Source organism: Garra rufa, chromosome 10 (assembly GCF_049309525.1).
Source record: "Garra rufa chromosome 10, GarRuf1.0, whole genome shotgun sequence".
Taxonomy (NCBI): domain Eukaryota; kingdom Metazoa; phylum Chordata; class Actinopteri; order Cypriniformes; family Cyprinidae; genus Garra; species Garra rufa.
This window is the reverse complement of record NC_133370.1, coordinates 9,687,584-9,756,865: the sequence shown is the minus strand read 5'-3', so window position 1 is coordinate 9,756,865 and position 69,282 is coordinate 9,687,584. Positions and strand designations below refer to the sequence as shown.

The following is a 69,282-nucleotide window of genomic DNA, read 5'->3' as shown; positions in this document are numbered from 1 at the left end:
ACTTCTTGCAGTTACTGTCTGTATAAATCTACTTGTAAATAAACTACCGGTGCTTTTTCTAAGTTCTCAATGTCTCGTTTTAAATGTCAGGGCCCTTGGAAGTCTACCAATGAAGTGTGGAGCTACTTTGTGCCTCGTAAATGGCGTAAAACAGTGATTTATTTACATGGCTCCTTCGATGCCCGATGACTTTCATTGACAAGCTGTTGTGAGCATCGGCTAACTGACCCCAGATTTCGGACAGCAGTGGACAAGACGAGATGAGATATGCAAGGTACGTTCACACTCGGTATCATGATTCAATACACTTTAGGTCAAAATCACACCGGAGTTCTCCTTTAAGTTTATCTTAACATATACTTAAGAATAACTTTTAGTATATAGAGTACAAAATTAGTGGCCGAAAATAGAGCACTTTAAGTACATTAGGGAAGTGCACTAAGTGTACTTAAATTGTATTTTAGCACACTTTTTTCACACTTTGTATATTCTTTTAATATATTATTGCTATACTTTAAATTAGTCATAAATATATTTATAAATGTTCAAAAGTAGGGTTCAAGTGTATTTCTAGTTGTAACTAAATATATTTTTTTAAATACAGATTTTAGTTCAATTTCATGGTGTCTCAAAATAGCACAGTTGAGTACACTTAGATGGTATTAAGTTTATCTTAACATATACTTAATACTATTTTTTAGTACAATAAGTACAAAATTAGTGTGCGAAAATAGAGCACTTTTAGTACATTACTGAAAAGTGTACTAAGTATACTTAAAGTGTATTTTAGCACACTTTTTTCACATTTTGAATATTCTTTTAATATATTACTATTATACTTTAAATTAGTCTTAAATATATTTATAAATGTTTAAAAATAGGGTTCAAGTGTATTTCTAGTTTTAACTAAATATATTTTTTAAAATACAGATATAGTATGATAAAAGCACATTTTAGTTCAATTTCAGGGTGTCTCAAAATAGCACAGTTGAGTACACTTAGATGGTATTAAGTTTATCTTAACATATACTTAATACTATCTTTTAGTACATTAAGTACAAAATTAGTGTGCGAAAATAGAGCACTTTTAGTACATTACTGAAAAGTGTACTAAGTATACTTAAATAAAGTGCATTTTAGTGCACTTTTTTTTTAACCTGGGAGAATTACCACACTCAAAATCAGTTTAAGTGTTAGTGCTAATAATGCATTCATATTAAGTGTACTTAAGTACAACTTTTGGGAAAATGTACTTCTACTACAATACATTACTAATAGATTTTTAATAAAATAAATTTAATGTAAACTTAAAATTACCACACTCAAAATCAATTTAAGTGTTAGTGATAATAATGCATTCATATTAAGTGTACTTAAGTACAACTTTTGGGAAAATGTACTTCTACTACAGTACATTACTAATAGATTTTTAATAAAATAAATTTAATGTAAACTTAAAATTACCACACTCAAAATCAATTTAAGTGTTAGTGATAATAATGCATTCATATTAAGTGTACTTAAGTACAACTTTTGGGAAAATGTACTTCTACTACAATACATTACTAATAGATTTTTAATAAAATCAATTTAATGTAAACTTAAAATTACCACACTCAAAATCAATTTAAGTGTTAGTGATAATAATGCATTCACATTAAGTGTACTTAAGTACAACTTTTGGGAAAATGTACTTCTACTACAATACATTACTAATAGATTTTTTATATATTAACTTATTTTAAACTCAAGATTAGTATGTAAACAGTGTACTAAAAATCAACTAATGTTTAAAGCATTTAAAGCACACTTTTGAAAAACACACTAATAAAACTCTTTTGGATGTTTTTTCTGTAGTGTACTTTATTGTAGTACACTAAAAAATTATTTAAGTATTACTGGTATTTAGTATACTTTTGTCAAGTGTACTAAAGTCCTACTGAAGTATAAACATACTTTTAATTAGTAAATTTATAGTGTATAACCATCAAACTTTTATTTAACACAAAAAAAAAAACAATGTACTAAAAATGTATTTGCGGGTATTTAAGTGTATTTTAATTGCATTTAAGTATATTATTTTTTCACCTGGGTACAACAGTGAATTCTGAAGTCGCCAACATACCTTTTTTTTAAAGGAGACCAAAAGACCAATTAGGTTTGTAAACATTCAAAATACGTGCACATGATGGTTGCAGAAAACCCAGAGATGGCTAGAGAATTACATGGATAAGCCTATGGTGGCAGAAAACGTACTATTTTTAAGTTAAATCGAGTTATAAAGTCCGAATTGGAGATATAAACTTGCATTTGTAAGAAATAAAAATCTAAACTGTGAGATCAAATACATAAAGATAATGTAAAAATGTTGGTCGTAATAGGTTTAAATAATATTTCATGCTGTAACTGTAGGGCTAATACAATATGTCCCCTATGAACAGCATATATGAATATTATTGTTTAAATCAAATTTATGCTTTAAAAGTAGAGTAATCATAGTAGTTTTCATCCATAGTATGTCCATTTAAATGTCTGCGTTTAGCTTTAAATGGCATCTTTAACGACAGTATTCTATAAAAATGATTTGCATTCCGATTTTGACATCAAAAGGCACAAAACTATTTTTTTCCTCTTATTCCATGGATTTCACCCGTTTACCTCCACTTGTTACCAGTGTTTTTCTGCAACCATATGCGCATGCAGCTGGCTATTATGCCCCTTTTTACAAGATGTAATATAAGTCTCAGGTGTCCCCAGAATGTGTCTGTGAAGTTGTAGCTCAAAATACCCCACAGATCATTTATTATATAATTTTTAAAATACCCATTTTAAGTGAAAGCAAAAACATGTTTCTTTAAATGCAAACGAGCTGCTACTTCCCACCCCTTTTCTAGAATAGAGTCTGTTTGGTTTTGATTTGTCATGCGTTTTAAACCATATTAGTTCAAACTTATATAGCTCGATATAGCTCATGATATAGAGCACATATCCAAAGCACGCAGACAGAAAGCGGCTGTCACTAAACTAAAACTCTAAAACTCTTTCATGTCTTATTGCACTTGAACTGTCAAATACACAGAAGTTTATGTTAAAAACACACAGGAGTTACAAAATAGTCAGTTATATCTGTGGAGGCAAACAGCTGGGAAAGAAATTGCATGTTTATCGAGTGTTTTCACGACACATCATCAATCGCCCATATAGGCAGCACTCAACGTAAACAGTACTGAACCAAAAGAAACTTGCATATTTTGCTGATTATTGCTGTTGAAAATGGTCAATTATTGTCATGTTTTGGGCTGTACTAATTGGTCAGACCAGGAAAAACACTTGGAGTACTATAGACGGCCAAAAGTTATAAAAAATCAAGGAGAAGAGTGCAAAAAACTGTCTGAGGAATAAAAGGCGTTTGTGGTTGGCCAGACTGATCCAGGATTTCCAGGGCAAGAATCTTGCCAACATTCATGTTTGTTCTTATCATTTCCAGTCAGAAACGGTTTATATTAGGCTAATAGCTAAATTAATATTGCTTGTACACATTCTTACCACCTATTAACTTTCGCTTGTCAAAAATTGTGCCCTTTCCTGCTAAATAAGTACTTCTCTATGTGATTTTGCAGCTTTCACACATTTTTTCAGTGGTTTAGACAGCATAAACACATAGTACATTAACCATTCAATCAATGCTGTTGTTTACATCCGAGTGTCTCCAATATGTCTCCTCTGAGGCTGGGACTCTTAAAAATGTCCTGTGCTCGTCTTTGCAGCCAACGACAGAACAGTTAACATGCTTTGCTCGAACTTTTGCCGTTGCGTTAAAACTGGTACACCGCTGTCGCTTGCACAAATTTTTCACATGCTTGCAGAGAAAGGTTTACTAATATAAAATTACTGGGTTTTTCTTTTTCACGTTTTCTAGGTTGGTGGATGCACTGGGGGCTCGATTATAGCACAGATTTTCATGATATGCTCTGCTGTTCTCTGAGTAATGGCCTTCTTATGACAACTGTAGGTTGTGTAAAATGCTTTATCAAAACACATCCAACAAATAGCCGAATAAAAAGAGCCAATTGCCTAAAAATTTAAAACAACTTTGAGCCATTGGTTGAATTGAATGCCACACGTCACAGGGTAGTAAAAAAGCTTTACCACTCATTCATGGGTCAAGTCAGGTTGTTGAAGACACCTATGATGTATGTTCAGAATGACATGAGATAATATAAAATGAGCATTTCGTAAGCTGTCCCTAGGCATATTACACCCAACTCTAGCTTTCAGAAAGCCATGTAATCTTCTTTTGCTATAGATGCGGGGCCTCGGATCACAAAAGGAGGTATTTCTCCTGAGGCAACATAACTGGTTCTGTGTGTTGTGTGACGGCGAGCCCGGACTGGAATCACATTATAGTGGATGTTCTGAAGTCTAGAATAATAACGGAACAAGAGAATGTCTCAAGCTTTGGGTATGTACAGTATGCTTGTGTAAATCTACTTCTAGGAACAGCATGAATACCTCCAATACAAAACAGTTGCTACAAAAAAGGAATGTACGTCTAAGAAAAGTACAGAACGCCCCATTTAAACAAGTCTGATCAAGCGTGGGGCTGTATGCGTGTGTGTAATTGACTGGTTGGATTCAAGGATGTATCCAAACACTCAACAACTGCTCTAACATTAATCTGAAAATTGTGCTGAATGTCTCTGGTGGTTGTATAAACCCGACTGGAATCTCACACTACTGTTAGACTCATTGAAAAGAGGACTTACTCATGGTAGACTTATTCAAGAGTCACTGGGCAAATACTGTACTTTTTTTTTTTTTTAAGAATGTTAATCACAAAGGTTTGACCATAAACAGTGTGGAAAGTTTATGGTCAAACTTTTGTGATTTACAGTTGAGGTCAAAAAATTATAAACACCTTGCAGAATCTGCAAAATGTTAATTATTTTACCAAAATAAGAGGGATCATACATTATGCATGTTATTTTTTTTTTTAGTACTGACCTGAAAAAGATATTTCACATAAAAGATGTTTACATATAGTGCACAAGAGAAAATAATAGTTGAATTTATAAAATTGACCCTGTTCAAAAGTTTACATACACTTGATTCTTAATACTGTTACCTGAATGATCCACAGCTGTTTTTTTTTTTTTTCATGTTTAGTGATAGTTGTTCATGAGTCCCTTGTTTGTCCTGAACTGCCTGCTGTTCTTCAGAAAATCCTTCAGGTCCCACAAATTAGTTGTTTTTCCAGCATTTTTATATGAATTTGTGTATTTGAACCCTTTCCTAAAATGAATTTGAGATCCATCTTTTCACACTGAGGACAACTGAGCGACTCATATGCAACGATAACAGAAGGTTAAAACGCTCATTGATGCTTCAGAAGGAAAAACGATGCATTAAGGGCTAGGGGTATACATTTTTCTTATTTTGCCTAAATATCTATTTTTTTTTTTTTTCATTTAGTACTGCCCTTCAGAAGCTACAGAAGATGCTTATATGTTTCCCAGAAGACAAAATAAGTTAAATTTACCCTGATCTTCAAATTCCATAAGTTTTCACCCCCCTCTTAATACATTTTGTTTCTTTATGAAGCAAGCATCAGTGAGTGTTTGAACCTTGTAATAGTTGCATATGAGTCCCTCAGTGTAAAAAGATGGATCTCAAAATCTCAAAATCATACAGCCATTGTTGGAAAGCGTTCAAATACACAAAAATGAAGAAAAACCAAAGATTTTTTGTGGGACCTAAAGGATTTTTCTGGAGAACAGCGGGCAGTTTAACTGTTCAGGACAAACAGGGGACTCATAAACAACTATCACTAATAAAAAAACAGCAGTAGATCATTCAGGTAACAACACAGTATTAAGAATCAAGCGTATAATTTTTATAATTAACTATTATTTTCTCTTGTGGACTATATGTAAATGTCTTTTATGTGAAATATCTTATTCAGGTCAGTATTAAATAAAAAATGACATGCATTTTGTATGATCCCTCTTATTTTGGTCCAATAAAAAACAATTGCTGATTCCGCAAGGTGTATGAAAACTTTTGACCTCAACTGTATATTAAATATCCATCCATCCATAAATGACACACAATTAAATAAGCAAATGAACCAGTGAAGATCAATATAATACAGTCATTTTTCAACCCATTTTGATTCACTTTCTCTAAAAAAAAAAAAAAAAAAAAACATGCCCTTTTAGACTTATTCTCTATTAATTTGCTTACTGCTTGTTTTCTTTTAAAAAAGAAAAACTAACACTAGCTTCTCTGTTCTTGTTGTATTCTATCTATCTATTTTTTAGGCCTCTAACAGTAGCTTGCTTTTTCTTTTTTTATTCTATCTATTTTCTTTTATTTATTATGTAATTAAAAAAAACTTGATATATGTACTGTTTTAGGCTAAATATATACTGTTTGAGGCTAAATAACATGCAAGTGCAAGTCATGGCATTTGCATGTTATTGCTCTTTTGTTGTTTTTGATTGCTTCCATTGTCCTTTTTTTGTAAGTCACTGTGAATAAAAGTGTCTGCTAAATGTCTAAATGTAAATTCTCTCTCTTTGATTGATTGTCATTTACTTGTTTTATTACTTAACAAACTCCAGGTATAGGTGTGTATATATACTTGTTGAAACAATATTGCGTAATAACGTTAGCAAGCTGGAACAGAGCAGACACACACACATACACACATTTATGGTATTTTTGTAATTCCTTTCACAGGCATTCACACAACCACAAAAAAACAATCCACAATCCTGCAGAACCCCAAAGAGTGCAAACACATTTCCAGGCCCACACAACAAGATACAACAATGCTGCAAAATTCATAATGTCATCAATTTTGCAATGTCAGTGCCTATTAAATAAATGTTCTCACATTCAGTCACACACCCTGGCAGAGCATTCAAACCTGTAGTGTCTTGTATGTGTTTTTTTTACTTCAGTTAAATTTAATCTCATTAGCAGTTAGTTTTGTCATGCTCGATATGAGATAAAACTACATTTCCATTAGAGCAAATGTGTTAGTGTGTGATTCAGCCCACAGGCCTTTGAATGTTGATTGATGCTCATATCTGTGTGTGTTTTACTGTACTATTGAGTCACATTTTAATTATTTGTGTGTTTGCTCAGTATTTTAGTGAACCATATAACAAGGAATAGGAATAATGACCTCCATATAGAGTTGAGCTCAAAAGTTTACATACACCTTGCAGAATCTGCAAAATGTTCATTATTTTACCATAATAAGAGGGATCATACAAAATGTGTTATTTTTTTTAGTACTGACTTGAATAAGATTTTTAACATAAAAGCTTAGGCTTAGGCTTACTGGTTATTGGGTTTAGATTGTAATTATTTTTGTTAGTGTGTCATTTATGTCTTTTGCATTCTATTTTGTATTTATTTGTTTTTATTGTGCATTAACAGATGCCTTCCCGTTTCTGTGTAGTCATAACTATGAATTACCATGAAAATAATCTCTGTGACTCTGAGTATGCTGCAAAACACTATCTTTGACAGAATGAAAGAGCATGTATGCTAGCCTGAATACAAACAGGCAGAGTGTGATCACAGAAAATATGAGTCACCATCACTGTACATGCTCCCCTGTCTGTTTGAATGTGCATGTTGGTGCATGTGTGTGTGTCTGTCTGTGCATATGTGTATTATCCATTCACAGTTTTGTTTAAGGGGAAAGCTTATGATTGTAAACACAGACTGACAAGCCACAGTGCTTTCTGAGATAAAAAAAAATGGCTCAGGATAGCAGTATGCTTGTGTAAATGCTTCCAGCTATTTGCTTTCAGTAATCCTTACCTCAGTGTTTCTAATCCAAGGCTTTTATGGGTGTGGAAAGCACAATAATACACAAAGACATCATACAGTAAATTGGCAAATGTCCTCTTTGCATTTGTTCGCTTGTTACTGATTATTGTTTGATTTCCCACTGTTGCTCTGATGATGAACAGTAAGCAAACATTAAACTTAGTTTGACATAGTTTGAATATAATGTGTCAGGTAACAGCATGATTCAGATTTTGATCCTTTCAGGGAACAATTTGACCTAGTCTCAGTGATTTGTTCATGAATCAGACTGATCCGGTTCATTAAGAATCATTGGAATTAATGATTCCGCTCATATCCTCTCACATATATTTTTTTATCATATGTAATACATGTAGGGTGACCACCCGTCCCGCGTAGCGCGTGCGCGTGCGCGTACAGCATTTGAAGCCCCATTCATGCGTCCCGCAAATTGAGACCGAGTCACGCATAATCAATGCTTGCTCACAAAAAAAGTTGGTCACGCTATATCCTCGAGCCCCAGGCAGCCAAACGAACATTACTTGACAGATCAGCACGCTACTGTTGCCACACCCACCCCTCACTTGAACTGCTGACTAGGTTGTTGTCAACTTTTTCGTTGTTGTCATGACAGCGCTTTCACGTGCATTCCAGACACACTGGGAAGGAACTTTTAGATGCGCGCTTTCCAATTCGAAAAATGGAGAAAGAGACTGAGTCTGAGGCACCGCCATCATCAATTAAAAATAGAAGGTGTGGGTACAAGAAAGACTAGGAAAAATGAATATTAATTGAATGAATTCCTGCTCCTGCCTTTACTAACATGCAAGTTCCCATCAATTCCTCCCCCTTCTCGTTCTGTGAACCTGTGGAGTTGTGAGTTAAGACTTTTTTTCCCCAACTGTTCCTGTGGTGTTGATCAACTACAATTTCTGTTAAACCCTTAATTTTATATTCTAATTTATTTAAAGTGAATAAATTTTAATGAAAAATAAATACAATTAAATGGCTAAAGTATTTTTTTTTTCTGTGACACAAAAACAACAACAACAACAACAACAACAACAACAACAAAAAAACAAACATGTAGAATAAAGTAAACAAAGGCACTTCTGTCCATAAGGCAGGTCAAAGTTGTTCACATACATATATTGTCCTCAATCTTCATATATTCTTAAGATAAAGTTACATGGAAGCTAAGCAAGTTACAATGACAAATATTTTGAGACATCTTCACATAGAGAGTAAATGTTGTCACTGGAGTCTTTCAGAAGTTTCAAAGAAGCAAAGTATTCCCTCAGTTCAATTTTAAACACCATTAGGGATGGATTTTTGTTTTGCCATAAATAGCTAAAGTAAATCGTAAGTGGAAGTGCATCTGTCAATTCATCGAATGTTCAAAATATTATGAATCTTTATTTAGAAAAAAAAATTCTCATTGGTTGGCCTATTCATGAGCATACATCAGCAATTACACATGTTTAGGGGAATAGGTCATTAAACCACTATCAGTAAGTCTGCCCGTGGTTTGGGGGCACCGCCGCGCCAGGCAGTGTCCCACATTGTCTCTCAGAAACATACCCCTTGTCCCCCCTTGGGCTTATTAGCAGGTGGTCACCCTAAATACATGTAAACTATTATTTTCTCTTGTGGACTATATGAATACATCTTTTATGTGAAATATCTTATTCAGGTCAGAACTAAAGAAAAAATAGCATGCATTTTGTGGTATCCCTTATATGTATTGTATATATAATATATAGAGGACAGCTTTCTATGCTCGTGAAAATTTGCAAGTACCTCAACTTCCTCATTTGCAATGAAGCTTGTACGTTTATATACCTCCCCAGAAATAGCGCCAACTACAACTCACCAATCATCACACAGAGAGGCACACCGATGACCAATCCTCAACCAGATCGGCAGACGGACGCACCCATTGGGTGGAGTTGAGGCGGTGGGCGGGGCACTAGCCGGTCGCCTCTGATTCGTCCGCTGGTGACAACGCTCAACGTGTTTCGCTTGTTTTGAAATTACAGGTTTGCAGCGCTTCTGTGCAGCCGTCAGCCGAGCGTCCTCTGAAGTCAAACAACTGTTGCCTTACATCCGCGTATGAGGACACGACGGGAAAGCGTCTTTTTTAGTATTTCCAGCTGGGTTTGACGGATCTGCGTGTGTGAGGAATATGGATGTTATTCCCATGTGTAGTATTTTCCAGGAGCTACAGAGTGTCCTTGACACAGGATACCTGTCCGCTTTACCATCTCTGGAGGAGTACTGGCAACAGGTAATATAACCACCAGCTTTATTCATCAAATACTTTGAAGGTTTTTTGTTAGCTTACGTTTAGTATAAAATAGCAGAAAAATAACTGTTAAAAGCGGATGGAAAACAGTAAGTATGAAGTTATAAGTAAATATGTTAAAAAACGAAATAGAAAATCTGAAACTCTGCCTCTGTATTTCAAAATATTTATTTTAATGTATTTTTAATGTCTTTTTGTTCTTTCTCTATTGATTCTTGCTCCTTGTGGGTTTTTTTCCCTCGTTATATTGTTGTGAGTATAATAATTATTCATGTTTATTATTCGTATTATTTATGATGGATGTGCCTTATGTTGTTGGTTGTTCCCTGTCTAATGTACAATTTGCAATAAAAAAAAAACAATAAATACAACACTGAACCGTGTTGTGTCGACGTGCTGAACCGACGTGTGAGAAAAGAGGTCTCTGATATATTTATATATTAAATATTACAATATTATATATATGTATATACATATATACTATATAATATATACAGAGAGAGAGATGTCCAATTTTAAAAGTTTGAGGTGGTATTAATTAATTAATTTGAAAATGGGTCTGCTTTTTATTTGATCCAAAGTACAGCAAAAACAGTAAAATTCTGAAATATTTTTTACTATTTAAAGGACCGATGTGTGAGAAAAGAGGTCTCATATATTTGTATATTAAATATTAAAATATATATATATATATATATATATATATATATATAGACACACACACACACACACTGTATAATATATACAGAGAGAGATGTCAAATTTTAAAAGTTTAGGGTGGTATTAATTAATTTATTTATTTGAAAATTGGTCTGCTTTTTATTTGATCCAAAGTACAGCAAAGTAAAATTCTGAAATATTTTACTATTTAAAATAACTGTTTTCTATTTGAATATATTCATATTTAAATATATTCCTGTGATCAAAGCTACATTTTTAGCATCATTACTCCAGTCTCTAGTGTCACATGATCCTTCAGAAATCATTCTAATATGCTGATTTGCTGTTTAAGAAACGTTTATCATTATTATCAATATTTGAAACAGTACATTTATATTTTTATGGATTCTTTGATAAATAAAAAGATCCAAAGATTAGCATTTATCTGAAATAAAAAAGTTTTTGTAATGTTATACACTATACCATTTGAAAAGTCAGTATAATTTTTTTTAAAAGGATGCTTTAAAGTAATCAGAAGTGATAATGAAGTCGTCTATTTCAAATAAATTCTGTTTTACTGAACTTTCTATAACAATAATAATGTTTTTTATTAACTGGAAATCAGAATTTTAGAATGATTTCTGAAGGTTCGTGTTCATGTGACTGGAGTAATGATGCTAAAAATTCAACTTTGAAATCACAAAGTTAATTTTAAAATATATTCAAATAAAAAAAAAAAAACGTTACTTTAAATGGTAAAAAAATATTTCAAAATTGTACTCTTTTTGCTGTACTTTGGATCAAATAAATGCAGGCTTGGTGAAAAAAAAAACATTAAAAATCTTACTTTTCAAAAACTTTTGACTGGTAGAGTAAGATAAACTATTTTCATACAAGTGCATGTTTTCTGATTGGTGTTTGTCACTGATTGCCCTTGATTCTCTCTTACAGACTTGTCTTGAGCTTGAGCGCTATCTGCAGAATGAGCCCTACGTCTCTGCAGTTGATCTGAGGTCTGAAAATCTGTGGAACCAGTTTCTGCGGTGCTGCGGGACTGAACCGAACTCGCCTCCGCCAGAAGCTCCCATCCCCAAGCAGGACGGCATCGCTACGGCTCCCCATTTGGCATTTGGCAGCTGTAAGAAGATCATTTCATCTGCTGAGGTGCACACACACCCACAGCAGCATGTACTTGCACACACACCCCCAACGCCACCCGCCTCGCCCTCACTCCCTCTCATGGAGGTTAAAGAAGATGCAGAAGGGGTGAGAGGGGATGAGGTCAAAGGTGAGGGGTCACCCGAAGGACGAAGGAGAGCTCATCGCTGTTACTTCAATGGCTGCAGGAAGGTGTACACCAAGAGCTCTCACCTCAAAGCACATCAGCGCACACACACCGGTAAGCAGTTTCTGTGTGAGCAACTATAGTCCTACCTGTATTTAGTTCTACTGTTGCCACAACAGTGTTGTCAGCTTTGGGAAACAAAACTTCTCTCTTTTGGATCATGTTGAAAGTCACTCTGATAAATATGCCTTACAAAGCATATTTTTTAAAACCACTCTTAAAGCCTTTACAAAAATCATTACAGCATGAACTGATATACTTTGAATGCAATTTAGGTTACATTTCCTAATGCAAAAATGTTTAAGTGCATTAGTATTAGTAGTGTTTATATACCACAAACCTAATGTATCATATTTTTTAAAGAAGTCTCTTATGCTCATCATAGTTGCATTTATTCGATTAAAAAATACAGAAATATAAATATGTAAAATACTAAAATATTATTGCAATTTAAAATAACAGTTTTCTATTTTATTATACTTTAAAATATAATTTATTTTTGTGATGCAAAGCTGAATTTTCATCAGCCATTACTCTAGTCTTCAGTGTCACACAATCCTTCAGTCATTCTAATATGCTGATTTTTTTTTCTCTCCATAACATTTTTTAGAACTTGTGATGCTTTTTTCAGGGTTCTTTGATGAATAAAAGTTAGAAATAGAAATCTTTACTAAAAATCTTAGTCTTTACTATCACTTTTTATCAATTGGACACAGTATTAATTTCTTGTACTTTGTTACAAAAGATTTCTATTTGAAATAAATGCTGTTGTTTTTAATGTTTTATTCATCAAAGAATCCTGAAAAAAGTATCACAGGTTTCAAAAAACGTATTGTTTCCAATATTAATAAATCAGCATATTAGAGTGATTTCTGAAGGATCATGTGACACTGAAGACTGGAGTAATGATGACAATTCAGCTTCACAGGAATACATTTTATTTTAAAGTATATTAAAATAGAAAACCACAATTTGAAATTGCAAAAATATTTCACAATATTACAGTTTTATTGTGTATTTTTGATCAAATATACACAACTTTGAAAAGCAGAAAATACTTTAAAAAAAAAAAACGAATATAATTGTATATTGCATTAATTCCCTGCTGTTGCATCACATTTGTTGTTTGAATATTTAGCACGCTTTTGACCTCCTTTTGAGTCAAATGTTTGAAGAGTGTGTGTAAATGTGGTTTGGTGACTCCCTACATTCTTGAAATGCTCATTCTTCATGTTGGCTGTCATACACTCTAGGAATATAGTTTACTAACCCTGTGTGCATTAACCCTGTTCCCACACAGTTCGTCTTGCATGCAATCTAAAGAATGTTTGCGAACTGTACTGACTTTACTATAAACTATTAGAGATCATGAAGGAACCCCGATCACAAAAGAGAACACCATAGAGATATGGGCTTGCGGGCGAGCGTGCTCTGACATGTTGCCTGTGACGATTATGCAACCTAAGTTTCATCTCTTTTTCTCACTATGCTTTCATGTCGACATTTGGAAAAGTCTTCTTAATTCGAAAAGTCAAAATCCCCCCAAACTTCAGGGCAGGCGCTATAATATTTTGTGTGAGGCTCGCAGCAACATGCAATTTCTCTGTCTACAGCAAATGCAAAAACTGCTGCTTCATGAGGCAAATCGAACACAGAAAAAGTCTCTTGTTACATAATATCCAATGTTTCTCAACTTTCACAAACAATTTCTCCTCATTCATATTTAGATAATTATTATACGTGGGGATCTGTGCTTCAGTCCAGTGAGATTTCAATGTGGGTGAAGCTACCCAAAACAATTAAATATTTAATTATACAATTTAAATACTTTTTTTATTAAAATTACTTTTTACATTTTTTTTTTTAAATTGAGAATAAATTAAAATAATTTCATGTTATGTTCTAAATATAGCTTTAAAACAAGGACATAGTAATAAAAGAAAACAAAGAAACAGATTACAAGAAATAAACAAAGAATGCTTTCAGTAGTTATCCACTTTTTTCTTCAGCGCGGAAGTATGGCTGAATATAGGGAAATAACGAGAAGAATAACAACATGCAGTAAACAGTAAAACTGTTTGCACTACAAACCAGTGTGCCCATAAAATAACATGGTAAAACATAATTGCAATTTGCAATATCATGGAGTGTTGTACAAAATGCCAGCCCCATAAACAGTATAAATGACCATGCCCACTTATTCTGGAAGTAAAAGGTGGATAACACTGTTTATTTATTCAGAATATTTTCTGGTTAAGATTGTGTAAAATATGTACAATGTCCAACAGTTAACCCAGGAATTCTCAAACGTTTTTGTCAGTTGAACCACTTTGATCTAAAATATTTATTTGAAAAATTCCCTGAGACTTAATATTTCAATAACTTAACAACACATTCACATGTTCATGGTCCTTTTATATCATTTAAGGGGCACATGATATGTAGCCAAACAAGTGTAGTCTTCTTTTAGTGTTTTTACTAGGGGTCGACTAGGGCTGGGCGATATGGCAAAAAAAATGATCACGATAATTTTTTTCATATCAGTCGATATCAATAATCATCACGATAAATGTCAAATCTTTATATCTATCAATTTTTAAGGCAGATTTTTACTCCTGAATGAAAGAACATGACAAATACTTTCCAAACAATGATCAATTGAGGTAGAATACAGATTAGAATATTACTAGTAAAATCAACATCAATACAATACAATATTATTTATATTAATAGAATATATAAAACGTTTTTATAAAAAAAAATAAGAACTGTAATATGATACAACACTTGTAACATGGCTCTGACTGTAAATGCAGAGTTAAAGTGATTTTTAAGTATATTTATCAATCAACAAAAATAAGAATAGACAAATCTTTTCAGCATGCCAATCCCTTTTGCAGCTGATTTAACACATTTTGTAAAATGTTTTAGCTGTCTGACAATATAAATAAAAAAATAATGGCTCAGGGCTCAACGCTTACTTTTCTTGCTAGGAGCACTTGTCAAAACTCTGATAAAAAATTAGTCTTCCTATTACGAGGTGATATTTGACTCCTCAAAGTGATTTACAGGGGAATTTTGTTTTTTACCTTTGTTTTTACTTGTTTAATGAGGCTCAGAGGTGACATGAGTGCAATCAAAATCATAGATTCATGTTGAGATTAATGTTTTAAATATAACATTTTGAATACAGAAATATTAATGATTTAAATAACTGAACAGATCTGCCAGCAGGTGGTGGTAAGACACTGATTTATATACTGAATCATATCATTCATTTGATTCGTTCGAACGGATGGTTTCGGGAATAAAGTAAGTGTCTGTCTTTATGAATGGGAAACTGAATCATTTCACTAGATTCGTTTAAAAACGCACGTTCATTCATAAACGAAATACCGCTGTGTTTGAGTGGAGATATGCGCAGCTGTGACTTGTTTCAGATTACTTTTGACAACGAAATAGAGCAAAATCAGTGTTGTAGTCAGTCAATGTAAGTCACTTAATAATAACTTCTTGTTTATTTAACTGCTGTATTAGATCAATATCTCATTTACAAACTCCCTTATAAATTATTAAAAGCTGTCACTCATCTTAGTTCGCGATATCACAAAGCTCTATTATAATTAACGACACTCTCTTTAATGCACAATCAGTCTCTTATTTACACTCTCTCTACACTTTATTCATGAAAGGATTGGTGAGATATCTGATACATTACTTAACGTTGCAAAAACACGTAGAAACCTTTGAAGCTCCCCTGAGCGCAAACACAAATATGCTGATGGGGTCAGTCGCACATGGTGCTCCTAAATATTTTTATACAGTCGCATATACTAATTTTTAGTCGCAAATGCGAGTGGAATGGTCGCACTGTAGAGCCCTGTGGCTGTAAACTAAATACTGCGTGCGGCATCCGGAAGTGCAGGCTGCAAAATGCCTGCGCAGCATTACGCATAGTGCGTAAATATTATCGAGCGCTTATCGAACTGTAATTATCGTTTTATCGGAAAAACTATATCGTGATATACCTAGGGTCGACCGATTATCGGTACCGATATTAAGCATTTTTATGGTTATCGGTATCAGGAATTTACAAAACCATTTGAAAAAATGCAGTTCAAATAATTTTAAAGCATATAAAGAGAGTTTTTGTCAGATCCCTTGTTGTTCTTAATTTTGACATACATTTTTATTTTTACACCTGACATATAAACCAACATTCATTAGTTTGAGATCAGTAGATTTTTAATGTTTTTTAAAGAGTTATTTTATGCTTTACAAGGGTACATTTACTTAATAAAAAATACAGGGGGAAAAAACTAATATTGTAAAATATTATTACAGTTTATAATAGTTTTCTATTTTAATATATTGTAAAATCTAATTTATTCCTGTGATGCAAAGCTGAATTTTCCGCATCATTACTCCAGTCTTCAGTATCACATTATTCTTCAGAAATCATTCTAATATGCTCATTTATTATCAATATGGGAAACATTTATGCAGCTTAATATTTTTTTTAGCACCAGGGATCCTTTTTTTTTTTCAGATGAATAAACAGTTTATTTATAAGCATTTATTTGAAACATGAGTCTTTTCTAAGTCTCTGCTATCACTTTTTATCAATTTAACACATTCTTGGTGAATAAACATTAATTTCTTTTCACAAAAAGAAAGAATAAAAATTTACTGACCACACTTTTTAACTGATCTTTTTAACTTTATATTTATTCAAGAATCCTGGAAAAAAAGTATCACAGGTTCCAACAAAATATTAAGCAACTGTTTCCAACATTGATAATAAATCAGCACGTTAGAATGATTTCTGAAAGATCATGTGACACTGACGACTGGAGTAATAAAGCTGAAAATTCAGCTTTGCATCAAAGGAATAAATTACATTTAAAAAATATACATATAGAAAGCATGATATTTTACATTGAAATAATATTTCACAATAATACAGTTTTTCTGGAGTTTTGTTCAAATAAATGCAGCCTTGATGAGCATAAGAAACTTACAAAAAATAAAAAGTGTATATTGGTTCAAAATATCGGTTATCGGTCTACTTGATCTGTAATAATTGGTATTGGTATCGGTCGACCCGTAGCTTTTATTTCATTTTACTTTTTTATTTATTTAATTGTCAGCTCACAGAACCCAGTTTAAAAAAAAAACCTTAAATAAATGTGATGTTATATGTGTATGTGTTATGCAGGTGAAAAGCCGTACAGGTGTTCGTGGGACGGCTGTGAGTGGCGTTTCGCTCGAAGTGATGAACTGACTCGGCACTTCAGAAAACACACCGGAGCCAAACCCTTTAAATGCAGCAACTGCGACAGGTGAGGATGTGTGCGATCAGACACAGTGTTTCAAACACAGATTTTGAGCTAAACATAATCATTTTTGTTCTATTTTTTCAGGTGTTTCTCTCGTTCTGATCATCTCGCCTTGCACATGAAGCGACACATCTGAAATGCTTATCCCAAAGAACTGCACAGAATCCCAAAGACCTGCCACAGCTGGTTTTCTATGTATTCGCTGAGTGTCAGTGTTGCAGGTTTTGCACCCTCTTGCTAATGATATAGTTTCGGTAGAACATGGGTAATAATGTTTGTTCCCATGCTGATGACATTTGACCAAGTCCAAGTTATAGCATAGCTATAAATGTATTGAAAATGCAGAAAGTCTGGTACTGAATGTAAGTTATATACAACATATTTGCAGGCTTTGCCAATTGCAGTGAATGTGTACTGTATATCAAAATAAGTCGAAATCAAAAATAATGCTAACTAACATTTTGCATTAACACTGAAAACTCTCTGCTTTACTGCGCAGCTAATGTATTTATATCCAGAGCAGCTATGTGTCCTTTATAAGATTACATACACTACCAGTCAAAAGTTTTTGAACAGTAAGATTTTTAATGTTTTTTAAAGAATTCTCTTTTGCTCGCCAAGCCTGCATTTATTTGATCCAAAGTACAGCAAAACAGTACACTTTTTAAAAGTTTGTAATATTTAAAATAATCGTGTTCAATTTGAATATATTTTTAAAATGTAAATTATTCCTGTGATTTCAAAGCTGAATTTTTAGCATCATTACTCCAGTCACACGATCCCTCAGAAATCATTGTAATATTCTACATTTATGATTGTTATTATGTTGAAAACAATTGAAATTTTCCGTTGTTGTTTTTTTTGTTTGTTGGATAAATAGAAAGTTCAGAAGAACAGCATTGATCTGAAAATAAATAAATAAATATTAATAATAATAATAAATGTTTATTGAAAAGCAAATCAATATATTAGAATGATTTTTGTGACACTGAAGACTGGAGTAATGATGTTGAAAATTCAGGTTTGATCACAGAAATAAATTACATTTTAAAAATTGTTCAAATAGAAAGCATTTATTTTAAAAAGTAAAAATATTTCACAGTATCACTGCTTTTGCTGTATTTTAAATGAGCAGAAGTGACTTTGAAAAAAAAACATAAAAAATCTCACTGTTCAAAAACTTTTGCCTGGTAGTGTATTTGAGATAAAAGTGTTTAATGCTGTTTATTACACTTTCAGATTAAAAAAAAAAAAAAAACTTCCATAATGTGCTAATATGTAGTATTTTGGAGTAAATAAGGTACAAATTACCTGCTTTGTCCTGCAGCTACAGGTACATTGGTCCTGCTAATATTACTTATTATGTTTTAACCACTAAATTTAGCATTAGTGCCTTAAAATCATTCTTAGGTTTGACCTAAAAACATTTAATGAAACTAGACAAATTGAATGATCATAGAATACTGTATATTTTGTGTCAGAAGGACTAGAATGACCAAATTGTGTTATTTAATGATTGTTACCTAAAGAGAGGAGCTGGATTTGCTACTGTGTATATTTCACTGGTTTTCTAAGTATATGTTGGCAGTGACCCAGATTAAGCTCTTGCATTTGTTGTCCAGATGTTTAAAGCCCTGCAGATGTTACAGAGAGGAGGATGTTCACTCAGGGATTGATTATATGAAAGCTGATAAATAACTGGAATTTGCAGTATCTTTAGGGGAATTTTAAAATGCACTCCATTATTATCACTTTATGCTCATCTAAGGTTGTGAACTAAATATCACAGACATTTGTTTAATGAAAGAAATTTAAAAAATTATGATAAATTTCCTGTAACCATGAACAATATATTGTAAGATTGTTATTTTTGTAAATACATTTTATACCACAATACAATGAATGGTTTTTATAAAATTCTGTTTTGTGGTTTCTTTATTATAATGCAAAACATTACACATTATATTGTCATTTTTACAGACCTGACTGCTCAACTTATGCATTATGATTAGAGATTAAAGTGGGAACCTGTATCAGAAAAAAAGACTGTAAACAGTAAACACTCTTCTGGAACATGATGTGGACAAAAATATGATGCTCTTTGTTCAGTGTTACAACAAATGTTCAGTACATCAAGTTCATGGGAGTGTTTTACAGACTTTTACCTCTACATGAACTTAAAACAGACATCAGAGAGATGAATGACATGTTCTGCGGATCCACCCTCACACACAAAAACACTGGGAAGGAAAGATTAAACAAACCCACTTGTAAAACATACTGTAAAACTTCGGACTTAAATAAGACTGTCAGTAGATTTCAGTTCTGGATAGACAACTAATGTGTTATGTCAGACAGAAAGTTATATAATAAACAATTTATTAATTTGCTGGAAATGCTAAGTTCATCACAAATATAATATGAAAACATTACAAATGCATATGTAATGAATAATTTGGGTAACACTTTAGATTAGGAAACACACAGTATTTACACTTAGTTAATAGTGAATATGTGTTCCTAATCTGTTTCCATAAATTGTCATAAAAGAACTAATTATTTTTAAATATTAATTAGCAGAAGTGCTAAATGCATCATAAATCTAAGTACAGTTGAGATCAAAAGTTTACACCCCCTTTAAGAATCTGCAAAGTATATTTTTTTAGCAAAATACCGTAAGCGAGATCATACAAAATGCATGTTATTTTTTATTTAGTACTGACCTGAATAAGATATATTATGTAAAATATGTTTAGATATAGTCCACAAGAGAAAATAAAAGTTGATTTATATATAAAAAAAAAAAGACCGTTCAAAAGTTTACACTTGATTGTTAATACTGTGTACTGAATGATCCACAGCTGTTTTTTTTTATTTAGCGATTTATTCACGAGTCCCTTGTTTGTTCTGAACAGTTAAACTGCCTACTGTTCTTTAGAAAAACCCTTCAGGTCCTACTTCAGTTTTTTTTTTTTTTTTTTTTAGCATTTTTAGCATTTTTGTGTATTTGAATCCTTTCCAACAATTATTGTATAGCATCAGTGAGCGTTTGAACCTTCTGTAATAGTTGCATTTGAGTCCCTCAGTTGTCCTCAGTTTGAAAAGATGGATCTCAAAATCATACAGTCATCTAAAGAACAGCAGGCAGTTTTAACTGTTCAGAAAAAAACAAGAGACTCATTAACAAATATCACAAAAAAACAAAAAAAACAAAACAAAAAAAAAACAGCTGTGGATCATTCAGGGAGCCTTTTGAATGGGGTCATTTTTTATGAAATGAAACTAGTATTTTCTCTTGTGGACTATATGGAAACGTCTCTTATTGTGGTAAAATAATTAACATTTTGAAGATTATGAATAGGGGAATGTAAATGTTTGACCTCAACTGTGATATAAAAACATTAGACTTGTTAAATGGACTTAGTCTTCCAATATCCAATAAAGGTGTTAAAAGTATGATTTTACAATGGTAACAATAATTGTTACTACGGAATTTGAGACTAAATCATGGTAATTCTTTATAAGGACAAACTCCCTCTAGAAATCACCTTTAGCCATTTAAAATTTTATATATATATATATATATATATATATATATGTATATATATATATGTATATATATATATATATATATATATATATATATATATATATATATATAATCCTAATATTTAACTCCCTATATGCCTTTTGTAAATAGAATGGGTCTGGCTTCCAGTCTTTATAGCGTCCAGCTATTTTGAGCTGGACAAAACACCTCGTTTTGCTGCTCTATATTGCACATTGCTGTGTCTTACCATATTATTTTTATGTATTATCTTAATTATGAGCATTCTGGTTCATTTCTTGAGCCTTGTGTTTATAAATGGACCTCTGTTTCTACTGACACCTGTTGGTCTTTGTAAGTGTTCGGTAAAGTTGTCAAATGTTAAAAAAACAAACCTTGAATCCTGCATTAATTTGATATTTGTTTTAAAATACTGTATATTTGTCAAAACAATATTTTTATAGGATCAAATGTAAAAAAAAAAAATATTTATTTATTTATTGGACACACTTTTATTATGCACAAGCTGCGGCTCGGTGTGAATCAATCAACTACGCTCTTCTTATCTTACAGCCAATGGAAAGCAGCGTTGTTGGCGGTTGAGATCGCGTCTAGTGCGCATGCGCTGTGTACAGCATGGGACATGGAAGGGCAGTGCTGTAATCATAACGGACACTTGAATCTAGCAACACTCATATAATGTGTTTTAACTTTTAAATCGACACCGAAATCACAGTAGTTATCACAGACAGTAGATTTAAGCATCTGAGATGTTTCGTCACAGCAAGGTGTTCATTACGAAACTCAAAAATTTGAGGTGAGTCGTACGCTTGTCAGTTCAATTGATTTAAACTTCAGCCAGTCTGTGTCAGATATACGCGTGATGCTTTTTAGGCTGTTGTTAGTGTTTGAATTCGGACTAATTTATCATTCACGTCATTGTTATTAATTGTCATCAAGTTTGTAGACATAACTTTGGATGTTTTGAAATGTATTATGTAATCCTCTGGGAAAAGCTCAGTCATGCTGATTAGTGAGATCTGTAAGTCTGATGAATGAGGGGTTTGTAGTTTCCAGGGCTCATGGAGGTCGAGAAGCAGCTCTGCTGTAGAGAGAGCGTTGCAGTACACAGTAGGACAGAAGATCCATGGGTTCACCATTAAAGAGGTATGGAAAAACTAAACAAATTATGGAAATGCATATTTTGCACCTGGGAACATCTAGAAATTTTCTATGTTTGTCTAGGTAACAGCAGTGCCAGATTTGTTCCTAACGGCCGTCAAACTCTCCCACGATGCCACAGGAGCTCGGTATCTCCATGCAGCCCGAGATGATTCCAACAACCTCTTCAGGTACAGTGTTTGTGTCTTATGGACATTCATATGGCTTGAGACCTTATAACCTTATTATATCCCCCAATGATGCAGTGTGCAGTTTCGCACTACGCCGATGGATAGCACCGGTGTTCCTCACATTCTGGAGCACACGGTTCTGTGCGGCTCTCAGCGTTTCCCCTGTCGAGACCCATTTTTTAAGATGCTCAACCGCTCTCTTTCCACCTTCATGAACGCCTTCACAGGTACCTCCTGAATAGTGTTTGTGTTTAAGTGAGTGTATGTGTTTGTGATTTGTATTTCTGATTATGGTAATCTCTCCAACCAGCGAGCGATTACACGATGTACCCATTCTCCACCCAGAATGCCAAAGACTTCCAGAACCTCCTGTCAGTCTATCTGGACGCTGTATTCTTCCCATGTCTCAGAGAACTGGACTTCTGGTAAATGACTCTGAAACGTACTCAAACAGTGATAATTGGTGGCACATAAATTAGTTTTAAAAAGGATTTGATGTTTTTTGTTTTGTTTTGTTTTTTTCTCAGGCAGGAGGGCTGGAGGCTGGAACATGAGACCCCCTCAGACCCCTCGAGTCGACTAGTGTTCAAGGGTGTGGTGTTCAATGAGATGAAGGGAGTGTTTGTAAGTAATCTCCTCTATGCTCTTCTTAATTAAAAATATATATATGTTTGTGATATACATAGAGATAATTGCATAATATGTACACTGCCTGTGTCTCTTTTGCTCATCAAGCCTACATTTATTTGATCCAAAGTATAACAAAAACTGTAAAATTGTGAAATATTTTCACTATTTAAAATATTTTTTTTCTTTTAATATATTTTAATGTGTTATTTATTCAAACCTGAACTTTTAGCATCAACAGTTGCATGAATCTTTAGAAATCATTCTGATTTGCTACTCAAAAAAAATTTATTGCTATCATTATGTTGAAAACTAAGTAGAATTTGTCAGACAGCGTTTCTCTATCATTCTCTAGCATTTCTTTATCATCACTTTTGATCGATTTAAAGCATCCTTGCTTAAAAAAACCCATTAAGTTCTTTAATTTCTTTTCCAAAACAAATATATATATATATATATATATATATATATATATATATATATATATATATATTTATATACACGTGTATTAGTAAATATAAATTTTTATTTATTTACATAATTTGTCAATTGCAAGTATAACAAAACACACTCTGTAGATAATATGCATATAGTGGCCATTATGCCATTGTGTGAAAATATATTATCTGCATAATGGAGTTATGAAAATTAGCAGTTACAATGCTGCTGGATTTGTATTGATGTGAGTTTAATGACTAACAGTGTTGTCTTGTATGTGTTGTTTGTATAGTCAGACAATGAGCGTCTGTATGCTCAGCACCTGCAGAATAAACTCCTGCCGGATCACACTTACTCTGTTGTGTCTGGAGGCGAACCGCTAGCCATTCCTGACCTGACCTGGGAGCAGCTCAAACACTTCCACGCCACACACTACCACCCCAGCAATGCTCGGTAAACACATAAAACTCTCAGACTCTCTAAATGAATATGTGCAGAAAGCATACGGTTCTCATTGTCTGTTGTGTGTGTTTTTTGCAGGTTCTTTACATACGGGGACTTACCGTTGGAGCAGCACCTGCAGCAGATAGAGGAAGAGGCTCTGTCTAAATTTGAGAGAACACAACCAAACACTGCAGTTCCACCTCAGACGCACTGGAACAAACCTGTACGTTACACAATACACACATGAGAAGGACCAGTAAAATAAACACAGAGAATTTGTGATGGGAAACATTAGGCTTTGAAACACTGATTCATTTGAATCAATTATTTTACAAAATGATGGTGATGTATCCACAAGCTGGCAGTACTTGCTGGGAAAAATGTAAATCCAAACAAATTGAAATGTATCGAAAGCAAATTTTGAAAATGTATGATATTAGTTGACTTAAAGATTTAGTAATGTTTCAGAACCAAAGATTGAAAAAAGTATGATGTAATGAAGCCTTGTTTGCTGAAACAACATGACTTGACAAGTTTGAAACAAGCTCTGAACCACTCATTAAAAACAAAAGATTTGGAAATGTTTCAAAGCTTCTTAAAGCTGTGTTTCAGAAGCGCCCATCACTACAGAGAATGCAACACAATCACTCCAAACACTGAAAACTGCTTTGTGATGTTTGTTTTGTTTTTGTTCAGAGAGTGGATCATGTGACTTGCAGGCCTGACGCACTTGCTCCTGATCCCATGAAACAGAATACGCTCTGCATGAGCTATCTGCTGGGAGAGTAAGTGGACAAATATGACCCTGGACCACAAAACCAGCCTTAAGTAGCCTTAAAATGATCTTTTTTTAATGCCAAAAATCAGTAGGATATTAAGTAAAGATCCATGAAGATATTTAGTAAATTTCCTATTGTAAATATATCAAAACTTTTTGGTTAATAATATGCTATGCTAAGAACTTTATTTAGATAACTCAATATTTTCTCACGATTTTCTCAATATTTATTTTTTTTTGCACCCTCAAATTACAGATTTTCAAATATTATCATATCCTAACAAATCATACATCAATTGAAAGCTTATTTATTCTCCTTTTAGATGATGTACACATCTTTATTTAAAAAAATTGACCCTTATGACTGGTTTTGTGGTCCAGGGTAAAAAATATTTATGCGTTTTCGGTCATTTGTGGTTGAATTGTCTAACCGTTTGTCTGCGTGTGTTTTAGCATTACAGACACATTTGAGGCATTTACTCTGAGCCTTCTCTCCTCTCTCATGATCTCTGGTCCGAACTCTCCCTTCTACAAAGCCCTGATTGAACCCGAAATTGGTTCTGACTTCTCTTCTTCAGTGGGGTACGCTGTGTGACAAGACTATAAAATCAGTTCAGTTCTCTGATTATCGAGGTCTGAGTTTTACAAATGTGTGATTTACGCAGGTTTGATGGCAGTACTAGACAAGCGACTTTCACCATCGGCCTTCAGGGCATGGCGGAGGAAGACACTGAGACTGTTAAACGCATCATTGCTCAAACCATCGATGAAATCATTGCGTGAGTGTTGAAGGGGTTTTTATTGCTTTAATGCAGTAAGGTGGTTTAAATCAAGCTGAGTTTCTCATGATTATAAGTTTAATAAAACACCTGCTAACGGAATAAATATAATTAAACTGCTGTTTCAGAACTGGGTTTGAAGAGGAGCAGATTGAAGCTCTGCTGCATAAAATCGAGATCCAGATGAAACATCAGTCCACCAGCTTTGGTCTAGCTCTTGCTTCAGTGAGTAAACATGCTCACACCAGTGTTATTTTAGTATCATTGAGTTTTTTTTATTAGATTTAGTATTTTTATACTAAATTGTTTTTTTTATTACTTTTTTACTGTCTTTCTTAAATGTCTATGTAGTTTTTATATTTTTTTTATTTCACTTTTAGTTTTAGTCATGTCATAGAATTTGCCAATTTTTCAATTAATAAATCAAAAGAAGTCCAGTACACTTAATTCAAAACACTGAATAGTGTCTGAATATTAAGCTGCAAAAATGCTATTTAAATATGAATCATGCATGTTCTGCGTGTTTTTGTATACTGTATACTCTTCAATACAGGAAGACATAGACATAATCTTTAGAACTGCTCTGAGAGTCACTTAATGAGCATTTTACCATTTCTTTTGAGAAAAAAAAACATTGTTACATCATATATAAGCAGAAACTAAAGGACTTCAAAGAAACTCATCAAAATAAAAGTTTGGTTGAAACTGTGACAGAAATATATTACTTAATGTAATTATAGTACTTCTACTACTGCTAAAATTATTATTAAAACATATTTTACAAAAAATGATTTACCAGGATTTATTTACCAGAACAATGTAGATACACAACACAGTATTTCTGAGAGAGAAAATTTTTTTATTATAATTTTTATTTATTATGCGCATATATATATATATATATATATATATATATAATTAATTAATTGCTGTTAAATTGTGAAAGTTTCATTACATTTAGTCATTTAGCAGACACTTTTATCCAAAAACAATAGAAGCCAGCAAAAAGTTTCATGATTTTAATTATTTGGAAATGCTTTTTGTTTAATATTTCTTTATTTCACTATTAAAACAGAGTCTAGAAAACTAAAACAAAGAAATAAAAATGATTTCCTAAATTGAATTTTTTTTAGGTGAATTACTTTTGATTGTAGTTAACTAAAATAACCCTGACACGTAAACAAAAAATATGTGCTTACATTTTTATTTTATTTTGCATAAGCCATGCCTTTCATAGCTGTTCTTAACAGTGTTGTTATTGTTATTAAAAAATGAAATGTTAATTATTTTTAACAATTTAAGTGTTAAAAAATAACATGTTTAACTTGAAGTGTTAAAAGTACAAAAAATTATAATATAAGTAATGCTAAATAAACAGTGGTTCTTAATTTTAACTTTGGAACATTTACCAGATATTGGGAACTTTTTTTTTTTTTTTGATAGTGATAATTTGACTTTAGGAGATTTTACTAGATATTTGATGTTAACCTTCAAAAACTGACACTTAATAAAAAAAATATAACTTGCAAAATAATAATAATAATAACATTAACTCTCTCTGTCTGTCTGTCTGCCAGTATATTGCATCCTGTTGGAATCATGATGGTGATCCGGTGCAGCTGTTGAAGATCAGTGAGAATGTGTCCAAATTTCGGCAATGTTTGAAGGAAAACCCTCGCTACCTCCAGGACAAAGTCCATCAGTACTTTAAGGTAATGAAAGCCTTAAAACTAGAAAACTCTGAAAAACATACAAAAAAATTAAAACCCATGTAGAAAATGACAAAACGGAATACTAAAAATAAATATTGTGGTCATAATCAGAGTACAGCGTTTGTGCCAGGATATTTGTTCCATGATTGCAATTGTAATACATATTTACTGAATCAAACAATGTGTGTCTGTGCTTGCTTCAGGATAACACCCATCGACTGACCCTTACCATGAGCCCTGATGAGAGATTCTTGGAGAAACAGGCTGAAGCTGAGGAGCAGAAACTACAGCAGATGATACAGAACCTCAATGAAGCAGACCACAAAGACATCTATGAGAAAGGTGTGATCATGAGACCACAGTAAGGACAAGAATAATCAGTCTTGTTCTGTTGTGTAGACACTTAAATGCCGTTGTTGTTGCTTTAGGTTTGCAGCTGTTGGCCGTTCAGAGCACGACTCAAGACGCTTCCTGTCTACCTGCATTAAAAGTGTCCGACATCGAGCCGATCATTCCCTACACACCTGTCCAGCTGGGAACTGCAGGTGAAATGCACATGCATACATATAACAAACACGTTCAAAGTTAAAATTATAGATGCAGATGCCATTTACAGAGTTGACTACATTTACTGTCTCATTCTAGGCGGTGTGCCTGTGCAGTACTGTGAGCAGCCCACCAACGGCATGGTGTATTTCAGAGCCATGTGTAACCTCAACTCCCTCCCTGAAGACTTGAAGATCTACGTTCCTCTGTTCTGCAGTGTCATTACTAAGTATGAAAACCTTTGTGGTTTATCACAGCTACATGCTTAATACAGAGACTTTAATAGTCGTTATAGACCAACACTCAAACAGACCAGACTTTCTGAAAATATACTGTATTCAGGGTGTTTTCAAAATCATATATCCAGTATAGACTTCCAGTCAAAAGATTTTGAACAGTAAGATTTTTAATGTTGTTAAAGAAGTCTCTTCTGCTCAGCAAGCCTGCATTTATTTGATCCAAAGTACAGCAAAACAGTAACATTAGTTAAATATTTTTACTGTTTAAAATGTTTTCAATTTGAATATATTTTAAAATATAAATTTATTCCTGTGATGCAAAGCTGATTTGTCAGCTTCATTGCCACATGATCCTTCAGAAGTTTTTTCTAATTTTCTGATTTGCTGTCCAAGAAACATGTTTTATTATTGTTATTATTTAAAACAGTTAAATAAATTTTTTAGGGATTCTTTGATGGATAGAATTATCCAAGGATCAGCATTAATATGAAATAAAAAGCTTTTGTAGCATTATAGATTATACAGATTATATAGATTAAAAGTGATGCCAAAGACAAAACATGTTACAAACGATTTCTATATCAGATAAATGCTGAACTTTCTATTCATCAGAGAAACCTGAAAAATACTACTCATCTGTTTTCAACAATAATAATAATTTGAGCAGCAAATCAGAATATAAGAATGATTTCTGAAGTCTTATTTGACTGGAGTAATGATGCTAAAAATTCAGCTTAGAAATCATTGCTGTACTTTGGATCAAATAAATGCAGGTTTGGTGAGCAGAACAGAGTTCTTTAAAGAAAACATAACAAATCTTGACTTGACTGGTAGTGTGTGTATATGTTCATTATGCATATTTAGGGATGCACTGATATAATACTGGCATATGATTTATATTTATACTATTCCATAATTGCTGCTATGATGCTTTATATAAAAAAAAATTACCAAGTGTGTTTGGTTATACCTGTGATGGCCAGGTTTTTAAAAACTGCCCTCAAAAATCACAATAATTATTAAAATAGTCAAGAAATAATTAGTTAATGTAATACCAAAAATGGAAATGCCAGTTTAATTTTTTTAATTGAGGTGTGGGTATATGAATATATATTTGTATAATCATGTCTTTGTGAGTAAAAAAAAAAAACATAATATTGGCCGCAGCCTACATTACTGTTTAAAAGTTTGGGGTTGGTAAGATTTAAAATGTTGTAAAATGTTGATGGTAAAATGTTTTACATTTGATCAAAGATATGTAATTTATTATTACATTTTAAAGTAAAATATTATAGAATGTAATGGATTCCTGTGATACAAAGCTGTATTTTCAGCATCATTACTTCAGTCTTCAGTGTTACATTATCCTTCAGTAATCATTCTAAGATGCTGATTTGCTTATAGAATGTTTAAAAGAACAGCGGTTATTTGAATTTTTTGTAACATTATAAATGTCTTTACTCTTACTTTTGATCAGTTTGATGCATCCTAATAAATAAAAGTATTAATTTCTTTAAAAAAAGTATACTAAACCCAACATTTTAAATAGTAGTTTAAGTAAATAAAGTGAAGACAGGAATGTAATGATCATGTAATCTCAGGTTGGGCTGTGGAGAGCTGGATTATCGTCAGCAGTCCCAGCGTATTGAACTGAAGACTGGAGGCATGTCTGTATCTCCACAGATCATACCAGACACTGATGACCTTGATCTGTATGAGCAGGTATCTCCATCATCTATCATGTGAATTGACATAAATATGATGCATGTTTATTTTTAAAGTGGGTGGGTTGTTTGATATAGTAGCTAAAATCTCAGAACTGGTAACCAGAAGTCTGTAGGTTAGACCTCTGCTTTATTTCGTGTTTCTTAGGGTATTTTCCTGTCATCTTCCTGTCTGGAAAGGAATCTGCCTGACATGTTTCAGCTGTGGAGTGACATTTTCAACAGGTTGGTCTTTTTATAAAGAGACAGAAAATTTATGTTTAAATCTTAACATTTTAAACTGATGCCAAATCTGTTGCACACATCTCCAGTCCTCATTTTGATGACGAGCAGCGTCTGCGTGTGCTGGTCATGATGTCAGCCCAGGAGCTGTCCAATGGCATCTCGCATTCTGGTCACATGTATGCGATGACACGAGCAGCTCGAACCCTCACGCCCACAGCGGACCTGCAGGAGACCTTCAGCGGCATGGACCAAGTGAGTGCTGAGATGTGCTCCTCATATTGATCTCCAGTCTTTGGCTGCTTTGTAGAATAAATTGTTGTAAATTTGTGATGTTTAAATTTCAGGTTAAGTTTATGAAAAGAATAGCCGAGATGACTGATCTGACTTCAGTTTTGAGGAAACTTCCTCGGATTAAGCGACACCTGTTGAATCCTGAGAACATGAGGTACAACAACCACCGCAAACAAACAAATGAAAGAACTAATCATTGTTTTTATTTTAAAAATAGAAAAACTCAACTTTATTAACTAGATGTAGAATTGGTCACATAAGACTTATATATAAGTAGATTACATTAATCGACATAGTGGAAACTTTTCTACTATATATATGTTGCTCATCAAGCCTGCATTTATTTGATCTAAGGGACAGCAAGAACAGTAAAATTTATGTAATTCATTCCTGAGATTTCAAAGCTGAATTTTCAAATTCAGGCGTCATTTTAATATTCTGATCTGCTGTTCGAAAAACATTTATTAATATTATTATGTTGGAAACAGCTGAGTAGAATTTTTTTCCGGTTTCTTTGATGAATCGAAATCTTTTGTAACATTATAAATGTCTTCATCATCACTTTTGATCAATTTAACGCATCCTTGCTAAATAAAAGTATTAATTTCTATAATTTCTCCCTCTCCCCAAAACATTATACTGAGTCTTTGAAATGGTTTAGTGTATAATGTTAAAAGCTTTTTTTTATTTCAGATAAATGCTGATCTTTGGATCTTTCTGTTCATCAAAGAATCCTGAAAAAATGTACTTAACTATTTTAAATATTAATAATAAATGTTTTTGAACAGCAAATCTGCATATTAGAAAGATTTCTGAAGGGATCATGTGACACCGAAGCCTGGAGTAATGATGCTGAAAATTCAGCTTTGCATCACAGGAATAAATTAGATTTTAAAATATATTCAAATGGAAATCAGCTATTTTAAATAGTAAAAATATTTAGAAATTTTACTGTTTTTGCTGTACTTTGAATCAAATAAACAGATTTGGTGAGCAGAAAAGACCAATTTAAAAAAACATTTAAAAGTCTTTGACTGGTAGTGTATGTATAAGTTTGATATTTGAGAAGATATCAAACTGTATATTTTAATATATATCTTTTTTTATTGTGTATTTTTATTTGTTAAATACCTAATACATTGAATTGTATTGTTAAATAATTAATAAGATATTAATTAATTAATACAAATTTAAATATATTAAATTGTATTACTTCTGAGTTTGCCATTAAAATAGCCTGTGATGCTGATCATGGCTGTTTTAGTATCATATTTTTTCTTCTTTTTTTGCTGTGTTTCTATAATTGTATTACTTTGTATATCTCTGTATAGTTTGGTATATTTAGTATGTGTTTTTTATTCATTTATATTTTAGTTTTTTCACTCAGTTAATGTTTATTTTATTAAAAGTAACAAAATGTTCTTTTTATGGTTTTAATTTTAGTTTCAGTCATAATAACCCGATGTAACACAAGACACATTTTGTAACAATGTACTTATTATAACTTAATACTTATAATAACCACATAAATAATTGCTTCTGGTGACATAGTGTAGTTATTTACAGGATGCAATTTGTTTAAAAAAAAAATCATTAAAATTGTGTGAAAATGTGGAAATTTAGACTATAGAAACTGAACTAAAAATGTGGAATGTAGAACACTGAACAGTAAAAATACAGCAAAATAAAAAAACAATTTCTAAATTTATTTATGATGTGTTGGTTTCAGGTGTGCATTGAACGCCACGCCACAGAAAATGTCAGATGCAGCTGGAGAGGTGGAGACGTTTATAGGTAATATAGCAGCTAACCGAAAGGAGCGCAAACCTGTCAGACCAACCGTTGTGGAGGTGAGACGCCACACCTCTTTTTTTTTTTTTTTTTTTTTTTTTTTTTTTTTTATAGAAGACAGCTTTTCACAGTGAATTAAGCTGTGATTTGGTTTGTTTTTCCCCTCATAGAAAGCATTAGATCCTCAAGCTGGATCATCTGCGAGTCGTAAACTTATCTCAGTAAGTGCTTTTGAACAGCATTACAGCAGCATTCAGGATTGATTGATCTGTAGTGTTCTCACTGATCCTTCTCTTCATCCTGCCAGGAGCCTAATTTTAAACCCTGTCAGATGAAGACGTATTTCCAGCTTCCGTTTAATGTGAACTTTGTCAGCGAGTGTGTGAGGGCCGTCCCATTCACACACGCCGATTACGCCAGGTACAACAAACACACTGTTGCAAATAGATTTTCATTATGCTTGCTTACAGTTTCGAAAGGAAAGTCAAATAAAATATTTAATACATATATATTTTAATGTGAGTGTATAAATAGAAATGTCATTGCAATAATTGTAATTTTTTTAAATGATCCAGGTTGGCTATTCTATCATAAAAATATAATAAAAATATGTATTATAAAATATATATATATATATATATATAAATAAATTTGCAATTACATATATTTACATATATATTGAAAATAAAATGTATAAATAAATATGAATTAAAAATAAAATTAGATTTTCTTCTCCAAACTGAATTTGAATCTGAATTCAAAATGAAAATGAAAAAGAAAACCTATACTAAATGTTTACAGTTGAACTGTAAAATATATTTCTATGATTGCATTTGTTTATTTATTTATTATATATTTTTTCTTAATATTTAGTTTTACTTTAAAGTGAAATATAACAACAGGAATATATGAATATATTTTGTTTCATATTTTTATGTAAAAAAAAAAAAAATATATATATATATATATATATATATATATATATATTAGGGCCGGGACTTTAACGCGTTAATTTAGATTAATTAATTACACAAAAATAACGCGTTAAAATTTTTTAACGCATTTTAATTGCACTTAGTTTTGCACCGCGGAACATTTCTTACTGGATGAGATTCCGCGGACCGATTATACTGGAGCACCAACTAGCGTTTAGACAAGCTGCGTCCGTCCTAAATAGTATTGTATGTCCCAAATCGTAGTATGTTTAAAAAATTATTCCAAAGATTCCCGGATGGTCTACTACTTAACGATCAATGCACACTCTTAACAGCTAATATTGCCCGCAACACACTGCGCCGTGAACGAGGATTCGATTAGAACTACAAACACGTATAAAAAGTGTTAAAAAACTACAAACATGGAGGATATACGTGACCAACGGACAGCTAGAGAAAGGGGTTTACGTGATAAATAATCAGTGTGTAACCTGATAAAAAATATTTTTTAAATGTTATCGGCGTTATATTCCATGTGCAGCAACATTTATAATGATAGGTTTGGTCATTAATGTTTAAATGCATAATTAAGCAAACACAAGAGCAGAGTTCTCGGCATGAAAGACTTGTTAAAGAACGTGCCTCTTGCTACACTTAATGGCAATATTGCATTGGTCTGTTGGACTTGGTTGAACAAAAATAAACAATATTTTGTTGCTTAAGCTTATGTATTCAGTCATTATTCAATGGTATACTAAAAATCCATGTAAAAATCTTAATTCTCACTGTTCTCAGGTCAAATATTTATATGCGATTAAAATGCGATTAATTTCGATTAATTAATTACAAAGCCTCTAATTAATTAGATTAAATTTTTTAATCGAGTCCCGGCCCTAATATATATATATACATACATACATACATACTAATGTTGTGATATTAAATTGCTATAGTATTTTGACTTCAAAATGAATACTAAGAAATAAATTAGAAAAGAATATTGAGAAAAATATTAAGAATATTAAGGTAAATTACATAATCTGAAATAAAGAAACCGTAATAAAAAATAAATATTTTACAGGTCAGCTGTAAAATTACATTACAAATATTTAGTATGGATTTCTTTCTTTTTTCTTTTTTTTTTATACATATTCATATTTTCAAATGTATAATTTGGGGAAGAAAATCTAATTTTTTGTACATATATATTTTAATATGAAAATATATTTAAATAAATGACATTGCAATTGATTTTAATTGCAAGCTCCAGGCTTGCTCTGCTTTGTTTTGTTTAATAAAAAATTGACTTATAATATTTAATATTATTAAAAATAATAATAATAAAATTAATAATAATAACAGTAATAATAATTATTATTATTATTGCTTTTCTTGTTACTTAGATTAAAATAAAATACTGAATATATATATATATATATATATATATATATATATATATATATATATATATATATATAATTTACATAAAAATATGAAACAAAATATATTCATATATTCCTGTTGTTATATTTCACTTTAAAGTAAAACTAAATATTAAGAAAAAATATATAATAAATAAATAAACAAATGCAATCATAGAAATATATTTTACAGTGCAACTGAAAACATTAAGTATAGTTTTTTGTTTTTTTTTCATTTTAAATTCAGATTCAAATTCAGTTTGGAGAAGAAAATCTAATTTTATTTTTAATACATATGTAATTGCAAATTTATTTGAATTAAATTAAAATAAATTGTAATGCTCCAGGTTTGCTCTGCTTTGTTTTTTTTATTTTTATATAAATTTAACTGATAATAATATCTAATATTTTAAAAAGAATAATAATAGTAATAAATAGTAATTATTATCATTGTTGTTGCTTGCATTAAAATGAACATTAAATTAAATAAGACATTAGTGTTGTTATATTTCATTTTAAAATTAAACAATATTTAGAAAAATAATATAATCATAAATAAATAAATAAATTAATATTTTATAGTTCAAAAAAAGTCCTTAAAGCTTTTCTGTTGTTGACATCATCTTTTTATAAGCGTTTCTCATCACAAGTTAGCATGCATATATCTGAATTAAATTGTGATATCGCAATTACGGTTTATTTTGATTTATCTTTGTTTATTCACAGTCTTTCCCTCTGCTGTTCTCTTTCAGTATGTGTATTTTAGCAAGGATGATGACCGCTAAGTTCCTGCATGGAGAGATCCGAGAAAAGGGTGGAGCTTATGGAGGCGGGGCTAGAATGGGAGGAGGCGGCTTGTTTTCATTTTATTCCTATAGGTACATGCATCACATTTCATTTGATTCCTATATGATATTTATGTGCCAAGTTGGTCATGTTTTATTATCTGATTTATTGTGGCAATCTCTCAGAGATCCAAACTCCGCTCAGACGTTGTCAGCTTTCCGTGGCGGAGTAGAATGGACGCGAGCAGGAAAGTTTACTCAGCAGGACATCGATGAGGCCAAGCTCTCGGTTTTCTCAGCCGTTGATGCACCTATCGCCCCCTCAGATAAAGGTCAGTAATGTGGACTGTTTCTTGGGACACTGAGTGACGTTTTAGCCTGTCTGTGTATTATTGCTGTAGTTTTAGTTTTATAGTATTGCTACTTTTTTTGTTGGCTGTAAAATATTTACCTGAAGTACACTCTAAAATGTATAAATATTTTACATATTCACAATTGTACTTAAAATGTAAAAATTGTACATGTGGAATTTTTGTGATGACTGTTGACATTTTGTAATGTTAAAGTGTTAAACTGTTCAGATTGTGCTTTTTTTTTTTTTTCCCCCCCAGCATAAAAATTTCCTGACAATTTACTCAGCCCCATGTCACCCAAGATGTTCATGTCTTTCTTTCTTCAGTCGCAAAGAAATTTTCGCAAAGGTTTTTGAGGAAAACATTCAAGGATTTTTCTCCATATAGTGAACTTCAATGGGACCCAATGGGTTGCAGATGCAAATTGCATTTTTAATGCAGCTTCAAAGGGCTCTACACAATCCCAGCCAAGGATTAAGGGTCTTATCTAGTGAAATCTAGTGAATTATTATTTTTATTTTTTGAATAATATGAAATATTATCAGTGAAATTGTTATAAAACAAAAAGCCTGGAGCCATTAAAATATTTGTAATGTAATTTTATAGTTGAACCGTAAAATATATTTTTATTTCTGTATTTATTTATTTAAGATTATATTATTTTTCTTAATATTCTGCTTCGTTTTAAAGTGATATATAACTATATATATATATAGTGGTGGGCATAGATTAATTTTTTTTACTGTAATCTTGGAATTAATCTAGATTAATCTAGATTAAAATGGCAAATGTGAATTCTGCTGAAGGCATTCAGAATATGTGTGCTGCCCAATTAATGACTAAAAGTAAGTCTTCGAGAACGGGTTTCTTAAGCCAGGTGGCGCATTAGACCAGGCGCTCATCTCCTGTTTCCAAAATGCATCACAAACTGCTTGACAATTGCATTTACAACACAATTAACTATACAAACTTGTGTAACCAAGTACTTCTGCGCAAAAGGCTGCACGACGTGCGTGTTGCAGTTAAATACACAGGCATGGATATCTGAGTGCAGCGTGCATAGTTAAACTGCGTTGCTTTTAAAAGCGTTAATTCAGTTGTTGCATAGGCCTATAGTTTAATGTCTTTATTTCGGGATTATCAAAGTAAATTATAACTCAAATTTGAGATTTTACTTGGGCACAGCAGATTTTCACTGGGGCGCGTAAAAAGGGTCTAGCAACGCCCCTGCCCTGAAGCAAACCCGGCGGCTTCATAGTTGCATCCATGTTAGCACGTCTCGTTTGATGTGGTAATTTCACAGTAGGCATACACACAGGTTCGAAGACTCGTTCTCGCCCCTACAGTGCAATTCGACTAGGTATACATCCGCGCTGAAATATCAAGGTGAAAGTCATCATAGCTTGCGTAGTATAGACCTAGCTCCCAACCCAACTTTGAGAATAGATTAACGGCGATATTTTTTTTATTGCCCGATAAGAGTCTCACGTTAACGCAGCACGTTAATATATATATATATATATATATATATATATATATATAGTTTTATTATATAATTAATATATGTTTCAGATTTTAATATAAATGTTTTTCTCAAAACCTAATTTCTTTTCATTTGAAGAAAGAAAGACATGAACTTTTTGGATTACATGGGGGATGAGTTACTTTTAACTTGAGAGTGAACTAATCCTTTAAATGTCCAGGTGTTTGTATATGTGAATGTTTTTGTGTTTTTGGATATTTGTTCTGTGGCTCACAAGGACTTTGTCATTGTGCTGTAGGTTTGGGGCGTTTTATAAACGGCATTACAGATGAGATAAAACAAAGATACAGAGAGAGACTGTTCGCTGTGACTGATAAAAACCTAATTGATGTCGCTGGCAGGTAACCAAACATTTAAATGTGTACACTACCAGTCAAAAGTTTCTGAACAGTAAGATTTGTAATGTTTTTTAAGGAAGTCTCTTCTGCTCACCAAGCCTGCATTTATTTGATCTAAAGTACAGCAAAAACTGTGAAATTTTGAAATATTTTACTACTTAAAATTAGTGCTTTCTAGTTGAATATATTTTCAAATCTATTTCTCTGATTTCAAAGCTGAATTTTTAGCATCATTACTCCAGTCTTCAGTGTTACATGAGCCTTCAGAAATCATTTGAATATTCTGATTTGCTGCTCAAAAACTATTATTATTAATTTGTAAAAAGCTTTTTGAAACAGCTTTTTTAAAATCTGAAATAGAAATCTTTTTTAACATTTATAATTGTCTTTACCATCACTTTTGATCAATTTAAAACATCCTTGCTTAACAAAAAGTATCAATTTCTATTATTTCTTTCCAAAAAAATAAATAAATACTGACTCCAAGCTTTTGAATAGTGGAGTCTATAATGTTAAAAAAAAATTTTTTATAAATGCTGATCTTAAGATCTTTCATTTCATCAAAGAATCCTGATTGTACTCAGCTGTTTTAAATATTGATAATAATTGTTTCTTGAACAGCAAATCAGCATATTAAAATGATTTCTGAAGAATCACGTGACACTGAAGACTGGAGTAATAATACTGAAAATTTAGTTTTGATCACAGAAATAAATACAATTTCAAAATATATTCAAATAGAAAACCATTATTTTAAATGGTAAAAATATTTCACAATTGTACTGCTTTTGCTGTATTTTGGATCAAATAAATGCAGGCTTGGTGGGCAAAGACACTAAAAACATTAAAAATCATCCTGTTCAAAAACTTTTGATTAGTATAATTATCTAATAAAATAAATATAAAATGTATAAATAAAAAAATGTACACTTACGAGCTAATTGTTTTTTTGTATTTTATATCTGTATTTTAATTTTTTTTTTATTTTTTAATTCCAGGTATCTTGGTGTCGGTCAGCAGACATGCGGAGTGGCTATTCTAGGCCCAGAAAATGAAAGCATCAGAAAAGACCCATCCTGGGTGGTCAAATAGATGTCTTTTTTTCCCCCTTCTCTTCTTATTAGGATTGTGAAAGACACGCACACGCTCCTTGGTCACGCACAAATAAATCTTGTTCCATTAGAAGAACATGTTTTCTTCATTACAGGAGTCATCTTGAAGAACAGAGGTGCTGAAAGAACCTAAATTAAAGTATCACTTAATAGTTCACTTAAACTATTTTTGTTTACACGGCACATTGCTGATCGTAGACTCCATCTTCTCATAACAAGGTCAAAAAACGCTTGTATGATTCTGCAGTTTTGTGATGTGAGTGAGATTTATAATTTAGAAACTATTTATGAGATGTATAGAATTATAATAAATGTGATCATGTTTAACCAGAATGATTTTTTTTCTATTAAAAAAATGAAAACATTTTAAATCCCTTTATTTTAAATATATATATATATATAATTTTACGCTTATAGTTTGTAACAATTTAAGTGTTTTTATATCTGCATTAGAATTTCACTATTTTGTTTGTCATTTTTTTCTTTTTTCTTTAATATGTCTATATAGTTTATATTAATTATTACAGTTTTAGTTTATTTTTAATTAAACTTGAAAAAAAACTAAGATTGTTGGCTTCGCAAATGTTGTAAATGTTTACATTTTTGTATTTTAATTAATTTCTGATACATATACATTTATAGCTATAGCCAAAAATACATAATATGGTTCAAAATTGTCGATTTTTCTTTTAAGCCAAAAAACATTTTAAGTAAAGGTTATATTCCTTGAACATATTTTGTAAATTCCTTCCCATAAATATATGAAAACATTGCTAAGAACTTTTTTTGGACAACTTTAAAGGCGATTTTCTCATTATTAAATTTTTTTGCACCCTCAGATTTTAGATTTTCAAACAGCTGTATCTATGTCCTAACAAACCATACATTAATGCAAAGCTTATTTATTGGTCTATGAATCTCACTTTCAAAAAATTGACCCTTATGACTAATTTTGTGGTCCAGGGTCACATAATTTTTTCTTTTTTTTTTCTTTTTTTTTTCTTCTGCCTATGTTAATGCCAAGTTAATGTATTTTGGTGTGTATGTGTATTTTCATTAGACTTTTAATATTTCATCCTAATTTCCTTTAATTAATCTGTTTTACACTAGGTACACAAAATAGTCACACTCAGGACCTTAAGGGTGAAAATGAAACCCATTCAAACTCATTTTTATTATCCCAGGGCCATTGAACTATAAAATGATGCAGTCTTTGTTAATAATGCTGTTGGCTTCAAAATTACTTTTTATTCCTTTAATATAAGACCAAGTTTGTACACCCAAGTGCTCCACATTTTATGACAGTTCTTGGACTTTTTATTTATTAAAGAGGTCATCGGATGCCCATTTTCCACAAGTTGATATGATTCCTTAGGGTCTTAATGAGAACATACTATAATCTATAACATACTTTGGTTAAAATTTCTCAATGGTAGTGTAAAAAAACACTCTTTTTACCTTGTCAAAATCAGCCCTTTTTATAGCCAGCTTTCTGTTGCCGGTTCCTTTAAATGCTAATGAGCTCTGCTCTCCCTGCCCCTCTCTGGGATGACCAGCCGTAATGTTTACTTTAGCCGCGTTTAGCTGTGAAACTTGCTAACTAGCACATTAAGAAATGCCATTAGCAAAGATGCATAAAAAAACCCTTATACACATTTCTGCTGTGGGTGAAACTGCATCACGAATGATGCACACAAACATAGATGCATATGTAGATCGGGCTCTGCTTTTCTTTTCCTTTTTTAAAAAACAAAAGTAATGCTAATCCTATGCATCTTCAGCAGCTCCGACGTCGGGAGTAAATGATGACTGCTATTTTCATTATTACACCTCAATCGCTCAATCGGAGACATTCTTGTCTTCCCTGCACCTGAGTCGACACAATGGTGATCAGAGTCTGACTTTTTTAGCTCGGTGAGGGCGGGTCTAAGGTAAGGTGCTCATGTCAATCAGCAATCGTGGGAGTGGCCTCTGTCTGTGTGCCGTCACTGACAAGAAGCTGAGAATGACCTGTTTTTTAAAAGAGGATATTACTTTTAAAGATTAAAAAAATACCACTGAGTAGATTTTTATTATTGTAGGGTGGTTGTGAACAAAAACTGCCAACACACATTAATGTTCAAACAACATGTAAAAGTGAGTTTTGCATCCAATGACCCCCTTAACAGGGGTTGATAAATTAATAATGAATAATAAAAAATGACAAACCACACTAGTTACATTCTAAAGGGAGTTTATGCATCATTAGTAGCATATACACACATCATAACAAATACACACTAACATAACATCTGCTTTGGTACAAAGTGCCTGCACTAACAAACAACACACAATAGCAGCTTGGAAGACTCCTTCAGACTCCAATTCAACTAAAACAAGGTGCAGTTGTGAAATTACATCATTACAAGCCAGTGGAGCATTCATACAGCTCCATAGTCAATGAACATAAGCTCTATTAGAATAAATATAAATATGGAAATCTTGCATATTCACAAAATATACCACTTGGCCCCATTTAAAAGGGATGACTGGCTAATCGCTTGATCATATGGATTGCCAATCACAACACACTGAGCTACTATATCGAAGGATCAGGTGGCTGTATGTCTATGGTTACAGTTTAATGTGAACTGCTTTACGTATACTGGATATGATTATGTGTTCAGGGCAAGACAACTTGGTTTTTACATGCGGCTGCTGCTGCTGCTTTTAAATGGCAGAGATGTCTTTAGCTCTCAGGCGGACGATGTGTTCAAGCTGGCCCGAATCGGACACGTCATAGCTGGTTTTGTACTTGGCCAGAATCTTCATGAGCGGACGCAGACGGAGCCACCACTGTTCTTTCGGGATCCTGTGACTGGAAATAAAAATGAACAATATCAGGTAAAAGTCTGAGTCTTTGTCATTTTAAAATGTGTTTTAAAGGGAATATATAATGGAAAACAGGATTTTTTTTTCTTTTGATTATTATTATTATTAAGACATATGCTACCGCCCAAAAGTTTGGGACCAGTAAGACTTGAAATGTTTTTTAAAGAAGTCTCTTATGCTCATCAAGGCTTCATTTATTTGATTAAAAATACAGAAAAAAACTAATATTACAAAATGTTATTACAAATTAAATGTATGTTTTTTTATTTTATTAAATGTATTCCTGTGTTTCAAGGTTAATTTTCATCAGCTGTTACTCCAGTCTTGAGTGTCACATGATCCTTCAGAAATCATTCTTTTATGCTGATTTATTATAAGAATGATCAATGTTGGAAACAGTTATGCTGCCAAATATTTTTGGGAACTTGTGATTCTTTTTTTCAGGATTCTTTGATGAATAACAAGTTGAAAAGAACAGCATTTATTCAAAGTATAAATACTGCCTAACAATGTAAATCTATGCAATCACTTTTTATTAATTTAACACATCCTTGGTGAATAAAAGTATTATTTTCTTTCAAAAAAAGAAAGAATAATAATTTACAGACTAGTAGTGTCACAGTATCACAGGTTCCAAATAAGTGTATATATATATATATATATATATATATATATTATATATATTAAGCAGCACAACTGTTTCCAGCAATGATATTAAATCACAGAATTAGCATATTAGAATGATTTTTGAAGGATCATGTGACACTGAAGACTGGAGTAATGATGTTAAAAAGTCAACTTTAATTACAGACATAAATTACATTTTAATGTATATTATTATAGAAAAACATTGTTTTACATCGTAATAATATTTAAAAAATTTCTGTATTTTTGAACAAATGAACACAGCCTTCATGAGCATAAGAAACTTCTTTAAAAAAATCCCAAGAAAAGAAAAGATCCCAAACTTCTCTGAACGGCAGTGTACATACAACTCTAAACTCCCTCTGAAGTCCACTCAGAGCATTTATTAAAATTAAGCACTAACATAATATATTATCATCCTTTTTGCAAGTTTATGGCTTTTCAGTGTTTAGTAACTTGGCCTGTCTTGAGGAACAGCACCCGTAAATTCCTAACATATTATTTACAGGCAAAGTTTCCACAGGTTCTTAAAACGTTAGTCCTAATTATGTCTCATACTCATATAGTATTAATTTTTCTTTGTGCAGATCTCAAAGATTTACAGTTATCAACATTACAGTTACATTACACTTTTATTATTATTATTACTTTTAATGATGAAAATTGTGATTGCTATTTTTTTTTAATGCTCCCAAGTTTCCTGTGCTTGTTTGTAGGGCTGCACAATTTGGCCTAATAATATTGACAGAGATTTATAGTGTATTTATAGAGATTTTATTAGTGATAATAATTTATTTAAAAAAAAAATTTAAATGTAAAAATTTATTTATTTAATGGTGATGATTTCATGGTGATTTAATAGTGATTTAGCGATGATACCATTACTATTACTAATACTACTAATACTTACAAATATTAAACAAAGTAAGAAATATTTTACTTTTTTAAATTGTTGTATTTCAAAATATATTAGTATTTAAGAAAATAAGAAATTTTACAGTACAACTGAAAAATTACAATACTAATATTCATGGGTGATTTCAGAGGAACAGCTTTTTTGAAGCATGTTTGTTAGCATGCATGTGTGTTCTTACACAAAATCAGTCTCATCCTTCAGCTGTATGACGGGCTGGAAGACCAGAGCCCTGCGCCGCATCCCCAACAAACATGCAGAGTCCTCTGTGTTTGCAAACACACGTCCTACAAAATACAAAAATATGGTATCGAACAAAGTCTATGAGTAGTTCAATATGACCAAACGTATAAGCATAGTAACACTGTGCTATAAGTGAACTGAAACAATATAATTCTGAGATACAAATAACTTACCTTCACCTGAGGCAACCGAGGAAAGCAAAATACAAAGAGCAAAACACAATATGACATTTATATACATTTTTCTTAACTGTTATATATAATGTATACAGTTGTTATAAAAAAAATACAAATATATTATTAATATTAACTTATTTTATTTATTAAGTGATGTTTTTAAAGTCATCTCATCTGCTCAGAAAGCCTGCTTTTATTTGATCCAAAGTACAGCAAAAACAGTGAAATTGTGAAATATTTTTACTATTTAAAATAACTGTTTTCTATTTGAATATATAAATGTAATTTAAAATCCTGAAAAAACAACAACTTTTTTTTTAAGATTTCTGAAGGATCATGTGATGCTGAATACTGAAGTAATGATGCTGACAATTTAGCTTTGATCAAAGAAATAAATAAAATTTTAAATATATTAAAATATATTTAAATAGTAAAATATTTCAAAGTTTTACAGTTGTGCTGAACATTGGATCAAATAAATGCAGGATGTGTGAGCAGAATAGACTTCTTAAAAAAACATTAAAAATCTTACTGTTAAAAAATCTTTGACTTGTAGCATGTGTATATATATATATATATATATATATATATATATATATATATATATATATATATATTGTATATCTAACAAAAATACAGTAAAATCAATTATTAATAAAATATTATAAAATAAAATATTTTTTATTATTATTATTATATTTTAGTGATTTATATATTATATTATATTATATTATATTATATTATTAAAATTTACATCCAAATCTGTGCAACCCATCAGTATGACAAACACACTGATTTACTAAAATGATGTCATTTTGCTCATTAAAATGACATGATCCTCTTAGTTAATCAACATAATTCTGTATAATTACAGAATTACATAAATGCATCTGGTGTGTTCTCAGATTGTCAACATGTAATTTCCTGCAGCAGTGTTAAATATGTACATTTCCCTTTGCTCTTGCACCAAATATCAGTTACTGCATCTTTACCTTCTCTGTAAAACTCTTTGAGCTTCTTGGAGATCCACTGCATGGCTTTAGCTGCGATCTTGGTGCCAAAGTTCCTGTCAAATGGGGAAGGAGCACCTCCCTACAAAACATCACCGCAAAGCAAATAAAAAACATTCGGACCATGTACACAATTGCATTTGTATTTGTGTGTTTGCTTATGTGTGTGTGTCTGTACCTGCTGCATGTGTCCCAGGACGTTCTTTCTGCAGTCAAAGACTCCTTTGCCCTCTTCACTGTACAGCTGGTAGATGAAGTCAGTGGTGTAGTTCTCACTGGAGTTTTCATTCCTGTAAAACACACACCTGCAATCAGACCTCATTGTTTCTAAACATATAGAGCTACATTAATGAGTCTGTAGGACATCTAGATCATACCTGAGCACTAAACCTCTCTGGATGCTGGTCTTCATCTTCTCGGTTAAATGTTCGACGTTAGACTGAAAAATAGAGCACTCATAAAAACTCAGCATGACGCTGACGTTCTCTCTCTCTTTCCTTAAATAGTACACACTGCTAAATATTCCTGCCTGCGTGTGGGACGGAGCAGACAGAGGACGTAAAGAGGGTACACTGTAATGCCTGTGTCTGACAGGAGGAGGCAGACTTGACCTTTGACCTTCATCTATTTGGAAAAATTGATTCAGCTTTGGCTACTGTTTGTTCATAATGGATTACTAAAGTGACTAAAGATGTTATAAAAGATATGATGTAATTTTGAACTTTCTATTGATCAAAGAATCTTGAGAAAGATGCATCATGGCTTTCACAAAAAAAGCAGCACAACTGTTTACAACATTGGCAAAAATATGAAATGATTTCTGAAAAAGTAAGTTATTGTGCTGAAATGCTTGAGTAATGATGCTGAAAATTATGCTTTGCATCACATAAATAAATAAAAAATGTAAATATGTTTAAACAGTTATTTTAAATAGTAATAATGTTTCATAATTGTACTGTTTTTACTGTCCAAATAAATACAGACATGGTGAGCATAAAATACGATTTTATATTATTTCAAACATAACGTAAGGAAGAAAATAAAAACATTTTAAACATTATTTAACAATTTCAGTCACCAAACAGTGTTGTTTTTGACAACCATCTTAGATTTAGTCTTAGTCTTAGTCTTTTGGACTAAAATGCTTCTTAGTTTTAGTCAAATTTTAGTCACTTCTATATGTGATAGTTTTACTCCAATTTTAGTCGACGAAAAGTCAAAAAGGTTTTAGTCTAGTTTTAGTCGACGAAAAGTCAAAAAGGTTTTAGTCTAGTTTTAGTCAAAAAAAAGGGAAAAAAGTAGTCTTTTAACAAATTAATGTAGGTCAGTAAGTATTTTGCTGTTGGGTAGTGTCACTTATAAGTTCTGAAAATAGCAGATCTATAGTTCAACACAATGTGAGCTTCCGGATCGACTATTTTCACCAATAATTACAATAATGAAGGAATGTTTTAGAACATAAAAGACAAAAAAGGATGGAATGCTAAAACGGCTTGCCATACTAGTAAAGCAAAGAGTATTTAATGCTAAAACAGCTTGCCATAGCGTCAGATACTTTTTAAGTTTTAATTGGCATGCACAATAAGTGGAAATGTCATGCATTTTAATCGTCTGACGGACCACCCACTAACACTTTTGTCTATTCTCGTCTCGTCAACGAAAACTCACACACGTCTCGTCATGTTTTAGTCATCAACGAGCCAGTTTTATCTCGTCATCGTCTCGTTATCATCATGAAAAAAAGTGGCGTCAACGAAATTATTTCGTCATTGTCATCGTTGACGAAAACAACACTGTCACCAAAGAAGAAAAAGAGAGAAAAGTGATGGTTATGATACACTGATATTTATGCTGTAGTACTGAATGATTACTATATTCATATTCACCATATTTATGGCACTCCAAGGTACTTTGTTCATAGAATATCTTGGTATGTGTCTAAAAAAGTTGTAGGTTTGGTCCTTTTTTTTTGTTAGTGATGTGTTTGCCAATCTAGGTCGCAAGATGAATCTATATATAAATCCAGAGCTATATTCGGTAGCACAGAGCTATAGTCAACAACCTTGTCCATTCCACACAGTTCCTATAGAAGCCTGTTTATACCACTGAATAAAAAATAAAAAAGGTAATTGCCTTTTTATCTCACAATTATGACTTAATCGCAATTGCAAGTTTACATTTCGCTCTTCTGACTTTGCTTCTCAGAATTGTGAGACATAAATTCGTAATTGCGAGTTATAAAGTAAGAATTGTGAGAAATAAACTCGCAATTCTGAGAAATTAAGTCAGAATTGTGTGATAAACTTTATTTCTCTGAATTCTGACTTTATAACTCGCAATGCTGACAAACTTACAATTCTGAAAAATAAAGTCAGAATTGCGAGATATAAACTCAATTCGGACTTTTTTCCTTTTGTTCATATCTCGCAATTCTGACTTAATAACATGCAATTATGAGAGTCAGAATTTTATATTATTTTATTATTTATTTATAACAATTTTGAGTTTGTCTCACAATTCTCAGAAAAAAAAAGGCAGAATTGCAAGATATAAAAGTTAAAAAAAATTGTGAGATACAAACTCAAAGTCAGAATTGGAAGTTCTCTTACAATGCTGCAATTATTTCTCACAATTTTGGGTTCAACTTCCATTTCTCAGAATTGCAAGTTTATATCCTGCAGTTCTGACTTTATAACTTACAACTGTGAGTTTATATCACAATTCTGAGAAAAATCAGAAAAGCAAGTTCATATCTCGCAATTATGATTTTATAACTTGCAATTGCAACAACTCTAAGAAAAAAAGTCAGAATTGTGATATAAAAAGTTGCAATAACATTTTTTTATTCTTTATTCAGTGGCAAAAACTGGCTTCTATAATTACACTGCAGGTGTATATATATAGTAAAGTACAATGTCTCTCACCTGTAGGTCTCGGATGTCAAACGGCTCTTCATAGATGTAGGCTGCATCCGCTCCGGCCGCCAGCCCACCCACCGTTGCCAGATAACCACAGTAACCACCCATAGTCTCAATGATGAACACACGGCGCTTGGTCCCGCTGGCCGACTGCTTTATACGATCACACGTCTGACACACACATTATGATAGTTAAAGATTGAAACATATTTGTTATTATGAAACACTCATGCACAAGTCAGAACAGTTCTGACACAACCATAAAGTCTCAGACATACAGGACATTACACAAGTATAACAAGCATAAAGCATGGTCCAAAATTAACTGGCCAATGGTGGGTAAATAGAGAAAGTTTTAAAACATTTATTGAAAATACATATTTTCAATGATATTTAATAATGGCCTATACATAATGTATTAAATATATCAAATAATATTTCAACTGGATTTTTATTTTTGTCCCTGTGACAATTTAATGATTCTGAAGTTTGTAATCACAAACGTCATGGATGATGTGCTTTATTACAGTTCAGTTTTTTAATTATGCACATTGACTACAGCAGGTACACCATGTATAATGTTGCAGTTTTTACTCATATTTGGCACTTGTTGAGTGTTAATTTTGGACCTGTGCACAAGCCATAACATGCAAGCACAAGGCACTACATAGTTCACAACAACAGAGAACATGCATGTGGTTTCAACTATGTAAGTGTTTAGGTGCAGTTCCTTTTTTTGGGATGATAAACGTTTGCTGTACAACTTAGGAAAATATACAACCGTTTAAGATCAGCATATAAATCTTTTCCTGTAGTGCAGTGGACACATGGTTTGGTATGTTATATATAACCTCAGATAATGTAACTTGCATCTAAAGGACAGAAAAAAATAAAAGTAACCTGGAAAAACATTCTGTATGCATTTCTCATAACTCCAAAGTATAACTGTAAAAATGTAAAGGTGCACCAAGTAGTATTGATGTATTTACATATTAAAGGAACTGTATGTAAGAAATTTATGTCAGTTAATCATAAAATGGCCCTGACATGTCACTAGACATTAAGAAATCATGTTCATTTCAAATACTTATATCACTGACAACAGTGGTCCGGCCAGGATATTGTCATTTAAATGTGAGAGTTGCAGCCCACAACTGATGTTATTGTTGTCATTTTGTGTTTTGGTCTGAGGCTCCACCCTCCAGCTATCTACCAATCACGAAATCAGTAGAGTTTCTTGATCCGGGTTGCCAGCTCTGTTACAGCTGCGGCTATACGAGCGTGTCGGATAAAACATGTATAACGTTACGAAACGTAAAAGACCTCATTATGAATCCGAAATACGTCGTGACAAAGTCCGAAATAAAACAAGGATTTGTATAGGAGATGCCTTTGAAAGACGGAGACGGCTGAAAACGGAGAAGAATTTGAAGACAGACGCCATCGTTGGTAGTTTTCTCCTGGACAGGTTAGATTCATCTATGTTTGGCTAACTTTGCTTCCGTACACAGTGGATTTCCCGCGGTCGGCCGTGCTAAATGCGTTCATAAAAAGCTTTATATCGCACCACTTGCAGGGTATGAAAACAACCTATGTTCCGACTGAAATGTGGTATTACAGTACATCTTTACGAAATATTTGGCTAATCGCCATCTGTAAATTTCTGCGATACATAATTACTTCGCAAAATATCTCTCGTGAAGCATAAGCATAATTAACAGAAGAAAAACAAATTACTGTGTAGGACTCATCACTTGCCGTTGGAAGCTCCTTAGCAGCCTACTCCTGCAGCTTAGCTGGCAACCTCGAGTCAGGGGGGGAGCGGGAGGGGATACATCGTTCTACAGTATTTTGAAAGTGATTGCAGTACCAGTTTTGGCCACAATCCTACATACGGTTCCTTTAAGAATTAAAAATTACGTTTGACAAATACATTTAAAGTGACATTAAGAATTTTATTGTATCTAAAAGCAGATCACACGACAGCCACAAAACTACTCTCGAGCATGGTAAATCCCCTAACACTGTATACTTCCTCTTGGAATAAATTATGCATGTCAAATATGCCTCTGAAATGGGGAAGTTATGGTACTGATAAGCAATATTTGATATTTGTGTGTGATTGGTGTCAACCCACACCACTAGGTGTCAGTATAAACTTAATATTGTATCAGTCTCAAATTAAAACTGGCTGAAAATGCACTTACCCTAAATTCATTCATTCAACATGTTAAATACATTTCTTCATCAGATTCAGAACAGATTTGGAAAAATGTAGCATTGCATCACCAATGATTCCTTTGCAGTGAATGGGTGCCGTCAAAATGAAATTCCAAACAGCTGATAAAAACATTACAATAATCAACAAGTAATCCACACAACCCCAGTCCATCAGCTAACAACTTGTGAAGCAAAAATCAGCAGATTGTCAGATGCAAATAGTGCTTGATCTGTGTATTTCTCTCCTGATTCAGACAAGATGACTTTTTCACTGGAGAAAGCAATATTTTAGATAGAGGACTCATATTTTAGTCTGAACCAATGGTTTTAAGTTGTCTTAATGCATTTATTTATTAAAAACATGCAGCTTTTCACTTTGCAAGACGGCAATTGATAGACAGCAGATACTTGTTGATTATTGTGATGTTTTTATCAGCCGTTTGGACTCTCATTCTGACGGCACCCATTCACCACAGAGGATCCATTGGTAAGTAAGTGATGTTCTGATGAAGAAACAAACTCATCTACATATTGGATGGCTTGAGGGTGAGTACATTTTCAACAAAGTTTACCCAAAAATGACTTCAAAAGATACAATCTGAAAAATTCTCGTTCAATCTACGCTGTGCTGATCGCTATCATAACATCTAGTCATTCCGGCTGAGGGTGGTGCGTCTTACCTCCACTATGGCATTGAGTGAAGTGTCAGCGCCAATGCTGAGGTCAGTGCCGGACACATTATTACTGATGGTTGCGGGCAGCATGCACATGGGCACGCAGAACTCCTCATACCTGCTGCGGGCATCGACCAGCTGCAGCAAACTCTCAAAGGCCTGCAGCGGTGCACATGCGTTAGGACGACTGCTCACTTACGCTCTTACTAGTGTACACTAAACAGGACGGAATACGCTGTCCTTTCGAAAAGTCTGCTCAAGATGACTAGATCGAACATACGGTTGACCACCAGACGGAGCTCCAACTCGTGATGTGGGCATGGCATTGGCTAAATGGCGACTGAGGCAAGTGGTTTTGATAGCATAAAGTCTAACCAACTGAAAAGTGTAACGACTGAACACACCGGCACAACCAGACCCTAAGCAGCACATTAAAACACACACATGCAGGTAGACACACACAAGACTTCAGGCCTGGCCCAAAACAGCATGCAGTTAGTTGAGCTTAAATTTGATTTGATTTGTTAACAACTCAGTGTCTACGGACAGAATATGTTGCATGCATTTTAACTGAAACATTAGTGCAAGATATCAACAAGTGCTGTCTGTAGACATTAAATTAAAATGTTATTGAGCATCAGTAATGATAACAACTAAAGCATGTAATTATTTATTACTGCTGAAATCCACAAAATTAAAGGTTTATCCACAACATCATAAAATGGTATGTTGATTGTCAGCCACCAAATTACTGTCAAATACTTTTGAACTCAATTCCCAATGCTCTTTAATATAAATGGGTCAAAGACGTTAAGATGTCCATGTCAAAAGAAATTTACAAAAGTGATTCGATAGAAAGCACATTAATGTAAGTTTTCAAATACATTTTTTGGAAAATAAAATGTCAAAATTTGTTTGAAATAATGTTACATTGTCATTCAGTGTAACGATATTTATGTAAAAATGCAAACAACATGCTTATTCAGACTTGTGCATATTAAAATATGTAAAATAATAAAGGAGCATAATAAATTGTGTTTTAAATGAGTAAAAAATTCTTGCTGACAAATGAGCAAAAACTAGGATAGTGGCAAAATTAAAAATGTAGAATTACAACTAATTAGTATTTGGGGTGAAAGCAATTAGTCTTTTAATATTTCATAAATAGATTTTTGTAAAAAAAAAATAAAAAAAAAAACCTGACAAGATTGTTACACTGAATAACATTTTAGTGGGTGTCTTCTGTAAATTAGGGGAAAACTCAGAAATTTGCATTTTTGCTCAGAAAAACAAAAATGCAATTAAATTAAACAGAAAACTTTTGAATTTTTTTTTGCAACAATTTAAAGCAGTATTACACTTGTTGTTTTTATGCTTAAATCCTTTTTCGTCTTTGACCCAAATATATATATATATATATATATATAAATTTGAAATAAGCAGAACTGAGCTCAAAGGTAAAAGATTTATAATAAATTCATATAATTGTAGAAATTAAAAGATACTGTTTTTGCATCACATGCACTATAATCAAACATAAATTGCAATTATATGTTGCAGTTTGAAAATCTCAACATGATAGACACCTTGTGTTGGACCAGGCCTACGATGTAAACACACACAAAAGCTGCAAACACACATTTATAGTGTCAGGTGTGAGACTGGGCAACAGGTTGTGCTGTGTGACCACATGCGTTCGTTTCCAGACACACTGAACCAGTCAGGCTGCAGTGATCACCAACCTCACCATCACACACACACATCTTGTCCTACCTAATGCAGCTCTACTTCATACTACAATGCAAAACTCCACTTATAGAGATGCGAGTCAACCTACTAAACAGCAAGTATGTTTACATGCACTTTAATATTTACATTTCAAATGGGCAAAAGAAATTTGTTTAAAAAGTCGTTTTCAAATATTTTTACAGTATATATGCATGTTAATTGGACTACAGTTATCCTCAAAGTTGTGTGCATGATCTGAAAAAGAACTATCCCAATACTGTCCATAACCATGTCTTGAATATTGGGGTGGACAAACCAAATAAGTAATCTTTTTTATTTACAGTTACAGTTAAAAGTTTACATCCCCCTTTAAGAATCTGCAAAATATTAATTAATTTACCAAAATCCGTGCTTTTATTTAGGTTTACATATAGTCCACAAGAGAAAATAATAGCTAAAATGACCCTGTTTAAAAAGCTTACATGCCTTTGATTCTTAATACTGTGTTCTTATCTGAATGATCCACAGCTGTTTTTTTTTTTAGTGATAGTTGTTCATGAGTTCCTTGGTTGTCCGGAACAGTTAAACTGCCTGCTGTTCTTCAGAAAAATCCTTCAGGTCTCACAAATTCTTTGGTTTTTCAGCATTTTTGTGTATTTGAATCCTTTTCGAACAATGACTGTATGATTTTGAGATCCACCTTTTCACACTGAGGACAACTGAGGGACTATATATATATATACACACACATATATAGAAATTATATGTAGGCAAAATAAGAAAAATGTACACGTCCTTTTTGTTTAAAAGTTTTAAAAATGCAACTATTATTTTCTCTTGTGGACTTTATGTAAACATTTTTTTATGTGAAATATATTATTTAGGTCAGTACTAAATAAACAATAAACATTTTGTATGATCCCTCTTATTTTGGTAAAATAATTAACATTTTGCAGATTCTGAAAGTGGGATGTAAATATTAGCGCAAGAAATATGAAGAAAAGGTTAAGTATTTTGGATCATTGGATACTAATGTCTATTGTTATTATTGGATAATTTTGCTGTCAAATATTAAATATTTTGCTTCTTTTAGCACACTCTTTCATTGCACTGCTGTTAAATATTAATGTGTTGTAGTAGTCTCACGAAAATCATGCCAAAACCTGACACAGAAGAGAAGAAATTGTTAAATAAACCTGTTTTTTTTTTTTCTTCGCACATAAAAAGTATTGTCGTAGCTTCATAAAATTACCATTGAACCACTGTTGTCACATGGACTATTTTAACAATGTCCTTAGTCTATATTACCATTCTGGCCTTTGAACGTGGTAGTTACAATGCTGTCTATGTCGGGTCCGAAATTTCTCGGATTTCATCAAAAATATTTTGATTTGTGTTACGAAGATGAACGAAGACCTTACAGGTTTGGACCGACATGAGGGTAAGTAACTAATAAAAGAAATTTCATTTTTGGGTGAGCAATCCCTTTAAATATTAAAATTGAAGCATTGTCCTGCCTTTCTTGATTTGAATGCCTATCTCAATTATTTTGACACTGACAAGATCTGTTAGACCACTGAGGCAAAAATTTAATTTTTAAACCTTTTTTATCCTAACAACATATTTGTTGGCTTCAAAATGTGGTTTTTGAAAACCCTTTTGAGTTTCCCAAAGAAATGATCATTTTTTTTCTTAGTGTGAAGAACATTTAAAAAAATCTAAAGAACTTTTTCCACTATAAAGAACCTTCAGTTTAATAGAAAAGCTTTATGATGCCAATAAAGAACCTTTAATTTTGAGAGTGTATATGCTTAGTCAGAGAGATTACAAAGACTACATTATAACTGTACATGTAAACATACCTAACACTGCATAATCTTACCAAGCATAAGTTTAGCTGTTGACTAGTTAAACAGTTCTGTCTCACTTTCCAAATGCAGCTCTACTTCAGCTAAAAATTGCAGCTCTACCTCAACCAAGCAAATAGAAATCTACCTCATTCCACTAAACATCGCTCTACTACAATTTCTATGCTTCGCAGTGTGTCTAAAAAACAAATTTACCTAAGGTTGACTCTTATGCTACAACCCAGAAAATGTTGTTTAACCTTTAAGTAAAGCTATTTTAGTTTGACCTGTGTGTTTCCTGACAGGGAGGTTGGCCATCGTCAGCTCTGACCTTTCAGCATATCTCACTGACAGGACATTGCTCTTGACAAACAGATACACATGCCCACCACCCCACACAAACACACACTCTCTGACAGGAGTGTGTGCCGTCTTACGTCCGTGATGGCGTTGAGGGCCGTGTCTGCCCCGATACTCAGGTCTGAGCCGGGGATATTGTTGGACACAGTGGCCGGGACCATCACCATTGGAACACAAAGCTCTGCGTGTTTGGAACGAGCTGCTTGCAGCTCCAACAGCCCCAAATATGCCTGCGGTCAGAGCAAGGACTTATCGGTCACTGGCCAGAATTATGGGTAATATTAAGAATGGGGAGGAGGCAGAGAGCCATGCCCACTTTTTACATTGTGTGTGCAAAGGCTTTTACAGTAGAGTTCAAACGTTTGGGGTCTGTAAAAATATTTTTGTTTTTTTATGCTCACTAAGCATGCATTCATTTAATCAAAATATGTGAACTTGGACCACAAAACCAGTCAAGGTTAATGTTTTGATATATTTACGATAGAAGATGCACATTTTTATTTAATATCCTAAGGATTTTTGGCATAAAAGCTTAACCCATGCTACGTATGACTTGATTTTGTGCTCAACATTTTTTTTTATTATTAATATCAATGTTGAAAAATATTGTGCTGTTTTATATTTTTGTGGAAATCGCGATACATTATAAGTTATTTAGTTTATATCTTTGTAACATTATTAAGGTATTTACTGTCACTTATGATCAATTTAATGTACTCTCACCAAATAAAAGTATTAATTTCTGCAAAAAAAAAAAAACTTTACTGACCCCAAATGTTTGAATAGTAGTGTATGTTGTAAAGTTTTTTACCTATTTGTATACTGTTAGATATTGTCAAAATAATGTGATAATCTAAAACAATGTTATGTTGTGTCTCATAATTATTATATGAAGAGTTATTTTCTTACATTGTTGTTTTCACCTGTAAATAATCATTTTATATAATCAATATGATTAAACAGTGATATATTAATTTACAGACAAAATAGAAACACAATGTGATCCTAATAAAAATACTGGGGAAAGGAGTTGGCTCTACTTAGTTTTTAGTAGAAATGTCAATGTCATAAAATCAAAATCTTATTTTACTGCCTGATATGCAACAAAATATGTGCAAAAATGTATTATAAAGCACATTTGTATGTAGATACTGTAAATGTTACATTGCATACCTCAAATCCTCCAATAACCAGTAAAGCGTGGATGTTGTGAATCCTCATCTGCTCTGCAATTTTATCAACATGCTTTGCTGGGAGAGTTCTGAAAATTGTATTTCAGGACATCAAAAAGCATCCTGTTCATTGGCAAACAAGCATATCAGTGTCTTTGTATTGACAAAAGGCTATTAGAAATATAATCTTACCTTTTTGTTCCTAGCAGGGAGCCGCCCTGGCCTGTCCAGCCCCCAACATCACCCCACTTGATCTCTTTTATCTGAGAAAGAAAGCATTAAACAATCAAAAGAAGAAAGACATACTGTATGGGATGGACATCTGCTTTGAGTTTACACCTCTGTATCTCTATCTTATATCTTTGTATCTGTGACAGAAATCAACAAAGAAACTTTGTGACAGTGCTGGAGGCACCGATTATAATTGTCCAAATAAGCAAAAATAAGCATTAAACATGCATTTGAATGCTTTATGACTATTAGCAGCATTTCCTCTGAAAGAGACAAGTAGCATGGAATAGATCTGTAATGCTACACTAGGTTAATTATGGCACTAAGCGCAATGCAGCAGGGGATTGTGGGATGGAATAATGGGCTTACTGTAATCATAACTCTTTATCTTATTTGGGAAAGCAACGATTTACACGCACACGTCCATGTGCAGACTTTGTTTCGCAGACTAGGTTGCCATCAAATTCTTAGTCTTGCTAGGACTAATTTCACAAAATACACATTATATTTGAACACTTTTTGTATAATTTGACAAAACTGAATTGCAACTTCATTTACATTGGTTTTTGATTATGCAGATTATAGATTATGCATTTGCAAATGTGACTGAAAACTACTGTTTGCGACTATATTTATTTAGGAGCACCATGTGCGACTGACCTGATCAGCATATTTGTGTTTGCTTTAAAAGGTTTCTACGTATTTTTGCAATGTTGAGTTGATGTATCGCAGACATATCTCATAAATCCTTTCATAAACAAAGTGTAGAGAGAGTTTAAATAAGAGATTGACTGTGTGCAGTATAGAGAGCTTCGTTGATTATAATGGAACTTTGTGAGATCGCAATGAACTAAGATGAGTGACAGCTTTTAATGATTTTTCAGGTTTGTAAATGAGATTTAATACAACAGTCAAATAAAATATAAGTTGATAAGTAATTTACATTGTCTGACTATAACACTATTGCCTGATTTTGCTCTATTTCATCGTCAAAAATAGTTTGAAACAAGTCATAAGTGAGCTGCTGCGCATCTCCATTCAAACACAGCTGTTTAGTTTATGAATGAACGTACGTTTTTAAACAAATCTAGCAAATCAATGAGTCAATTTCCTATTTATAAAGATAGTCACTTGCTTTATTCCTGAATGAATCAGCCGTTCGAACAAATCAAATGAATGATATGATTCAATATTAAATCAGTGACTTGCTGCCACCTACTGGCAGATTTAGTTTCATTTTTAAAGTATCTTTTCAGTTATTTAAATCTTTTAATATTTCTGTATTCAAAATTGTATGTTTAAAACATTAATCTCAGCATGAATTTATGAATTTGACTGCACTCGTGCCACCTCTTGAGCCTCATTTAACATATGAAAATAGACCTACAAGCCACAAAGCTGAAAAAAATGTATTGAAAGATGACACACTTTTAATATAGTTGCCAAAAATGCCATTACAAAGGTAAAAACAAAAATTCCCCTTTAAATCACTTTAAGGAGTCAAATATCAACTTGTAATGGGAAGGCAAATTATTTATCAGATTTTTTGATTATTGATTGGAAGGTGCTCCTGAAATTTTGACTGTGCTCCTAAATTTTTTTATAAAAAAATTTCTAAAAAGAAAATTAAGCGTTGTGTAAAATGTGTAAAAAATAAAATAAAATAAAATAAATAAATAAAGTAAATCAGACAATACCTTTTGAAATAGTTTGGAATTATTTCACTCTTTGGATTATCATACCTCAAAAAAAAAAGTATAATATTTTCATAATGGTTTTTCCTGATCTAAAATGAAAAGTCTCTGTCTGGGAGAAGAGTAAAACTACTAGACATCTACATAAAAAGCATTTGGAAAGATATAATATTCACCCTTTTGTCATTCAAGATGTTCATGTCTTTCTTTCTTCAGTCGTAAAGAAATGTTTTATTGAGGAAAACATTTCAGGATTTTTCTCTATATAGTGGACTTATATTGTGCTCTGAATTTGAACTTCCAAAATGCAGCTTCAGACAATCCCAAATGCAGCTGTAAATGATCCCAGCCGAGCAAAAACTAGTGAAACAATCTGTTATTTTCAATTACAATTTATATACTTTTTAACCTCAAATGCATGTCTTGTTTCTCTCTGCAATGTGCATGAGTAGTCTGTGCATATCTGGTTCAAAACAGTTAGGGTAGGTCGAACAAACTCTCATCTCATTTTTTCCATCAACTTAAAAAAATAATTTTAAAAGCTGGATTTAAACTGCATTTTGGAAGTTCAAACTCGGGGCCACCATAGAAGTCCACTATATGGAGAAAAACACTAAAAGGTTTTCCTCAGAAAACAATTTTTTTATGACTGAAGAACGAAAGACTTGAACATCTTGGATGACAAAGGGGTGAGTACATTATCTGTAATGAACTTCTCATTTAACAAAACACCAATTAAACATAACGGTTTAATAGTTTGAGTCGCATTACCTGTCCCTTATAGAAGCCCTCAAATCCGTCACTAACAGCAAACATAGTGTGGCCCTCGGTAATCCCAACCCTGACGGCCGAACGCACGGCTGCATTCATGCCAGCTGCAGGAGCGCCAACATTCAACACAGCCACATTAAATGAGCTCTAGAAAAGAGAAAAGAGCATTATCGCACAACATAAACAGCTAACATACAATCCTCTGACTGAATCCTCTCATTCATGAATTCAGGCCTGATTCTCAAAATGAGTCACATGACCACAAAGCAGACATGCAAATGTTTATAAAGCAGAAGTCTAATCTGCTACACAACAGAAACACAGAACTAAATCCTGGATTAAGCTGCATTTGTGTGTTTGTGAGTAAATTACTTTTAAAAGCGCCATGACTATGTGCATGATTCAGTCTCCCTATATTCAAATCTTTCATTCAAAAAATGCACAAAAATCCTTTAACTGAAATCAAACTATTGAAAGTAGTGGGGGAATATTTTTAGTATCTTGAACAAATCAATCCAATGCTTATTAGAAAATTAAATAGGTAAAGGAACTTCAGGAACCCCAATTAGGTAAAAAAAAGAAAAAGAAAAGCATTGCACTATTTGATTCTTCTTTCCTCTATTCTATTTCTATATTCTATGTACATACACGACAACGGCCTTCCTGTGTTCCATCCTCATCCCCGCAAAAGAAAATAAATAAACATTTTGAGCTGTGAGTGTCACAGAAATAGGTTCAATCAGAGCAGATATGTTATACACAATATTATAAATAATATTAAGTCATTATCACTTACATTTGGAAGTTCAGCGTCCATTTTGCGATGAGACAGGAGTTTGTAAGTGTTCAGGTTGTTTTCGAAACTTCTAAAATTGACAAAGAAAAACGAAAACGGTTCTAAAATTCATTCAGACATTTTCTGTTAGGTAAAAGTGCAGAAACTGAGACGGACAGTTTTACTTTTGACATCTGCTTGGAAAAATTATGCTTTTTGTGGTGTACCTGCCACGCAGCTTTACAGCTTCTTCAAATCGCTTTTCATCCATGGCCTTCTGGACCTCCTGTGTCTGAAATACAACAAACAAACAGGCTGAAAAACCCAGAAAAGACAGTTACATATATAATATTCGAATTTATAAAAATGACTCAGTTCAAAAGTTTCCATACACTTGATTCTTAATACTGTGTTCTTTTCAGCATTTTTGTTTATTTGGACCCTTTCCAACAATGACTGTATGATTATAAGGTCCATCTTTTCACACTGAGGACAACTGAGGGACTCAAATGCAACTATTACAGAAGGGTTAAATGCTCACTGATGCTCCAGAAGGAAACACAATGCATTAAGAGTCAGGGGGTTAAAACTTTTTGAATTTGAAAATCCAGGGCAATTTTACTTATTTTGTCTTTTGGAAAACATGTAAGTATCTTCTGTAGATTCTAAAAGGCAGTACTAAATGAAAAAAATAATAATATGATATTTAGGCAAAATAGGAAAAATGTACACATCTTCATTATATTCAAAAGTTTTCACCCCCCCAGCTCTTAATGCATTGTGTTTCCTTCTGAAGCATCAGTGAGTGTTTGAACCTTTTGTAATAGTTGCATATGAGTCCTTGAGATGTCCTCAGTGAGAAAACATGGATGGGCCTGATTTAGACATTTAGTATATTTATTTATACATATAGTGTATGGGAAAACATTGCTTTAGGACAATTCTTTGAAATAAAAATACACTTAAGTTTTTCTATTTTTTTTTTATTTATCTTTGGGCTTCTAACCTCTAACCTTTTCTAATACAGATGTTAAAAGATGACAGGAAACAGGAACTCATGTGAGCTAACCACTAGGCCAGGCTCCCAGATTTAAGTTCACTATAAACTTTAAAACCCAAAAGACTCGTCATTAGTTACTTTCTCACCATCTGAACGCACTCCATCAGAGGAACCTTGACAGCCTGGTTCCCACAAAGAGACACCACACAAGCTGGAGTACCAGGAGACGCTTCTAAAAGGGCCAAAACGGCTTCCACTCCCATACGACTCGCCTATGGAGGAGAGGGGAAGAGACGGAGATCTAAAGAGACTGAATACACCATGTTACAGTTGGGATTTATTCAGTCAAGACCATACCAAAATCCGATCAAAGGCGGAGGGTGTTCCTCCTCTCTGGACGTGACCCAGAATGGTGACCCGTGTGTCAAACCCCAAACAGCGCACCACCAGCTGCAGAAAAGATTCAACACACAATCTTAACTTTTAAATCAAATACAGATGTTTCTCAAACAGATCCAGCAAGATAGGGGAATTAAAAGTTTTATGGTGGATATACACTACCGTTTAAATGTTTACGGTTGGTTTTAAAAGTTTTAAGTCACTCATGCTCACCAGTGATGTGCGGGTTGATCCAAAATGAGCGGGTGCCTGCGGTGCCAAAAATATTTGTAATGATATTCGGGTCGCGGTCGGTCGGGTCGTTTGAAATAAAGATGCTAATTAAACCTTTGTAATTTATATAGTACTAGACACAATTTTCTATGAAATACATAGACCTACATTTTATTGGCTGAATAATATTTACCTTTTGAACGTTGAGCGTTATTAACTGTTGAATAAATGCTGACGCGGGACAAAATGCCCGATTTTCCAACACGTTGAACTGAGCAATGCCATTGTACCATTTTAATAGGCTACTTTTAAACTCATATAGCTCAGTAATGTCAGCTTTATGTATTTTCTGAGAGGGGGTGGGATTTTTGTTGGGAAAGTCGGGGGAGAGACGCACACTTCGATTAGACTGGATAAACACATGCAGCATCTTAATTGTTAAGAAAATGGTATTCCTAATAAATGTCTCGAATATTTTGATTATGTCCAATGCTTCTCTTTCTTTTTGGAATTATTAGACACATTTCACTATGTCTTTTCAAATGGTCTGTTTAATTTCCTTAATTATAAAATTTCTAGCACTATTTGTAAACGTTTATTCAAGCAATAATATATAAATTATTGTATAGGCTTGTTTAAAACCAGGGATTAAAAACGAATCCCAAGTAAAAAATGGTATTTTTTCTTTATATTTCCAGAGAGCGAAACATAAACATTACTTAATAAATTCAAGGCACTATAATTTCCTTATTCATTTAATACAACTATTATAGCTATACAATTCATATATATAAAATAGGCCTAATATTATTTTGTCATATTCGTGATTCCTGAATTTATATATGAAAAGTTCGTTTTGAAGTGCATTCGTTATGTTTGTATAAGAAAATTCGTTAACCTAGCCTATTAAGTTGATTTAATATTCTTGATAATTTTTAGAAGAAGTTAAAAGTTAAGTAAAAAGGAATTAGCTTGTAGTCTATATATTTAGGGCTATAGGCTAATCTTTTTCTTAACTTTTATTACACTGCAGATCGAAATAAAATAATTCTTGATCATATTTAACATCGGAGAATCACTGACATAATTTACTTCGAAAACGAAACTATTTAAATCTGTATAAAGGAAAGACAAAATAAATCACAACAAGAACAATCTGTATTTTTCTTGTAATCAAGAACATTTCTTTTGACAAAATGACCTAATTAATGCCGAATGATGTTTGACAGTGAACGCATCTCCACCGCATATAGCCGCATTTAATCGCTGCTGTCAGTCGCAAATATTAAACATGCGGGTCAGGAAGCTGGTCGGGTACAAAATTTTCTTTTTTTTTTTTTTTGCGGTCCGAGTTGCAAGCGGGTTAGTTGAAAACGTCAGTCGGGTTCGGCTTGTTTATACATTGACCCGCGCATCACTGATGCTCACCAAGGCTGCATTTATTTGATTAAAAATACTGTAAAAGCAGTAATATTGTAAAATATTATTGCAGTTTAAAATAACTGCTTTCTGTCTTAACATATTTTAAAATGTAATTTATTCCTATGATGCAAAGCTGAATTATCAGCATCATTATTTGAGTTTTTACTGTCTATTGATCCTGCAGAAATGATTCTAAGATGATAATTTGCTGCTTAATAAAACATTCTTATTCTTAAAAACAGCATTTATTAAAACTAAATTTTTCTGCAACAATGCAAATGTCTTTTCTGTCACTTTGGATCAATTTAAAGCATCCTTGCTAAATAAAGGTATCAATTTCTTTAAAAACACAGGAAAGTAGATGTATTAATTATTAATGTTGGACTGAACATAGAAACCCAACCCCAAATTAAAAACACATGCATAAAAAAGCAATATTTCTAAAGGGGTTATAGGCAAGCTCAGCAGACATAACCACAGACACAACTGCTGCAGGAGAAACTGTGCATAACTTAATAGCTTCCTAAAGTAAACTTAAAGTGACTTTAAGTAAACGACATGCTGATCACAACTGTTACAATCAGTCCATTAAATGAAAGGAAGTATAATATGGAAAATCATACAGTTATTACATATTTGCACAAAAAGAAAATGTCTACCAAAACTCAAATACAAAACACATTTTGTTTTTTGTTTTTTTAAATGTAAGTGAAGGTAAACAGTCATTTCTATGCTCATTTAACATGAATGTGATGTAGTTGTGCATTACTCACGTCCTTTATAAGTTCTGTGGTTATGGGCTTGTTGTTTTGGTCTATTGCACCTTCAGCTACTATGATGATATTAAGCCGTTTCTTATCAGCACGATTCTACAAGGGGAAAAAAGCGTATACACATTCACACTGGTGAGAACAGGGAGAGGATACTCACATCTTTCACTGCATTAGAGCTGATGGGGTTTCCATGTCTGTCAGTGGCTCCCTCGGCCACTATGATTATATTAAGACGAGAACCTCGAAAACGGCTCTGCGGGACAAACACTGGAGAACTGAAACAAGCTGTGCGTGTGCATTCGCATATATGCATGACAGTGTTGTGTAAGTTTTCATGTATGTGCATGGCAGCTTGGGGAAACTGATTCTAGCCAAGCCAATAAGTAGTATTGTTTAAGTAGCAGTGTCAAAAAAAAAAGGTTTACTACACTAGCTAGCTAACTGCGAAGAAGCTGTATGCTATTGGGTTTTCTAAATGCCAGATTATGTGATTCAGTTCATACAAATACTGTAAAATGAAATTCCAGGACTTTCAAGGACTTTTTTATTTTCAAGGACTTGATCAGAGATCTCACTTATCAAACAATGTCTTCTATTTCAAATTCTATAAAAGAGAAAAATAGATAAAAACATATTAACAAAAAAGGGCAAAAATAAAGTGAAGCACATGTGAAGTATTACAAATTAAAAAGTATTACAACGTATACTACACTTTAAGTATGGTAAAACCATGGTTAATTTTTTAAAGGGATTACTTTGTTTACTTTCTTTGTTTTGTTTTAATAACTCTACTGCCTTAATAATTTGATGTTTTCTACTGTTTAAGAAAATAAAGATGATCTGAAAAAAAAAATGATCTGAATCGAAGTTCCGATCTAAAACACAAAACCCGCTCCGAAGTTCGGAACTAAATCAAATGATTCTGATCTGATTAATGATTCACAAACCATCATTTCAGATCAGGTCTCAGATCACTAATCATTTGACTTAGATCGGAACTTTGCATGTCGCATTTAAAGAGTGAAATGATTCACGAATGATTCAGTGAATAATTTTGCAATGCAACGGTTTCTGATTCGGAGTTTCGAAATGCTCAGTTTCACCCATCGCTATGTTCTTTTAAAATTGTTACAAGCAATACTGAAATTCAAAAATGAATGGCTCTTTTAATTGTTCTGATTTTTGCTAGTGAATCGCTTGAAATTAATGATCAAAGTCACAAGTTTGAATCAATCGGAGCGGTTCCAGCGTAAATGACTCATTTGACTTAGTTCATCTGTTCCACTTTTTGCATCTTCAGCCATGTTTACATGACACTGGCAGTAATACCTGCTAGCTCAACAGTTTTCTGACTGAAAGAACTGAAAAAGGTATGTTTTTTAAATTTTGCATAAAAATATGTGCTTATTGACAAAATTAAACCCTTATTTCATAGATACATTATATTCCAATAATTCAAGCACTTTTCAAGTACCTCTTCAGGAATATTGCTATGTTCAGGCCTTAAATTTCAAAAAGTCCAATTCAAGTACTTTAAGCACCTTGTACGAACCCTGGTGACAGCATCAAACTTAAGTTATTATTAAACTAAAAATCCAATCTAAATGAATAGATCTAAACAACACTCATTTATTTATTATTTAATTCATTTAGATTATATAATTAAATGTTTCTTTTGCGAATGTGGTGCCTTACTAAAATAATTACAATGCCAAACAAAAAAGAAAAACATTAATTAAAGACCATAGACAAAGGCACTTCCTCTTTTAATATATATGTATATATAAATATATATATATATATAGAGAGAGAGAGAGAGAGAGAGAGATTTATAATATAGTTCTCACTTTCTTTACATTTCAGCTTTAGCTTACACTTGAAATTCAAATTGTGTGTGAAGCTTCTCATTTGTAAATCGCTTTGAATAAAACCAATAAATGCTAATTTCCTCAGCTTCCTCAATTGCAAGGCTCTATGCACAATATAAAGCAAAAATTATGTAAAGTTTGTTCATGCTACACTGCGACTGCTATAAATGGCAGCTTGTTACTGGTTTAAAAACAACTGGAGTACTGACTTATCCGAATAATGTAATTAGGTTAATAACCTCTGCATCTGAGTTCGTCTGAGCACAGCTGTAGGCTTTGTGTGCATGTTTATGTGTGAGTGGGTTACCTCTGATAGTTTGTGACACATCTGTTCCTCCCAGCCATCTTTGGGAGGCATTTCAGGAATCAGCACCCAGTCAGCTCCACACGCAAGAGCACTGACTAATGCTAGATACCTACACACACATACATACAGACACAGTTTAATGCTGATTTTTATGTATAATGCATGTTTCTTTTTGAGTGTTCTAGTCGAGGGTCTTACCCACAGTGTCTTCCCATGACCTCCAGCACAAAGGTCCTCTGATGACTAAAAGACACAATATGAATAAAAAAACTCAATTTATCTTTAATGACAGGCTTTAAGCATTCAAAACCATGTCTAATGTATTTAATGTTTAAAATGCATTTACACTACTAGTCAAAAGTATGGAATAATTATGATTTTTTTTAAACATTTTAAAAGATTGTATGCTTACTCACTCATTTTTTGTATATACAATACCTTTGTGCCGTGGTCATTATGGCATCCACCACCTCTATGATCCTGTGCAGTGCTGAGTCAGTGCCAATGGTCATATCTGTCCCGCAGAAATCATTGTCTATGGAGCCCACCATCCCAACGATATGCAGCGCAGAATGAGTTTGGGCAGCCTCTTCACTGATTTCACCTGGGAGAAATACGGAAAAGTATTATACTTTTCAGTACAGTAACAAATTACAATTCCTCATTCCATTTATAAGTTCCTCCCACTCTGCTACCTGATTGGACGAGCTCATCCAACAATCCGCTCCACTCCTCCCTGAAGAGATTAGCCCCGGTCAAACTGCCATCTCCACCAATCACACAGAGGTTAGAGATACCACGCTGGACCAGGTTCAGAGCAGCACGCAAACGCCCCTCGTGGGTGCGAAAATCCTTACAGCGGGCGCTGCCAATCACAGTGCCACCCTGCACACATGCAGTAATATTAAGAAAATATATGTTTTTCATTTTGAATTAAAATAAAAAAGTATTTTGGGTTTTTTTTATGTAATTTTAAGATTTATAATACCAACATTTTACATGATATTCTTAGGTGATTGAATAATACCATTGTGTACTGCGTGATTATGTCTGACTATAACACTATTGCCTGATTTTACTCTATTTCATCATCAAAAATAGTTTGAAACAAGTGAGCATCTCCATTAAAACACACCGTTGTTTCGTTTATGAATGAACGTGCATTTTTAAACGAATCTAGTGAGTCAATGATTCAATTTTCTATTCATAAAGACACTTGCTTTATTTCTAAATGAATCAGCCATTCTAACGAATCAAATGAATGGCAGTTTTAGTTTCATTTTTGAAGTATCTTTTCAGTTATTTAAATAATTTAATATTTCTATATTCAAAATTTTATATTTAAAACATTAATCTCAACATGAATTAATTATTTTAAAGGAACTCATGCCACCACTGAGCCTCATTAAACATCTGAAAATACACCTACAAGCTACTTTTCTTACTTTTTACTACTTTTTACTTTTCTTCTGTAGTACATATTCATTTAGTTATCACTGATTTCATTTGATTGGTTAACTTATTCTAATTGTTCTCATTCTGTTGTTTTAATTACAAATTTTAAAAAGTTTATAAAATATAATTTTAAAAAATTGACATTAAAGCTGACATACCTAACATAAGTTAGAAAAATGCCATTACAAAGGTAAAAACAAAAATCCTCTGTAAATCACTGTAAGGAGTCAATTATAACCTTGTAATAAGAAGGCTAATTTTTTATTTTTATTTTTTACATTATTTGATTATTGATTAGAAGGTGCTTCTGAAAGTTTGACTGTGTTTGACTCCTAAAGTTTGACACATAAAAAGAAAAGCGCAGAGCCCTGCTAGTTTGCGGAAATAAAAATTTGTATTTCCCTGTTTACTGACAAAATGGATTACAGTTAATAATGTTGCAAATAATGTTCAGTTTCTTGAACAGACTGATCGTTTCGCTTCTTAAGAACTCAAAAACAAGCTGCTGACTTGCAATTTATAAATCGCCTAGGACCAACTTTTTTACTGTTCTACTGAAGAAAAAAAGTCACCTAAATGTCTTTGAGGGTGAGTAACCTGACAGAAAATTTTCATTTTTGGGTGAACCATCCTTTAAGGTTGTGACAAAATGTTTTGTCTTAAATAATTCATTCAAAAGATTTGTTCAAAAACAGATTCATTTACTACTAAATAAAGTCTTAATGAGTGAGTCTTTATTCAACTGTTTTATAATTAAATTTTTTTGACTAATTTTTTAATTAGTTTGAATTAATAAATATTTTGTTTGAAGCAGATCAAGAATCGTGCAGTTCTATGCAACAACCCTTCAATGTATCTTCTCTATGTTTGCTAATTTTTGTGTTATTTTATCTTAAGAGACTTAACTATTGCAATCTGCTTACCACTTGTAGCATACTGGAAACACTTTCCCATGATGCCTCTTCGATGTTGTCACCTCCATCCACCATGCCCTGGTAGCCCTGAGAAAGAACCACTCATTGTAACATCATAAAAAAACCTGAATTCATTTTCATTTTACCAAGGCAACCACAGAACAGATGCCTTTTTATCTGTTACAAGCTTTAATGTACGGTCTTTGAGATCCACAGAAATAATGCTGCTTGCATGATGTCAATGTCCCAGTGAAAAGATTTTGAACAGTAAGTTTTTTTATGTGTTTTAAAGGTTGTATCAGTGATTTCTAGCCTGAAACATAAAGTGTCAATTTCAGCTGACCTTTCTTCACGATCCGCTCGCTGCCTGCCCCATAAATTGTCTGTGAAAAAACCGCGTCTCTCTGGTCAGCCTAGGGTCCGAGATATGCCAAAAAAAACAATCGGCACTACCAACCTTTCCACAGATAAACAAACAGTGTTCCAACCAATCAGCGTCAGGGGTTTGGTGTTGTGGACTTTGTTTTTTTGGCATATCTCGGACCCTAGGCTGACCAGAGAGACGCGGTTTTTTCACAGACAATTTATGGGGCAGGCAGCGAGCGGATCGTGAAGAAAGGTCAGCTGAAATTGACACTTTATGTTTTAGGCTAGAAATCGCTGATACAACCTTTAAAGTAGTCTCTTCTGCTTGCCAAGCCTGAATTTATTTGATCCAAAGTACAGCAAAACCAGTGAAATGTTGAAATATTTTTACTATTTAAAATAACTGTTTTCTATTTGAATATATTTGAAAATGTAATTTATTCCTGTGATTTCAAAGCTGATTTTTAGCACATTACTCCAGTCACATGATCCTTCAGAAATCATTCTAATATTCTGATTTGATGCTCAAAAACATTTATTATTATTAATTATTTTTTCAGGTTTCTTTGGTGAATAGAAAGTTCAGAAGAACAGCATTTATCTAAGATAGAAATCTTTTTGTAACATTATAAATGTCTTTATCATCATTTTGATCAATTTAAAGCATCCCTGCTAAATAAAAGTATAAATTTCTATAATTTCTTTCCCCCAAAAAATTAGACTGACTATAATGTTAATTTTTTTATTTATATATTTCAAATAAATGCTTAAAAATATGATAATAATAAAATAAAAAACAGCAAATGAGCATATTCGAATGATTTCAGAAGGATCATATGACACTGAAGACTGGAGTAATATTCTAAAAATTCAGCTTTAATCACAGGAATAAATTGCATTTTAAAATATATTCAAATAGACACAGTTATTTAAAATAGTAAAATATATTTAAAAAAAATTACTGTTTTTGCATTACTTTGAGGCTAGGTGAGCAGAAGAGACTTCTTTAAAAAAAAAAAAATCTTTTGACTGGTAGTGTAATTTTTACAGAGCATAACATTAAAAAAATTTTTTGTTATTTTATTGTGCTTGTAGGGTGTCCTTGAGTGTGACAAAAGGCTCCTATAAATAAATTGTATTATTTTTCCTCTAGGAATTAGAAAAGACAAAAATCACCTCATGGATGAAATAAACTTTTGCTCCCACGTAGATTCCCATTCTGACCACTGCCCTCACGGCAGCATTCATTCCTACAAGAACACAGAAAGACTGCTCACTCTCAATTTTTAATGCATCAAACTGTGTAAACATAATCTATTGGCTCTTAAAAGTGTAAAAGACTGCAGGCTCTACTTAGTATGTTCCCTACAGTGCTGTGACCTGACAAGCTGAATCAAGCATCTGCTCCCCTGAGGTTATGTCCAGCCTAACCCATAGTGATGGGAGGGCTGCTGCCAGGAAACCGTTGCTAGGAAACATAGTGCCATCAGACCCAGAACCAAACTAAAAAGGTAAAAGGGTCAAAAGTGGAAACTCCAGGAGTAGCTGCATAATACAGATGTACTTTAATAGCATCGTTAGCTTCGTAAAATGCACTTGTCTGTTTTGACTGGGATGCAGGAAGGAAGTCAGACATTGCATTACGCCACGTTTTCTGGTGAGTTCAATAAGAATGAACGACCGACATGAGACTTGCTTTTAAAAAGAGCATTCAGGCATTGAACGGAAACGACTATCCCGCGGCTTTTAACCTTAACTCGCGCACACTCATGCTCGGGATGCCGTCGGTTTTTTCCACGTGATCATGGCATCATGGGAGTCTCGCTCTAATACTTGCCTGCCATCACGTAGACACGCACAC

The 69,282-nt window shown here is 32.8% G+C and overlaps 3 protein-coding genes across 11 annotated transcripts in view; 2 read left to right on the top strand and 1 right to left on the bottom strand.

Annotated features, from left to right (window-relative positions):
- The first annotated feature begins 9,879 nt into the window (after positions 1-9,879).
- On the top strand, positions 9,880-19,382 carry klf6b (Kruppel like factor 6b). Its single transcript, XM_073848995.1, has 4 exons — positions 9,880-10,114; positions 11,744-12,191; positions 17,356-17,479; positions 17,561-19,382. The coding sequence occupies exons 1-4, from the start codon at positions 10,013-10,015 to the stop codon at positions 17,610-17,612; spliced, it is 726 nt and encodes a 241-aa protein (XP_073705096.1). The 5' UTR covers positions 9,880-10,012; the 3' UTR covers positions 17,613-19,382.
- Positions 19,383-21,661: 2,279 nt separating this feature from the next.
- Positions 21,662-38,783, top strand: pitrm1 (pitrilysin metallopeptidase 1). Its single transcript, XM_073849189.1, has 27 exons — positions 21,662-21,840; positions 22,094-22,190; positions 22,269-22,375; positions 22,451-22,602; positions 22,686-22,800; positions 22,903-22,999; positions 23,733-23,893; positions 23,981-24,107; positions 24,581-24,669; positions 25,116-25,244; positions 25,328-25,441; positions 25,570-25,666; positions 27,019-27,153; positions 27,357-27,495; positions 27,582-27,698; positions 27,799-27,928; positions 29,540-29,660; positions 29,811-29,887; positions 29,974-30,139; positions 30,232-30,332; positions 31,908-32,028; positions 32,140-32,190; positions 32,277-32,389; positions 35,078-35,203; positions 35,297-35,442; positions 37,245-37,347; positions 38,343-38,783. The coding sequence occupies exons 1-27, from the start codon at positions 21,794-21,796 to the stop codon at positions 38,434-38,436; spliced, it is 3,072 nt and encodes a 1,023-aa protein (XP_073705290.1). The 5' UTR covers positions 21,662-21,793; the 3' UTR covers positions 38,437-38,783.
- A 1,889-nt stretch (positions 38,784-40,672) lies between these two features.
- The window catches only part of pfkpb (phosphofructokinase, platelet b), a 29,455-nt gene continuing 845 nt past the window's right edge, over positions 40,673-69,282 (bottom strand). Inside the window, exons 2-23 of one of the 9 annotated variants that reach the window (XM_073849192.1) lie at positions 68,598-68,671; positions 67,065-67,142; positions 65,382-65,571; positions 65,125-65,290; positions 64,885-64,929; positions 64,687-64,795; positions 62,669-62,764; positions 60,062-60,154; positions 59,851-59,976; positions 58,932-58,996; positions 58,726-58,795; positions 58,578-58,604; positions 57,930-58,076; positions 55,426-55,496; positions 55,235-55,322; positions 54,139-54,291; positions 47,239-47,403; positions 44,692-44,753; positions 44,493-44,604; positions 44,297-44,396; positions 43,067-43,172; positions 40,673-41,313 (exon numbers count right to left, since the gene is read on the bottom strand). In XM_073849192.1, the coding sequence (XP_073705293.1) occupies positions 41,166-41,313; positions 43,067-43,172; positions 44,297-44,396; positions 44,493-44,604; positions 44,692-44,753; positions 47,239-47,403; positions 54,139-54,291; positions 55,235-55,322; positions 55,426-55,496; positions 57,930-58,076; positions 58,578-58,604; positions 58,726-58,795; positions 58,932-58,996; positions 59,851-59,976; positions 60,062-60,154; positions 62,669-62,764; positions 64,687-64,795; positions 64,885-64,929; positions 65,125-65,290; positions 65,382-65,571; positions 67,065-67,142; positions 68,598-68,671 (2,291 nt within the window). In that variant the 3' untranslated portion in view covers positions 40,673-41,165. Of the gene's footprint in view, positions 41,314-43,066; positions 43,173-44,296; positions 44,397-44,492; positions 44,605-44,691; positions 44,754-47,238; positions 47,404-50,132; positions 50,286-54,138; positions 54,292-55,234; positions 55,323-55,425; positions 55,497-57,929; positions 58,077-58,577; positions 58,605-58,725; positions 58,796-58,931; positions 58,997-59,850; positions 59,977-60,061; positions 60,155-62,511; positions 62,608-62,668; positions 62,765-64,686; positions 64,796-64,884; positions 64,930-65,124; positions 65,291-65,381; positions 65,572-67,064; positions 67,143-68,597; positions 68,672-69,282 lie in introns of all 9 variants that reach the window. The other 8 variants (XM_073849191.1, XM_073849199.1, XM_073849190.1 and 5 more) reach the window with 8 other exon arrangements.

Excerpts from the sequence above, each read along its gene's own strand:
- klf6b (XM_073848995.1), top strand. The coding sequence starts at position 10,013 with ATGGATGTTATTCCCATGTGTAGTATTTTCCAGGAGCTACAGAGTGTC. Across the intron at positions 10,115-11,743 it reads TGGAGGAGTACTGGCAACAG|ACTTGTCTTGAGCTTGAGCG; the intron begins GTAATATAACCA and ends TCTCTCTTACAG. Across the intron at positions 12,192-17,355 it reads ACATCAGCGCACACACACCG|GTGAAAAGCCGTACAGGTGT; the intron begins GTAAGCAGTTTC and ends TGTGTTATGCAG.
- pitrm1 (XM_073849189.1), top strand. The coding sequence starts at position 21,794 with ATGTTTCGTCACAGCAAGGTGTTCATTACGAAACTCAAAAATTTGAG. Across the intron at positions 23,000-23,732 it reads ATGAGATGAAGGGAGTGTTT|TCAGACAATGAGCGTCTGTA; the intron begins GTAAGTAATCTC and ends TTGTTTGTATAG. Across the intron at positions 25,442-25,569 it reads ACCATCGATGAAATCATTGC|AACTGGGTTTGAAGAGGAGC; the intron begins GTGAGTGTTGAA and ends CTGCTGTTTCAG.